Source organism: Spea bombifrons, chromosome 2 (assembly GCF_027358695.1).
Source record: "Spea bombifrons isolate aSpeBom1 chromosome 2, aSpeBom1.2.pri, whole genome shotgun sequence".
Lineage (NCBI taxonomy): Eukaryota > Metazoa > Chordata > Amphibia > Anura > Pelobatidae > Spea > Spea bombifrons.
In genome coordinates this window covers 128,490,022-128,561,687 of record NC_071088.1, presented here as the reverse complement: position 1 = coordinate 128,561,687, position 71,666 = coordinate 128,490,022, and the positions used below count along the sequence as shown (strand labels likewise).

General features: G+C 40.3%; 3 protein-coding genes across 4 annotated transcripts in view; 1 reads left to right on the top strand and 2 right to left on the bottom strand.

The window, feature by feature from the left end:
* Positions 1-11,270, bottom strand: part of LOC128474182 (protein NPAT) — an 18,118-nt gene extending 6,848 nt beyond the window's left edge. The window contains exons 1-13 of the mRNA XM_053456458.1: positions 11,093-11,270; positions 9,614-9,732; positions 8,848-8,908; positions 8,059-8,131; positions 7,315-7,355; positions 6,784-6,996; positions 5,440-5,524; positions 4,916-5,027; positions 4,328-4,419; positions 3,856-3,940; positions 3,571-3,667; positions 2,520-2,648; positions 735-2,147 (exon numbers count right to left, since the gene is read on the bottom strand). Of these exons, the coding sequence (XP_053312433.1) occupies positions 735-2,147; positions 2,520-2,648; positions 3,571-3,667; positions 3,856-3,940; positions 4,328-4,419; positions 4,916-5,027; positions 5,440-5,524; positions 6,784-6,996; positions 7,315-7,355; positions 8,059-8,131; positions 8,848-8,908; positions 9,614-9,732; positions 11,093-11,129 (2,557 nt within the window). The 5' untranslated portion in view covers positions 11,130-11,270. The remainder of the gene's footprint in view (positions 1-734; positions 2,148-2,519; positions 2,649-3,570; positions 3,668-3,855; positions 3,941-4,327; positions 4,420-4,915; positions 5,028-5,439; positions 5,525-6,783; positions 6,997-7,314; positions 7,356-8,058; positions 8,132-8,847; positions 8,909-9,613; positions 9,733-11,092) is intronic.
* A 2,668-nt stretch (positions 11,271-13,938) lies between these two features.
* On the top strand, positions 13,939-60,066 carry ATM (ATM serine/threonine kinase). 2 transcript variants are annotated; one of them, XM_053456457.1, is made up of 63 exons: positions 13,939-14,055; positions 16,157-16,259; positions 16,493-16,605; positions 18,474-18,619; positions 19,067-19,231; positions 19,372-19,537; positions 20,372-20,610; positions 21,108-21,277; positions 21,870-22,042; positions 22,402-22,773; positions 23,504-23,701; positions 24,491-24,586; positions 25,209-25,425; positions 26,062-26,187; positions 26,755-26,880; positions 27,006-27,095; positions 27,523-27,691; positions 27,806-28,005; positions 28,217-28,299; positions 28,372-28,527; positions 28,621-28,696; positions 29,243-29,373; positions 29,688-29,787; positions 30,473-30,649; positions 31,227-31,396; positions 32,754-33,000; positions 33,428-33,546; positions 33,862-33,988; positions 34,463-34,662; positions 35,353-35,530; positions 36,010-36,174; positions 36,666-36,798; positions 38,459-38,554; positions 38,874-39,033; positions 39,894-40,035; positions 40,642-40,818; positions 41,338-41,515; positions 41,947-42,034; positions 42,130-42,288; positions 42,437-42,545; positions 42,745-42,833; positions 42,945-43,047; positions 43,614-43,762; positions 44,126-44,230; positions 45,122-45,241; positions 45,478-45,712; positions 46,068-46,235; positions 46,689-46,808; positions 47,850-48,067; positions 48,815-49,022; positions 49,824-49,937; positions 51,571-51,729; positions 52,611-52,749; positions 53,964-54,046; positions 54,790-54,930; positions 55,587-55,703; positions 56,396-56,545; positions 56,872-57,037; positions 57,513-57,599; positions 57,681-57,795; positions 58,280-58,343; positions 58,759-58,886; positions 59,760-60,066. In XM_053456457.1, the coding sequence occupies exons 2-63, from the start codon at positions 16,188-16,190 to the stop codon at positions 59,941-59,943; spliced, it is 9,171 nt and encodes a 3,056-aa protein (XP_053312432.1). In that variant the 5' UTR covers positions 13,939-14,055; positions 16,157-16,187; the 3' UTR covers positions 59,944-60,066. The 2 variants fall into 2 exon arrangements, with proteins under 2 accessions (XP_053312432.1, XP_053312431.1); XM_053456456.1 differs by lacking the exons at positions 26,062-26,187; positions 26,755-26,880; positions 27,006-27,095; ... (45 more) ...; positions 58,759-58,886; positions 59,760-60,066 and having other exon boundaries at positions 13,940-14,039; positions 25,209-25,526.
* A 3,344-nt stretch (positions 60,067-63,410) lies between these two features.
* C2H11orf65 (chromosome 2 C11orf65 homolog) lies at positions 63,411-69,922 on the bottom strand. Its single transcript, XM_053456084.1, has 8 exons — positions 69,815-69,922; positions 68,861-68,953; positions 68,506-68,559; positions 67,608-67,817; positions 67,204-67,337; positions 64,742-64,912; positions 63,666-63,721; positions 63,411-63,539 (listed from the first exon to the last, which is right to left on the bottom strand). The coding sequence occupies exons 1-8, from the start codon at positions 69,920-69,922 to the stop codon at positions 63,439-63,441; spliced, it is 927 nt and encodes a 308-aa protein (XP_053312059.1). The 3' UTR covers positions 63,411-63,438.
* Between the last annotated feature and the right edge of the window lie 1,744 nt (positions 69,923-71,666).

Sequence of the window (71,666 nt, the reverse complement as noted above, 5' to 3'; positions counted from 1 at the left end):
CTCTGCCTCCAGAAATGCCTTATACCCCTATTTGCCACTCTGGCATTTAGGGGGTTAAAAGGCATATTATGGCTCCCCGTGTGTTGTCTGGGCAGCATGTAGACATAGGCAACTTCTGCTGCAGCCGGAAGGAGGTGAGGTTAGCAGCGGGGGTTGTCTGCATCCATTGCGCAGACCTTCCCCGGCTGTCAGAGATCAGAGTTGCCCTCACCGGGGAATTGTCTCTGACAGCCGGGGATTGTCTGCATCCCGGTTGTCAGAGACAATTCTCTGGCGAGGGGAACTCTGATCTCTGACAGCAGGGGAAGGTCTGCGCGATGGACGCAGACAACCCCCGCTGCTAACCGCACCTCCTTCCGGCTGCAGCGGAAGTTGTCTACGCGAATTGCTACACTCAGAAGCACCGGTAAGCTGGAGGGGGGGGGAGACAGGAAGATCCAGGTCCCCTGCAGCGTTGTGGGGGATCTGGATCTTAGTCAGACCTATTTGAGGTCTGATTATAAGACGACCCCGATTATAAGACGAGGGGTATTTTTCAGAGCATTTGCTCTGGAAAAAACCTTGTCTTATAATCGAGCAAATACAGTATATCTCCAAACAAATTGCAAAAAGCAAGGCATTCCATTTCCAAAACATATAAACTAATAAAGATCACTACGAAGTAAAATCATATCGTCGTATCGTCTACTACATTATTAAAAACGCAAACCGAACAGACTGACTGACTGACTGACCTTGTGGAAGTTTGGGAGAGATGTTCTGTCCCATAGTGTACACGCTGTTTTGCCTGGGAGGCGTCTGGATCGCAGCAGCAGAGGTACTAGGCAACAACATTACGTTGGACAATTTTGTCGTATTGGTTTGCATTGCACAAGTACTAATAAACACGCTATTATTGGGATGTCCGACAGAAGAGCTGCTGACTGGCATTATCTGTACGAGTCCACCGCTGCTGGATGGGTTAGAAGATCCGGCAACTGAGAAAACGGAGCATTCTTCAGCTTGGATGTTCCCTGCATTAATAGACGGATACCTAAACTGACTTGCAGCAGGAATTGGGTCAACGGACACAGAAAGGCCCGCGGTTGCTTCAACTGAGCTTTCCTGCGTGTACCCTATACTGCTTCTAGCTGTAGGATTGGTTATCGGGGACATTACAATAGCTGGAAAGTTCTCACCAGTGATAGTTGAAATGGCATTGTGTAATTCTGCATCCCTGGTTAGATCCTCCGCTATGACGTTCAGGGTAACGACATGCGCTGGATCTGTAGCGGTTTGACTGCTGCTGTTGGGTGCCAACTCTACAGCCGTGACAGGAGAGCTCAGGGGAAGGCTCCCAGATGAAGGCATTGAAGTGGGAAGCTGCGCAGCCGGAGCCGCTAACTGGGTAACAGGCACCAGATTTTGCTGTTGTGCGTCATCCGTGCTTCCCGATTTCTGTTGTCCCGTTGGTTCCTCTGAGATCAACGTGCTAGAGCGGTCTAAGTGCACCGGTTTGTCAGTGGCAACAGCACTGGGTTCCTCCACAAAGAAGAGTGTTATGGTCTTTTCCTTGTCCTCCTCTTGGTGAGGGCTTTTATTTTCTGTGGTTTTAGCAGGGATCAACAAACTAGCTTTTGGAGATATAGTTGTAGATGGTTCTGTAGCTATGTTATTGTGATTTTTCTCCTCCTGGCTATCCACATGTGTTGCTATGGGTAGATTATTAGTTTCTTGAGCTTCTTTACCATGGACTAAATGCTCCTGTATTTGATCTTGACAATCTTCAGCCCCAGTGTTGGACGGCAAATTCTCCTTCGCCGATGGGCAGGTAGCGGCATCTGTTTCTTCTGTTTGCGATACGTTCTTCATTTCAACATCCGATGAGTCTGGGATATCCGTAACGGTCACGTGTTCCTGTGATTCTTGATTTGTTGTTTTTAACGTATCGCTTTCTGCACTTCCAAGGCTAGCAACAGAATTGATGCTTGACTGCCTCACTATCTGACTTGACTCAGACGAGGTAAATCGGCCATTCCCACATTCCTGCCGGTCATTTGCGGAAGAGGATGTTACATGGTCAGTAATCATTTTGCTTGAGGATTCTTTCCCTGAGATCTCCTGCTTTGAATGGGCATCATCTGGATTACTGGTATGTGATGTAGAACCTATTGCCATAGGAAATCAAAGAAGTTGTTAAAACATCATGCTTTAAAGACCCCTTTCACACCTGCCTTAACCTTTTGCACAGTTCTGCACGCACAAACACACATGAAAAAAATATAAAATTAGCACTGCATCTTCACATAAATTCTGGCATTGAAAGAGTGAAAATACTAGCACTTGATTTACCCTTGGGTGTACAGCTTTAAAAAAAAATGCATGGTTTGAGTACAGTGAATTGGGTGCTGGGTTCCAAGATGTCACAAATAGGACACGGGGAAGACTGGCCATATGTCAAACCCCCCCCAAAACACCCAACAAATCTATGCAAGGTGGGTACCACTGTACTCAGATGTTACTGAATACATATCACTCACCATCATCCGTATCGAAGGAGCTTTCCACAGTATCGAGATTACTGTCCTCTACAGCTGAATTACCGCTCCTGGTTCCTTCATTTTGTGCAGAAGAGTCACGAGGTGCATTTTTGATACTCTTGGATACGCCTTGTTTTAGAAAATTAGACCAACAAGTGAACATGAAATAAATTGTCAACACTATCTTCATGCAGTATTAAAATGTATAAAACTTGTACTGGTACAATTCCACCAACTCATTTACAGTTCCATGTAAAAAGAAAGCAGGTCAAGCTAGCTTGCAGACATCACGTGTGAAAACCCCAAATCTTTATTTTATATTATTATTATTTTTTTTTTTTTTTTTTTAAAGATTGCTGAAAATGTCTACTCTTTATAAGTAACAGTTATTGCAGTGTCACTTGAGGATCACTCCAGGCCAATCAGACAGTCTTTAAGCACATTATAGGAGTGGAAATGCACGGAACTAAGACTTGCACCTGCATACAACCGTTTCAATCCTTATCAGTATAGGACGGCCGAGAACATCTTTGGCTCAACCAGCCAAAACCAGGAATAGCAACTGGCCACAGGTTTAGCATGCTCATGGTGACCAATAAAGTGACCACTGTATAGAACATTGAGAGAATTTAAGTCAAAAACGCCATGCTATACATAGTTGGATAAACTGTGTTAAAGGTTGCATAACATAGAAATGCAGAATCTAATGACAAATAAGACCCACTTGATCAATCTAATCTTTCCTTTTTTATTTGTGCAGGTTAGATCTCAATGCTTATTTATCATTGTCTATCGCATGTCTGCTTAGAGCCCGACAAAAAAAATGTACATCCAACACAGCTACTAAAAGGCTATTCTACTAATGCAAAGAAATAACCCGTAGTAGGTGACAGGTACACTTTAGCTGATTCCAGATCGTTTAACTGCATGGTCTCATTTTACACAGAGCAGAGGAAATAATAATAAAAAAAAGATAAATCAAATTCAGCAATTTATATGATTTATATGATTGCAATATAGATCCTTTATTCAACAGCTAATTAATACTTACATGCAAACAAGTCATAGAGCTCTTGGAAATCTGGATCCAGCTCTGTTTGCACCAGGATGTCATGAATAGCTTCCTCTGACATGTGTATCTCTCCTCCCTGACGAACAAAGCAGAATGCAACTTTACATAAACTCGAATAAATCAGATGCCACAGAAAATCACTCTCATAAATTAACTTAATACTGTCCAACAAAATATGCAAAACTCATTAAATAGCACATAAAGCACTACTACTTCCATTTACACAAAAAAGCCTTGGAGTAAAGCCCACTAAAACATCACTACCTGAAGTCCAAGGATTTCATCGATAGAAGCATCTGGCTCTGCAGCGCTGCCTTCAGGTGCCTTGGGATTATGAGCAGCAGAGTCGCTAAAACAAGGGAAGTCGATGAATTTTGTTCAAAGCTACTAGAAAAAGTTATATTTTCCCATTATGTATAATAAAAATAACAACAATAATAATGCTGCATGATTCTCAGGCACTTGGACAAACTGGAATTGTCCTAATTACAGCATGCAGACGGCAATTAAAAATATAAATAACATTTTTGTTAAAAAAAAAAACAAATCGCTAAATATAAATAGCTAAATATGACAGAAACCATAAAACCTAGTAATATCCACAAAGAAAGTTAATTTGCTGTTTTTCATTACTATCCTCAATTATTACTCAAAAAAAATTATGTTTTACAGACAACCGTGTGACACTGCACGGCACAAATGGTGAACTAGAATTTGCCAAGCAGAATGCACTTACCTTCCAAGGAATTTGTTAATGTTCTCGGCCAACTTCTCCTGTAGAGACTTACTGCTTAAAATCTTCTCCCTTGCATTTTCGATGACCAGTTGCTAACACAAAATAAACATTACAATGTGATATTATGCACTAGGGCCATGCCTTACAATGTGTACCCCTGCTTATGCCTGGAAAACTGTGATCCTTCCTTCAAATGCCAAATAGAATGGATCTCAATCAGAGGGCTTTTGTGAGCCAACTCCATCGCTCATCCTACAGTGATTCTGGGTTAAAATATACTGTATGTATGTCAACTACAGCACAATTTGTTAGCACTGCCTACATAAGAAGCTCTTTGCAGAACAGTAGTGGTTCCGATGTTAACTTTACAGAGCACATTTTCCAGAATGGTATCAGCATCAGTTTCTAAACCTTGGAAACATTCCCAAGTTTCATAGTTATTAAAATGAATTACAAAAAAAACACATACATAAATTATTTTATTGAAATAATAGGACTATAGCAAGCTATTATTTAGTTACGAAAGGACCTAAAAATGAGGTCACACCGTACTTCCATAGTAAAAAGGACCATACTTAATCTACTCACAGGGAAATTATCGTTAATTAATTCTTGGACGGCGTCACTGTCTTCTCCAGTATCTCCTTCCATGACGGCTGTGCTGGAGCTTGGTACGGCCCCACGTCTCTTCCGGGTCTCGCTGCGAGAAAACGCGGAGGTTTCACACGGTACGCAAGAACAAGCATGCAAGAGAATACAGCGGCCCCTCAGACATCAATTTTTAGGTTTCTTTCTTTCTACTTGTGATACTCTAAACACATACACTAAAGCACCTATGCGGAGTACAGTCAACTAACCCAGCCACAGGTTCCAATCCCTGCTATTACTCTCTTTACATTTTTACCTACAGATTCTGGAAAACTAATCTTTTGGCAGGGTCGGACAAATCCAAGGACCCGGGTACTGTCTATTTTTGTGCTACTTATATTGCTGCAAAAATAAAACACATTTTAGAAACGTGATCCTAAACTTGCAGCCCTGAACATAAAAGACGCAATAGTTTTATACACTGAAGGACTCCCAAAGCCTTTTGAGTTTTCCCTGCTACTTACTTTTTCCTCCTCAATGGAGAAGACACTGCAGAAGATTGTTTTCGATCAAACGGCGCCACAGAAATAATTTGTAACGTGTCAGCATCTGGGCCAAAAACACACAATTTTTAAAAAAAATGATTCGTGGAGACACTGTATTTATGCAAAGCTGTTTTAGACACGAAATGGCAGGAATAATGTATTATAGATATTAGACGTGCAACTTCAGCCCGACTCTTAAACTAGCAAAACAAATTTCCTTTTTCTTAAATAAAATGCATCCCACCCAGCAATTCTCAATAGTGGAACAAGTAACTTGTGTAACAAAAAACGATTACACTGCTGTGGAATCGGAAACAAAGAAGAGCTGGTCAAGTCAAATTATTATTATTTATTGCTTTATATAGCGCCATCAAATTCAGTAGCGCTGTATAATGGGTAGACAGGACATAACATGTAGTATATAACTTAACAATTTGACTTACAGAAACAACAGGTGAGGCGGGCCCTGCTATTTTACCCAAACACCTAGACACATGTACCTCCAGGGCTCAGTAGGGTTAGGGAAATGCTCGCACCTCTAGTCCCCTACTAATTGAACCTCTAAGTTTGGTCTATGATGAGAAATAAGGAACTCTGGGAAGCTGGGAGTTGCTTATTGAATGGCCCCTTTTCATATATACGCTTAGGAATTAGCGAATACATCCCACAGAATTGCTATGGATACAGTGCAAGAAGGAAAATCCTTTTTTGGACAGCAACTGGTATATAAAACCAACTCCCTTCCTGTCATGGCCGACATCACAAGGAACATAATCTACAGTAGGAAGACCTACATGTCAATGCATCGTTAATGCCTGAGCATGATAGGAGTGTGATTGCTAACAGTTGCTAGCACATCAATCACACTCATATCATGCACAGGCAGCCTAAGTACAATAACTTTATGTAATATTTTTTTTTTATTTTTTTTATTTTGGCCCCAAAAATAGGGGTGCGTCTTATACAAGGGAGCGTCCTATACTTGGGGAAATACAGTACATCCCACAGAATTGCTATGGATACAGTGCAAGAAGGAAAATCCTTTTTTGGACAGTAACTGGTGTATAAAACCAACTCCCTTCCTGTCATGGCTGACATCACTAGGAACGTAATCTACAGCAGGAAGACTTTCATGTCAATGCATCGTTAAGGAGGGGGTATAATCTGCAACACAGAGAAGGCCGCCTTTATGGAGGCTTTCAGACAGTTTAATTATGGAGCCAATGAGCATATGGACAATAGCATAACTACCTGCTGTTACTGAACCAAAACCTCCAAAACAACTAATCAAAAGGAATCCCGCTGGCAGACGGTTATACTTACTGCTTACAACAAGAGGGGAGTTCCGGCCTTGAATTGTGGACTGGCCACCAAACGACGGACTGGCTTGTGAGGCATTTTGACCGGAAGCAGGTCGCAGGACGACTTGTGTCGCTGCTATAGGGGTAGAAGTCTGCTGCCGTGGCAAAGCGGGAGTTGAAGGTGACAATAACATTCTCTGACGCCTAATTTCCTCAATCCCATTCCTAGTGCGACCTGCATGAAAATAAAAAATGGAAGTTTAAAATCATGTACGGGAATATAAGCAAAGTGAATTAATCTTATATACACTCTACCAAGATCACCAGTCATCACTTCATGCTGTTTTTTTGCTCCAAACCAGAGATAAGAATTAAAACTAAGCAGTCTATGGCTTTGTTACAGATGATTGCACAATATGTATATCTGCAGTACGTGACATAACTAAATGCATTTCACAAAACTTCAAACAGCTTTTTGTCAGATCTGTTTAATCAACAACTATCATCACAAAATTGGGAAAGATTTGACTTTAAGGATTGAGGATTTACTTACTTCTTTGATGAGTTTGAAAGGCTACAGATTCCTGCATGCTCCTGATACAAAAATAAAACAATAAAAAGGATTATCTTCACAAAAGCATAAATGTTGACCCAAAGTGACCTTAACCTAAAAATACAATGTCAGAATATGGCATAAAATAACAGATTTTAATGAAAGAGGGCACTGCAGATCATATTGATGATACGTGACAATATAGAAATTAACATCAGCTAAGAGTTGGAAGAAGCGTAAAGATTAAAATCCTGACAAACAGATGGATGCTGCTACAGGCAGACTAGAAAGCCAAGTAGTTTACATTGAAAAATACCCTTATGAACTACGAAAACGAAAGGAAGAATTAAAACATTATGCCATAAAGTGTATGTCGGACATTGACGCCCTGGGGAGGGTCCAGACACGGCCCCTGACCCCGATCTCAGTGTTTCTGAATGCCTCAACATCGAGACGTAGATCACTCTCTAAGCTTGTTTAATGAAATAAGGTGCCAGGCACGTCATTGGGCATTAAAGGGTTAAAGCATTGGATACAGAGAATATATTTACTGGGTTTCATTCTAATTAATACAAAAGCTCCAAATATAGTATCATCAAAACATTGCAAGTAGCCAAAATAGCAGATATAATACCGTTGAAATGAGGTATATGCCATGCACACCCCCGTATTATTATTATTAAGTAGTGCAACCTTTGTCAATATGGTCTTCTACACATGGAACATACTAGATGTCACCCATACCTGATCTGAGAGAGCGTGTGGTCAAGCTTCTTCCACAGGGAAGACATCATGAGCGGAACAGCATCTTTATTTTCTATACAAAAAGAAATAAAAGTATACAGAGGCTTAGAATTTAAATTATTTGCTACGTTACATTATACGGAATAGAAACCATTTTTTTGTCAGAGGAGCAAGGAAGAAATTGTGGAGGCAGAATTAGTGCGTCTACAGTCCTCAACACTGCCCATTTCTCTGTGCTTGTTTGAAAGAGCTTGGAGAGAACATCTGGAAACCCCTGTCTGCCTTGAAATGTCTGCCTGCGAGAGACATGGTGTGTGACTTGCTGTTAGTGAGGTTGGCTGTTCCTCAGCCAGTTTCATTCCTCCTACGCAGCTATTTCTGTTTCAGTTAATGATTGTGTTTCAACCTACGTATTAAATTGATGATCACGAACTATCTTCAGCATAAAAAAGGAGCGCTGGAAACGATGGTATGGCCCACATGAGCCCTGATCTACTGTCAGGATTACATGAAGAGAGAGAAAAGCAACTGAGGCCACCTAAGATCTACAGTTACTTCTCCACGGTGTTTCGGACGACCTACCTGCCGTAGTTCCTTAAAAAAAACAAAAAAAAACAAAAACATGCAACCGTACCTAGAAAAACTGCCAGTGTATTTTATAAACTGTATTTGCCACTCTACACTCTGTATGCTGGTTAACAGCTGAATATACAAATCATAAACAATACTGAACAAGCAAGAGGTATAGCCACATATTTACAACAACCGTTTTCAAACAAAGTAACTTACCTCTTGCTTTTATAGCAACATACTCATTTAGGATGGTCGTCAGGTTTTTGCCAAAGAGTGACTGGAAAAAGAAGATACGTTTATATAATATGAATAAACTGATATAAACAAACCTTAGACTCCAGCCATGATATACATGTGATAGCAGAGCATTACCCAACAATTGCTTTGTACTTTTAAAATTCATAAAAGGCATTCAACAGAATCTACTCTACGCATTTCATCTGTTTTCTCATGGTCACAGCAACTTGTCTTGTGAAAAAAATACATATTTAGGTACTTGTAAAGCACAATAATACGCATTTGCTTTTGGTGGGACACAAAACTGTCCCTTGGATTTAAACCATATTAAAATATCATATCAGTAATAATAGTAACCAAGAAGAACATTAAACTATTAAGTGTTTCATAGGTGGCGGAATATGGGAAAAACAAAGCTCCTATTCTGTTCAAAGGGAGCCCTTAGGAACAGACAAGCAGATATAATGAAATAGCTACACATGTACAAAAATATGATATTGCATTGTTTAAAATGACATAAAATGGCATGACATGTTTTAATACAACGCAGAAGAAAAAGTGTGGGAGACAACGTTGATATACTAAGTTATCTTGAAAAAAATAAAACTATGTAGAAGGTGCTAATAAACAAAAATTTACTCTATTGTTCAGCTTATGTGACAGATCCGAAAACCACACACTCCAAAAAACTATGTTTAAGGGAAGTGTGAAGCGTCACCACGATTTATGAATGAGGCGGTCGTACCAGAACACAGCCAGGGACCAACCCCTCCTCCGAGAAATGTTCTGCATATTCCTTTAGATCCGGGCTCTCTGTGATGAACGACTGGCAGGTAGATGTAAGCTTCTCTTGCTGCAGATAGCCTGAAATCAAAATAAAACGTGGTTAGACATATCCGAGAGCATTCAGAGGGGGATGAAAATCATATCGTTTGCAGGGTGAAACTTATCAGGAATAGGGGAGAAGGGACGGAACATTTAAACACGTAAAGTGATTTAAAGCACAAGAATTAAGTTTATTTCAAAGGAGGAGAGACGTTAGAACAAGAGGCCATAATCCACAATTAGAGGGTCGGAGGTTTAGATGTAACGTGAAAAAAGTTTTGCTTTACTGAGAGGGTGGTAGATGAATGGAACGGCCTCCCATCAGAAGTGGTAGAGGCTAACACAATGATGGAATTTAAACATGCATGGGGCAGGTGTAAAGCTATTCTGAATCTAAGACAAGACGAAGGACTGATTACGGTCTGAGTCTTTACATCAGGAAAAATGGGCCGACTAGACAGGCCGAATGGTTCTTTTCTGCCGTCAGATTTAAAGTACAAGAACACGGTATAAATGTTTCAGAGCCATCGTAAAGAACACTCGTGATGCTTGCGCTGCCATCTCTTACACCTGCCATGTTTACTAAACATTTTCTGATTTTAAACGATTTCATTTCATTTTTCACTTTATTTACAGCCGGGCTGGACAGGTAGAGTTATAAAATTCTCGGGGGTCGTTCTCAAATTCTACATTCATTTAGGACGTTTGTTGGAGCCACAAAAGAACCCAAAGCTCGATATAAAATGCAAGCATGAGAACAGAAACATTAGCAGCCCCAACAACCTCAATCAGTCCTAACATCCGCTTTGATCAAAGCTGCCATCTTCAAATGGGGAGGAAAAAAGCGACCTGACTCCCAGTACGAGAGCAGAAAAAGAATTCAACTCTACCTTATAACAGTCTATTGATTTACAAGGGTAGTGTCTGTACGTATTAATATATATTTGTATTACCCCAATTAATTCATACAGCGCCATGTAATTTGCTGGCACTTAATAAATAAAATAATAATGAGGTAATAACAGACAGCACCATCCTACAGCATATTACATCACTGCACCCACATCCCCTAAGACTAAAAGGTCTGGATATTAGCAGGATTTGGTTACTTGGCATGATTAATCACTCAGATGACCCCTCCATACGATAATACTGTGCCTAAGTGCGGCCTCTCAAGACAGCATATGACCTCATTATTTCAAGAACAGATGGAAGGAGTGCCCGATATATCAGACAGCGCAGTGTAATAGGATGTACGTCATCACCCTTTTCATGGACAGAGGGCTTAAATACTAGGCAGTGCCGTTAAAAGCCATACCGGACAGGCCTATAGAAACATGTATAAGCGTGAGAGTAGTATAGTGACAACCCGTTGCCCGATAATATGCAAATGACTTACCCAGCACCAGCCGGGCCACATCGGACGGGAGCAGCATTTTCCGCAGCTCAGTGTCTCATGACCAAACCGGGATCCCCCGGGCACTAACCCGGATCTCACCGTTCCTTGTTACCGTCCGCAAACTATAACAACAACAACTTCCACCAGCTCTCCCGCGCTGGGCAGCGTGCAGCATCGAACGTCATCCGGCAGAACGCGCGAAATGTGCTGCTTAGTTCCGGGTGGCTACTGTGTATTGTATGACTGGAGGACCTCTGCACTGGGGGGCGTCTAACTGCTGTATTGCTGTTGTTTGTGAATACGGAGAAACAAACGAGGCAAACAGCGGTGGTGGTTAATGATAGAGTATTTTATTTATTATTTATTGCATAAACCCAATATTCTAAGGAAAATATAATTCATAGGAATGATCCATATGCTGCGGGTAGAATGTCAATTCTGTGCATTTGTTACTGGAGAAAAGATCCATGGTGGGGCTGCCAAGAGGAATTGGACCCAATTCAGCTCAAACGTGATGGATTTTATGAGTTATAGGCCAACAATTATAACTGGGGCATCTGGAGGGAGGAGGGGGGGGGGCACTGACATTCACCCCAGAAAATGCCTTGAATGTCTAAAAGTAAGTATTGTACCTGACATTGCAAAAGCAGCCTCCACGCTGTACGCGGTACGCACAAGACATTTATGCCTACCGGGGCTGGCTTGGCGATCACGAGATACCCACACTAATGCAAAATATGTTGAAAAACTGAAAAAAGAACCTTTTATTTGAAAAAAAATGTTTACTCATCTATAAAAACTAATGAACCTGCTAAATTGATACTATTTGTCCTGAGTTTAGAAATACCCAATGTTTTTGGCACATTATAGGGCAATAATTAAATAATAAAATAATTTTGCTATATCAAAAGCTGTTTTTTCAAATCTGGTCATCCTGTCCCCATGTCCTACTTGGGAATTGAAGGCGGCCAATTCATTTTACCCAATCAAACAATATATGTTTGAAAACTAGACACCTCAAGGTATTTCTAATGGTGGCATTTGAACTCTTTCCATGCACTAATTCCAACACCAGCCTTTGTCAAAATTTGTGGCAGTCGCTTTTTTTTTTTGTTTTTTTTTTTTAACCCCTCAACGACGTAAAAACTTAACGACCAATGACGTCCCTCGCTCGAATGGTGTTGCTTTAATGCCTCGATGGCGAGGCATTCAGCAACACTGAGAATGGCATCAGAGACCCTGTGTGGCCCCTGCCTGGGGCGTCTGTTTTTGAAGATCGCCTCCTAAGATTCAATGGTGTCGCTGAAAGCCCACCACAGGACACGCTGTAACCGTTCTGGAGAGTGGTCACAAGCACCATTGCTTTAAAAATAAATTCCAAGAGGGTCTCCCCAGATTCTCCTGAAAACTGCAGGTACTTCATTCAACTATGCAAGTCAATAGAGCCCATCTTTCTAAACACAATGTGATTAGTAAAATAAATAGAAGATAATTTTAAAAAAATTAAATAAAAAAAGCTATTTTTTAAAAAAAAATTGTGATAACATTTAAAAATAATTATATAGTGATGTCACCATCAGGAGAACCATCCAGTTCAAACAAAAATGCCAAAAAAGTCCAATAATATATACAAAATTATATTATCGTTTCAAATGCCTAAGGAGTGTCTAAAAAAAAAAAAAAAAAAAGGATGGTTTGATTGGGTAAATTGAAGTGATTGAAGTGGCCGAGTTCAAAGATGTCCCAAATAGGGCATCGGCACAGACTGAACAAAATGAAAAAGAAGCACACATCCCAAATGAGGCCTTTTAACCAGTCAAACCCATGTATAGGTGGTATACCAGGAGTGGTAATTTCATACATTGAGTACAATACTAAAAAAAAATACTGATACAAAGGCTTGTAAAATTAGTGCATGGAAAGGGTTAAAATACTGCCATTTGAAATTCCCAGGGGTACTCAGGAGATGTTGCTGAACACATATAGGGGTGTTGTTTAATTACTACCACAAAGTTTGACAAAAGGTGGTAGTAGAATTAGTGCATTTAATGGGTTAAAATACCAGCATTTGAAATACTAGGGGGTGTCTAGTTTTCAAAAATATATGTTTTGATGGGGTAACTTGCATTGGCTGGCTTCAAAGATGCCCGAAATGGCACATGGGGCAGAATGGCCAGATTTTGAAAAAATGGTTTTCAAATAGAGAAACGCTACTTGTAACTTATTGCCCCGTAAGGTGCAGAAAAAACATAAAAACTTAAATGGGGGTGCTTCCCTGAAGTGTCGGGAATGCCCCCAACATTAACGGGAGCGCCCCAACGTCAACGTGTAGTCCAAGGCCACATCCCGGGTAGACACCAGAGCCCAGAGGTGTGTGTGTGAATTGGTGATCATGTTGCTATAGCAACCAATGCAATGGCTCTATTAACAAGAGAGATCCAAGGAGACCTGTATAACAATATAACATTTCTATGTATCTTTTCTTCCACTCATGTTCTGTATAACTTGATTTGTTTTTAAATAATATGTAAATATTCAGGGTATTTTCTGTTCAGGGGAAAACAAATTGTTTTTCTGATATTCTGTGTTACCTTCCTATTAATTTTAATGAAATTTGCAAAGAAATTCAGTTGTTACATATCTATAATAATAAAGCAATAAAACAACCATTGCTAAAAAAAAAAAAAAAAAGAAAAAAGCTCCTGTTTGTTTTGGTATTTTGAGGGAGAATAAATGTGAGTGTTTATACTTTGTTTTTAGTCTTTATTGTAACGGACAGCGTGGAAGGAGGCGGGCTGCACACGGTGCGTGTTTATGTCTGTCTGTCTGTCTGTCAGAACTGAATACGCAGCTCCCCGGAACCGAAAGTGATAATGTGCAGCCGGACGGTTTAGAGTGTGACACCGCAGGCAGCGTGGAGGAAATTGGAGCTGTGCAGCTCGCAGGGGTAATAATCACGGGAGGTGGGTGCTTTGCAATAAGAGGATGCTCTGCGTGGTGCAGTGTGAGGAGGGCATAAATAACGGCTCTGTGTGCAGCCAGACACGTACGTGCTTATACATACCAAACATATAACCTCCGGGGGCTTACCTGCAGCGCGACCCCTTATAATGTATCATTATATTTCTATAGTTCCTTATAGCACTGCGATTACCGAGTGAATTTATTCGGGTTATTAACACGCATATTCCACACACAACACTTTGTGGTATCTCTTATCTTTTTCACGGGCTGCAGTGTACTGCATTGCCATATTCTCTATACCACAGAGCATGCACGGATTAGAGTGTCTAATATTACCGGTAGATGTATATTTACCGGACACTTTACCAGACGTTTCTGCAGTGTTATGTGTTTTTGCTGTCATGCTGCCTCTTGCCTTGTTCTGTTTCCTGATCTACACAAAAGATGGAAATTGTGTGGTATTTTAGTATCCGGTACATAATAAACATTATTGATCTAGCTGACAGGAAAGGACACCTCTGTATCACAGGCTATAATCTACTAAGCTTTGAATATATATATATATATATATATATATATATATATATATATATATCACTGTATTTATGTGTATCATTTAAATATATTATATATATATATAATATGTATAATGTGTCTGTGTATATATTAATATATATGTATATAGTATATTTTATGTATCATTTAAATATATTTAAATATACTTATGTGTGATATATAATAATGTGTGTATATTTTATATATTGTGTGTGTGTGTGTGTATATATATATATATATATATATATATATATATATAAATGGTATTTATATATATTTATATGTAAAAAATATATATGTATAATGTGTGTATATGTTTCTATATTGTGTGTATATATATATATATATATATATATATATATATATATCTATATTATGTATAATTTATATTTATATTCACAGTGCACTAAGACTAGAGGCAACAAATGTATTACTGCAGTGAATGGAAAGAAAAAACAGATACTAGGTTCAAAAACTACTCTGTAAACACAGAATAAAAGCATCCACATTCTTCTCTTTGGTAACAATGTATAAAACCCACCACTCTTTAATAGTTACCAAAAATAACCTCTAGATTGTAAGCTTGTGGAAATTGTTATGTTATATACTACTTGTTATGTCCTGTCTACCCATTGTATGATTGTACAGCGCTACGGAATATGATGGCGCTATATGAAACAATAAATAATAACCTAGCCACAACAGTGCTGCCAGTTGCCATTGTGTGTTATTCTGCAAGAAGATGCAAAGCTTGTTGTTTCTCAAATTGTAAACCCTGATTCGAAGATACAGAGCTATCTAGGTTTTCCATCTCTTGTACATCTCTTCCCTTATCCACTCCTATTGCCGTCTTGTGCTTTTGCTTACTCAGCTTTCTGGAACCCCCTTATTATTATTTATCGTTTTATGTAGCGCTGTACAATAGGTAAACAGGACATGACAAGTAGTATACATAACCTAACAATTCGACTTAGAGAAACAAGAGGTAAGGAGAGCTCAAAACGAGCTTACAATATTACAATCTAGAAGGAGTTATGGTGTATTGCACGAGAAGTGGAAGTGCCAAGGTAGGGAAGGTCCAGCCACACTAGTATAATTATTATCCGAAAACTAGGAAAGGTGAGCAAAGGGTGTAAACGTGTAAGATTGTACGTGTCCTTAAAGAAGTGGGAAGGGGGAAAGACACATCTGTTGGGGAGCGCATTCCAGAAAATGGGGGCAGCCCTTGAGAAATACTTCCGCCAAACCTCTGTGTAGAAACATGCGCCGCATACAACAGCGACCATTGTCCATTAATACCACCTATATTACTCATACAGTCCTTCCATCATCATCTGGGACACTAGCTATCAACGTCTCATCGTCGAGAACTTGCATTTCATGTCCTCCATTCCCTGTGTTGGAGGCCAAGATATCAGTCTCTGCGTTGATGCTGCCCATTGTGTTACATTTTTGTAAATGAAGAACAATGCATTTCACTATTTCTCTATTAGTTACAGGCTTTTAAAGTGTATTTCCCTAACTTTTTTCCTCTCCAATCTCCAGGTGGCTCCTGCTGTTCTTCCATCACATCACCATGAGTCTTGCTTTGCATGAGCTTCTCCTCTGCTGTCGTCAACTGGAAAATGACAAAGCTACAGAAAGACGGGTACGACTTAACGATATTCTCTTAAAAAACACTTTATTTTTATAGTAGGGCTCAATATTTCCAGCATCAACACACTATGCCACACAAAAAGAGATTGTCTTATCTACATATCTCTGTCTAGGGTTTCTTAAGTTGCATAAAACAATTCTTTAAATTAGACATACCCATATTGATGGGCGTATTTTATGTTGCTGACTTTAATTTTCCCAAACGATATATATGTTCTCTTTTAGAAAGAAATTGAGAAGTTTAGACGTCTCCTTCGAGATCCAGAGACTGTTCAGCAGTTAGATCATAATTCTGACTCTCGACATGGTAAACAGCTCAACTGGGACACAGTCTTCAGGTGGGATTCTATATACTGTTTAAACTCCTCTTTATAATCAGTGACCGTATTTCCCCATTGTATGAGATGCTCCCATGTATAAGACACCTTGATTTTGTGGCCCGAAATTTGAAAAAAAAATGTATTGCATAAAGTTATTAAACTCAAGTTTTATTCATTGTAAAATTCATACTCATCATCCTCATCACTCCCATCCATTAACTGCCCCTATATTAACCTTAAAGACCCCATAAACTGTAACTGCCCTTAAATTAACCCTAAAAACCCCATTAACCATAACTGCCCATAAATTAACCTTAAACATCCCATCAACCATAACTGCCCGTAAATTAACCCTAAACACCCCATTAACCATAACTGCCCCTAAATTAACCATAAAGACCCCATAAACTGTAACTGCCCTTAAATTAACCCTAAAGACCCCATTAACCATAACTACCCCTAAATTAACCCCCCACCTCCCCTAACTTTCAGCAGCCTAAATGTTAATTTTATACTTACTGTTAGATGAGTTGCTGAGCAGTGTGGATGCTATAAGGAAAGGGACGGGGCCAATCGTCAGTGTTACTGCAAGAAGGGACTGGGAAGTAGTAACTGCACTCTACAATCTACAACCACTGTATAAGACGCACCCAGTTTTTAGACCCCAAATTTTTTGAAAAAAGGTGCGTTTTATACATGGGGAAATATGGAATATATTGGGGGGGTTCAGGACTTTCTAATTTCCTATATATAAAAAAATGTATGATGAAAAATTGTTCTGATTTTTATCTGAGAAATATTTTACTCATCTAAAAAGCTAATGATATATAAAAACCTGCTAAATTGATTCTACTATTTGTCCTGAGTTTAGAAATGCCCAATGTTTTTATGTTTTGCTATTTCAAAACCATTTTTATGCAAGTCTGGTCATTCTGTCTCCATGTGCTACTTCGGACATCTTTGAAGCCAGCTAATTCAATTAATCCCATCGAACCATATATTTTTTAAAACTAGACATCCCAGGGTATTTGAAATGCTGGTATTTTAACCCTTTCCATGCACTAATTTTCCACCAGCCTTTGTCAACATTTCTGGTGGTATTTTTTTGTGGTTTTTTTTTTATTATTTTTTTTACACAAATTGTACTTCAGGTATGAATTTACCACTCCTGGCATATGTCAACAGCATCTCTTGAGTACAGCGACACCACTCATGCATGGGTTTGTGTAGTTGTTTGGGGGCTAAAAGGCCACGTTTGAGAAGTGCACTTTTTTCCATTTTGGTCAGTCTGAGCCTATGCCCCATATGGGACATCTTTGAACCCGCTACTCCAATTTACCCGATCAAACCATTCTTCTTCTTCTTCTTCTTCTTTTTTTTTGGGTATTTGAAATGCTAGTATTTTAACTCTTTCCATGTCAGGAATTTTGGGAAGAATAAAGTTGTATTTTCTTTGTTATATTTTTGGACTTTGTTTTTACATTTTGTTGGAACTGGATGGTTCCTCTGATGGTGACATCACTGCATAATTATTATGTTACCACGTTTTTATTTATTCTTTAGCAATTTCTATTTTTTTTCATTTAAAAAAAAATATGTTTTACTAATCACATTGACTTGCATGGAGACCCTCTTGGAAACCTGTTTATTTAAAGAACAAAGGGAGACATTTAGAGAGAGTGTGAGAGAGAATGAGCGAGTGAGTGAGTGAGAGTGAAAGCACCAATTAAATTAAAAAGACAATTCAGAGATCTTTGCTTTGTTTTTCTTTGTTTCATGGGAGGGGGTCCCTCCTCTTTTTCTTGCAAAGAATTATGGAGGGTAGTAAAGTTTTTTTTCTTTTCTTTAATCTCAACCTTTCTAACAGCCATTTAAATTTGATGCAGGTTCTTACAGAAATATATCTTCAAAGAAACAGAGAGCCTTAAATCTGCAAAAGCGAATGTCTCTCTTTCCACACAAGCTGCTCGTCAAAAGAAAATGCAAGAAATCAGCTGCCTGGTTAAATATTTCATCCGCTGTGCAAATAAAAGTGAGTCTCCCACCATCACTTTAGACGTATTACACATGATTGCAGAGAAATTAATTTTCATATCTACCCAATATCTGTTTCCTGACTCTCTTCTACAGTCTGAAGTCCCACCAGCTACCCTTACCATGCAGAATGTTTGTAAGGCACACACTTAAGTTCCAGACTTAGAATGTGATTGTACATTAGCCTCTCTAGCAACTGTATAACTCTATCAGATTGTTTTTATAAGAAGCAAGATCTATCAAACGGAAAGATGCTCCAGCCCTCTTACGTGTAGTGACAAAAATACCCAATTACCATTACTTCTGGATCCAGCGTCTTCCTTTTTGATTTCTTCCAGTTTATAACATATGGATATTTAGTGCTGTACATTAAATGGTTACTGGTGTATATTCCTGTCTATATTTTATTCAAGCTTCAGTATATGTTTTGTTCTTGCTTTTCTAGGAGCTCCACGGTTAAAGTGCACTGAGCTCTTACTACATGTGACAGACACGGTAAAAGACCCCACAACCTGCGCTGCTTATGGGGCAGATTACAGTAGTATACTCCTTAAGGATATCTTGTCTGTACGCAAGTACTGGTGTGAGATTACCCCACAGCAATGGGCAGGTATGTACTGTTTACCATTTCAGGTGAGGCCGTAGTGATATTTTCTGTGAATACCCCTTTATTATCCTCAGCCAACTACTGAGTAGATCTTATAATTTGTTGCATATTTTGTGTGAAAATCCTTCGGTTTTTTTTGCCAGATCTGCTCACCCTGTACTGTAATTTGTACTTGAAGCCAAGTAGTACCATCAATCGTTTGTTAGTGGCCCGTATAATCCACACATTGACCAGAGGATGCTGTCTCCAGACGGACGGGATGCATGGCAAATTTTTCAACTTCTTTATGCTGGCGATGCAGAGAATCCGGTAACTGATCTCAGTCTAAAATGTTTAAGCACTGCACCAGAAATATGTCGGTGTCACTATAAGGTCATGTACCTTCGCAATACGCCACGCCAAGCATGTGCTGTGTATATCTTGTGCCACCTGTTATTAGTACATTTAAAGTACATGCACAGTTTGCTTTCCATGTCTCTGTCAGAATACTGCTTTTTTTCTAGAAAATCAGCAAAGGCCAAATTCGTTATACTAGTTCTTTCATAATATTCTATATGTAAAGACCACCAAGATGTAGCTTCCATTCACTCCCAGAATGTAAAATCCATTAAAACATTTGGTTTAGGGTAGATCCTATTAGCACCTGTCCCATGATAAACCACCTAAAATTGATAACAAAAACAAGATGGCCTTGGTTCCATGAATTTCCGTGTTTTCAGCAATTTAGGGTTTATTTGCTAAAGGGGGCATTGTTAGAGCTTGTGGAGAGCTGTGTTTCAACTCCTTGACGTCAATATACATTATGAAGGTCCAACCTCAATGAACCTCTGTGGCAAGAAGAGCCTGGTTGGTCCTGTATGACATGTAGTTGCATCACTGAGATTTCTTCAAAGGCCCCGCCTCCCGTTGAATTATGCATTGTACAGGGCTGTTCCAGTTCTTAGATTGCTTTCACTCATTTCATACTGGCCATTCTTAATAGTCTAAGACACTATGTTTAAAAAACATGTACAATTGTGTGATTATAATCTTGCTGACATTACAAACTACACGCTTTCCAGAGTTGTTGACTTTTGTTTCATCTGCAGGAACTTTTTTAGTATTTTTTATGCCGTATAAATGATTTTATTTCGGTTTTTGTAGGGAGGAGAGAAACCCAATTGGACTGGACCAGATTCTTGCTGCTCTCAATGTGTTCCTTAGCACGGCATCTCTGACCTGCCGCATGCGAGTGTGCAGGTTGGGAGAGGACCTCTTCCTGACGGTGTTGCGAGTGTGGAACCAGCAAAGACCCAAAGTCGCTCTTAAGGAGGAAATTGTGGAGTTCTTCAGGTTACAGTTACATATTCATCATCCAAAAGGAGCCAAAACCGCAGAAGAAGGTCGGGCTGTTCTTCATGTTTATTCTTCTGTAGCGCTAAATTTCTCCAGTTACTTGTTTTATGTTAAATCTTGTCTTTTTACATCTTTCTTTACTCTAACTGTAAAGGATGTAGAGAGAGACCCCGTAGCGCCATGGTTTTGAGTGGTAGAACTCACTGCTTTCCAAAAAGCCGCTTATTGCCGGTTTGCAGATAAACCGTACATTTTGCGGTATAAAGCAGTCACTGTGCAACGGTTTTCTGCTGTTCTCTACAGGTTTTCTCTGCTATCCTATAGGAAAGGATAGCGCAGGAAGGCAGGATCACTACAGTCCTGCCAGACCCTGAACTCTTAATAACGCTAGTTATATTACAGCTTTGTACGGTGACTCCAGAATATATAAAACGGTTAATGAAGTTATGCAGAAAGGGATAGTAAGAAGAAAATAATGTTTGAGGATAGATGCAAATTTGTCTACTAAACTATTAGCTACTTAACTGATATTGTCTTGTTTTAGGGGCGTATGCGTGGGACCCCGATAAATGGCAGAGGAATTTGTACAGCTTGTATGACACTATGGTCCACGAAATCAGTCAGATAGGAAGCAGAGGCAAATATTCCTCTGGATTGCGCCATGTTGCAGTCAAGGAAAATCTGGTGGAACTAATGGCAGACATTTGTCATCAGGTATTGTAGCAAATGATTTACATTCATGCAAAATCAACATATATACAAGGACACAATGTCTAAAGTAATGAAGCTGCAATAAGGATTTATTCTAATCCAGATCCTTTTATTTTTTATAAAAAAACGTTCTTTGCTCTTAATAAATAGGAGCTAAATACTGAATTGAAATATATTCAGACTTTGTTACTGTAACTTTCAGTTTTAGGAATGGTAAAAACATTTCTTTTATATCAAAATTTTCCTTGTCTGCGTGAAAGATTGAGATACATTGTGTTCTTTCTAGTTCTTTTAAGAGCTTCAGAGAGAATGAGCAGTTATAAAAGTTTAAAATCTATTTATTTTGACACTGCTTTGCATATGCCCTACTTTAAAATGTTGATAGTAAAGCCCATTTGACTTAATTATCTATTTGTTAATAAAAAGTGACATGAGTAAAGTAAGGAGGTTTTGCTTTACTGAGATGGGGGTAGTTAAGTGGAAAATCCTCCCAGTAGAAATGATAGAGGTTAATACAGTGAGTGATTTTAAACATGCAGGCTTTAGGCCAACTGACTAATATATTTTATATATATATTATATATTTTGTTATCAGCTTTTTACGGAAGACACCAGAGTCTTGGAGATCACCCAGGCGTCTTTTGCAGTCACACAAAGGGATGCGTCGGGTGAAGGAGCACCAAGCAAGCGTCGAAGGATTGAACTGGGTTGGGAAGTCGTCCGGGAAAACCTACAAAAATCTCTCAATGACTTTGATGTTGTCCCATGGTAATAATATTAGTATTTTTGTTAAGAAGCACTAGAAATGTTTGATTTAGACAGCAAATGCCATAACGCTTCATTGTTAGCTGCCACAGATTTATTTTCAGATATAAAAAAACTAACAATTTAAAATGAGAGAATTTTGAAAGTACCACTTTCCTGTTACTTAATTTATGTATATTTTTAGTTTATAAATTTGCATTGAATATTGTAGGAGAGATAGTCTGTGTAGCCTCAGGCAGGACCCCGACTTAAATGGGGGAAGGTGTTCTTTAAAACACAGGACCCCCTGTCGCCTCTTCATGTAGGATTCCGGTGCTTGTGTATTAAAGTGCTTGTCTGTGTCTTTCTCTGTTTACTTTCAGGTTGCAGATTACAACCTGCATTATTGCCAGACACCCTATGAGCCTGCCTAGTAGTGAATTGACCCCGTTACTGACTGTTCTGCTCCAATTACTTGCCCAGCAAAAGCGCGGGGAGAGGGCAACCTACGTACTAAGGTGCCTGAAGCAAGTTGCCATGTGTCAGAGACAAAAGACAGATGTGGTGGCCGTCTCCAAATCAGATCTTCACAAACTTTGGACAAAAATTTGGACTCTCGCTTTACGCAGCATCAGTTCGCCGCAAACAGAAGCAGAGAGCTTTTCCTTGTTGGCCGTCATATTGCAGGGGAATCTCGTACCAGCCGACAGAGATTTCTGGAAGGTGTTTTCTGGGTCTGCTGGCAAACCATCCAGGTAACTAGCAAGTGTTTTTGTTTTTTTTTGTAATTTTACAGACGTAATAAGGTTTGATGTCAGTTTATAAGCAACCTAGCACCGATCAGTGCTCCAACGGATATATCCAGATATCACCGTGTGTTTGTGATGGTAAAACTCTGAAGTATGTTTTTAAGGCAAATATTATATATGTTTTACCTTTGGAAATGTGTGGCAGGCTAAATCTGAAACACATTCCAGATGATCCATGAAAAAAAATGTCTCCATTAAAATATCATGAAATGTATTGGGCATCGTTAATGTTGTCAATCACTATTGTAGCTGGAAATGGCTGATTTTTAATATAAAATCTTCATAGGCATACAGAGGTACTTTATCACTCCCATCACTCCTGTGTTCCAATGGCACGCTGTGTTAGCGTAAGCATTAGCATGTTACACAGCAAGACATTTCCTTGTTTTCCATAAAAACAGCTAAGTAACCCCAAACTTTTAAATGGTAGTGTATATGTGCAGGAATAAAAGGAAAGTTAGCGAGGGAGAGATAATAAAGAAATGTTTGGGGAACCGTTGGTTTTTAGATATATCCATAATGGAATCCAACACTAAAAATCATTACATTACTAATAATTTTGTTCTGGTGATTACGTAATCGCGCTATAACAGTGCCACAGTCAGGAGAATAGATGGTACAGCAGCTTTAAAATTGTAGTATCCTTGTTACCCCAACAATCCCTTCTCCTTTACAGTTCTGCGGTGCGGTGCCTTGGCCAAGCTCTGAGCTCCTGTGCTATTCCAGACTATCTCAGTAAAGGACTGGACCAACCTGGAGGCGAAAGCAACGGAAGCAAAGGCTCATTAAAAGCGGACATTATACAGTGGCTACTCTTTGGACATTTAGATGAGGACATGGAAGACAACAATGAGCTTTCCCCAGTTTTAACCAAGTCAGTACATGGGATGAACATGAGAAAAAATAAAAAGATAAAGTTGTTTTTAGTAGAATTTAGAGGATTAAGTATTCCTGACAAATGCTGCACCCGTTCTACTTACCCTTTGGTGTTTGTTTACTGAATAACGAGATGGGATGAAATATTTCACCCTCTTCACGGGTGCATATAGGTTTTCTATAGCCCTGGTCTGACTACGTTTCCAGTGCCCCTCTGTTGCAGGCACTTGCACGCTAACATAAGATAACCCGATAGAGGCTCCTCCGCTAGCCCCATTGCCTAACGTAGCCACCCAGGTCATCTAAAAGGTAAATCCATTTTCATTTATGAAGGCCCAATGAGCTTCAGCTGAGCTGGATCTTTGATATATCTCCCCACATTATGATGCAGGACCAGCTCAGTCCTTCTAGTAGAAGTCTGAAGACTCCAGGTTAAGTGGATTCATCTTTTTTAAGTTAACCTTCTTTCCAGAACATGTGAGAGGAGATGCCTAACTTCCCTTTGATTCTCCCTTCAGCAATCTATGAACACTTATCCTATGCAGTCGCTCTTGTTCTTATAATGAGGAGGTTAGGGGAGGGCAGGAGGGACGCATCATCTTGGTAGTACGGTATAGACCTCTTTCAATGCACCCTGTAAGCTTTCATTTCTCTCCTGTTGCTACGTTAACATGTTTTAGAAACAGAATCTGACAGCAGATAAGAACGTTCTGCCTCCGTTTCTCCTCCGTTGAAATAAACATCGGTCCGTGTACTTTGTTAAATCGTTTTATATAATCTTTTACAGAGCCTTCTCCCACTCTTTGCTGCCTGATGTCCTTGTGAGCCTCACCATTAAAGATTCTGCAACTGCTATGACATTTTTTGGAAGCCTTTCAGACGGGTGAGTAAAGTTTTCTTATTATTTAATTTTATTTTAAAATAAAAAACTGCATCTCTTTCAGGCAGTATAAAGAAGCCATGTTTATGCCCTATTCTTTTTAATGAGATTCATTTAAAAATAGAGGCTAATCAAAAATGCATTTTGTCATAACACCAACAGATGAAAGATGCAAAGTCTTTGGCTGCAGTGGGCTTTATTCACTAAATGGACAGGTGGAAAAAGAAGGTTGTGGTCTTAACCCTCTACTATCCCTATTCATTATGAAGGGCCAACATTGCGAGCTTGTCCAGCAAGAAATGCTGAGCTTACCCTGTATAATACATAATATAATGGCTGAAGATACTTTGAAGAAATCTCACTGATTTAATACATTATGCAGGGCCGGTCGAGCTCATCTTGCAGCAGAAGCCCTTTAAACTTTCCTGTCAACTCTCCTTTTAGTGAATAAACCCCAGAGAGCTTCATGGAAAGTCAAGTCTAAACAACCTTACTGCTGAAATACAAAACAAATACAGAATGCTCAGAGTTTAGCAGGGAGATGGAGTAAACCCTGACTGCAATGTTGGGTATTAAAGGCATTGTGTATTTTTCTTACGCTTTTGTTTTTTGCTTTTCTTTGAAGCTCACGTAGTAAGAAAGACGAGATGGTTTCCTTTGACACAGAAGAACTATATCTTCACACCTCGTTTAATGAAACGACTCTGTCCCGTACGGATGCTCCGGATTCTGCCAGGAAGCCCGGCTCCTTGTGTCTGACTGTGAATACATCCATCAGAGAGAAGCTAGAACATAATCTTATCACGTTGTCTGAGCAGCTTCTCAACGGTTACTCCTCGGAGGTGACAATGGCCTGTTGGGTCATCTACTCTGTATATTACCTTTATCGTTGTATTATTATGGTTGTATTTTGACTTTAAAGGTGCTGTTCCACCTATTCTTCTCAACAATTTTTACCTCCGAAGGCCCAAACTATTTCCAGAAATAATTATTTAATCCTGTAAAATATTCATCTGTTTTCCTGATAGCACTTAATTGCCTTGTGACGCAAAAGCAGGCACTGATACGTTTGTTGCTATAGAAAATGCAAAGACTGCTTAAAAGTCGTGTGTTGTTTTTTGTAATAAAATTTTAGGGGAAATAATAAAAAAAAAAAAAAAAAAAAAAAAAAAAAAAGATCTGGTAAAGCTTGTTTTTGTTTAACATGCTATAGTTTGCAAACAAGTTTTAGTCTAAGTGCGACAGCACTTTTGAAAGGGGAAAAAAACTAAGTAGTTATTCAAATAAACCCTTCCTAGAGGACACTTGCAGTATTGAGTGCAAATAAATCAATATGTGCATGCAGGCATCTGTACATATGAGTAGTAATAATGTAAAGGGTACCTGAAACATAAGCACTGCACTTAAGTGTATTTTTTAGGTTGCCATTTTCCATGCTCTTATTGATGTTTTATTTAATTTACTCTGTTTTACTAAAGGCAACACCTGCTGTCAGCATGGTTCAGTGCGCAAGTCTGTTAGCCGGGGTCTTGGCCAATTACCGCTACGCTGAGATCATCAGCGAGGAAGACGCGTACAAATCTCAGTTGTTTCAAAAAGCCAAGGTGAGCCGTCACAGTCAAGGATTCGCTGCTTTGATCCTCATGTTGGCGCGCAAGAGGTTAAACATGAGAGCGAACCAGTAGAACTGATTCGTAAGTTGTCCTGCCATTAAAAGAAATGTCCGTTTGTGACCTACCTGCGCTGTGAACTTTAAGAAGAATTGTTGTTGTTTTTTAAAAGAAAGTGAAAAACAGTATCTCTTTTTAGTAACTTGTTAGTTAAAGACATCCATATTTTACTAAAGCCTGCAATGAAAATGTGCTGCATTGTTGTGGTTCAGATGTTACGTCTGTTAATTGACAGAGCTAATGTAAATGCAAATGAATGCCACAATTATGTACCGACAGCAGATATTAGTATATCCAGACTACTTGCCCATAAAATATAAAGGGGTAAACAACCCCATTCGTTATTATAGACAGTCCATGTGCATATGTTGCATGTGAAAGATTGTAGCAAAATACTTTTTCTTTTTTTTTTTGAGTAACGTCGTGGATGTGGCAGACCACTTCTCAATGCTTGGATTACTCTTGCGATGGCTGAACCATCTGGGATGTTTCTTTTTGCAGATGCTGATGCAGTGCGCAGCGGAGAGCACCTCATTCCTAAAGTCAAAAATAGGAGAGGATACCAGGATATTCTCACTGGGGTTGTTGGTAGCTCAGTGCCTGGGCTGTATGCGTGACTGCATTAAGGTAACGTAGATGTGGTATTTTCTTCTTACAAATACTTTGGTATATAGACTTTTACTGCTGTCATCTCTGTGGTTTTATATCACTGGAACATACGCCTCATAAGTACTCCATTGTTCTTTTTATAGAATAGCCCAGGACAGTTCTTCAAAGATTTCTTCCTCCGCCTCTTAACTACAAGGATGTTAACTGATTTGTGTGACATCTGTAGATGTTTGGTAAGTAAGCTAGATACATATTTTATTTTCATTGTGGGTCCCTATTTAAGTGTAGTCCGAGTAGGAATACAAAGTCTTCCCAGGGTCAAATGGTTTTTCTGTAAGCGATATTAATCAGTCTAGGCCTGGAAACCTTTTTTTTTTTTTTTTAAATTATTGTTAATCATCCATGATTTCTGTAGAAGAATACTGTAAACCGAATTGACATTTATACCATGTAACATTTGAAAGCAGATTGTAGAAGGTAATGTTTAATGTTCCATAACAGAAGGTAGATGTATATGAAATAGGATAAATTCACACTGTGTGCAAACAGCAGAGGTTTGTAGTTGATTGATTTCACCGGTTCTGACCTGAGGGCCGGTGTCCACTAATTTAGCACCGCTCCAAAACCAACTAGTTGTTACTTTTTTTGATACCTCTGCAGTTTACCAGCAGTGGAAACCCGGTAGAGGTAGGTGAAGTAGACCTAATGGATATTGACCCAGAATCTAGATGTGAGGGAGATGACCAAGGAGCAATGGACCTCTTTGATGACCACCATGGTACTGAAGCAGCAGATGGCACAGACATCGGGGAACTGCAGAATATCACCGGTACACTCCCTACACAACATTATTCGACTGGGGAGGGGGGGATCTATTATTGTTCTCACAGTTCTTGCGTATAATTCCCAAAGGCTGAAGAACCGCTATGTTTCTTGCACACAGGGGCAGCCAGTCCTCTGTCTGAGGAACATTTGTCAAAGCAAGATTCCGTCCTGCTGCAGACCCTTCGGTTTCTTTGTCTTTGTGCGTCAGCGGCTCACAACCTAAATGTGTCCTTCAGGCCGTCTGATATACGGAGGAAACTCTTAAACATCATTGACAGTAACTCTTTGGATACGAGCAAGCCTCTGCAGCTTCATGTGGTAAGCCAAAGTCTCAGGTCATTGTACTTTAGGGCAAGTTGTCCTTGGAACCTTATGTCTTGTGGGATGGCCAAAATAATAGTGGAGCCTTTACGCCTTTTTATTATGCCAGAGAATTTGAGGTTTCTGAAAAATTCTTTTCTATGTTGGGCCAATATAATGTTAAGATTCAAACAAAGGATCCATCTTCTCTTTCTTTCCTCCCCGGTAGTATTTGCAGCTGTTAGGCGAGCTGCATATGGCGGATGCTCCTCTTCCTGTGGATGACATGATCGCCCTGCTGAAGCCGCTTCCGTAAGTGTGTTCCCACCGTGTGTCTAATCTACTGTCGTATCTCGCCTTATTTCTTTTCTGTTCTGTTTGTAGCGAGGTCTGCTCTGCATATCGACGTGACCAGGAGGTGTGCGTCGCCATCTTGCAGAGACTGCTTCCCGTCGTGGTGTGTTTGGGGCAGGACGAGGCCGAAACAGATGATAGATGCGATGCAGAGGGACAGGTCCTAAGCATTGTCCAAGCTTTTTGGTAATCTACTTTTTTTTTCTTTAGAATTAGGGAATATAATTTAGAAATATAAAAAGATTTGAATCGCTTCAATGTCAAATGTTTCCTTTACAGGCACTTGACAAAGGAAGGGAAATGCACGGCCGTAGTCAGAGTTGCCCTTGTGAACTGCATGAAGACATTGATTGAGGTAACACCTTTTCTAAATAACAATAATCTTATATAATAATATTAGTTCTATAGGTTTAGATAGTAACCTATTAAAGTGCTAGCAAAATGTAGAAAGAAGTTCTAAACCAAATCACTTTCTGATATGTTAAATGGGACATATGTCTCACTTAACATTATTTAACATTTATATAAAGGTTTTTAAGAAGGACCGTTAAGGCTTCGTAGTCTAGCCCCCTAATTAATTAACCCCGCCACTTAATACTATGCAGTTTTAGGGTTGTACCATGTAAGCTGTGGAAAAATATTAAGCATAACTGGTAGAGGATACCTTCGTTGGCTGAATTGCATTAGATTACAAGCTCTTGGAGGGCAGCCAGTAAGTGTTTCATCTTTGCCAGTTTTTCTTAATCTAATACTAGGAATGTACGTATGGGACGTTTTGATTAGTAAATGGGGATATTCTTTAAAGAATATCTGTATTTTTAATTGTGTGGAGGCATTGAAACATTTTATGTGCAAATGCTCATAAATAATATGTAGCATTTCTGTATTGTTCTGATTGTAGGTTGATCCTCATGCTAAGTGGGCCATCATCAGTATTGCAGATTCCGAACTTCCCGTGAGAGATGCTTTCCCACAATTCCTGGCAGACGCCAATCATCGAGTTCGCCTGATCACCGCCATGTCTGTAAATAGGTAATTGAGATTTAAAGAGCCCTGGGGGGCTAGAGGAGACTGGGATCACCGGAAAGCAAAATACAGATTATGTTTTATGCTGTGCCTTCGGTGCTGCCGGTTCATGCTTCTTGTATTTAGTGTTTAGTCTTGTACTTATATCCTTATGCCTGCCTGGGTCACATAATTAGGCTGAGTAGTTAGAGCCATTTTGCTCCATTGTTGCAGTTGATTAATTAGCAAGAATACCACATGTTAATATTAAATTAAATCACCAAAAGAACATGTGAGCTTTATACATGTATGAACTTATGCCGTGTTCTCCTGGGCTGCAGACTGTTCCAGGATGTGAAATCACGAGCCCTTCCCCTGAAGTTACAGCAGAAGGCGTTCGATAACGTGTACATGAAGGTCCAGGAGGGAATGAATTCCATGGTAAGCACCAAAGCATTGTACAAATATTACACCACTGTTACACCATTAACAGATTTATTCAAAGGGAGAGATGCAGTTCCAGTTACCTATTTTGGGTCATGTTACTCCTATGGGGTCTCTCAAATGAATCTGTTTAGCTGTTTAGAAGTCATCTGTTCTTTTATGATCCCTGTGTGGTTGGGTCAGAGTCACCAAACAGTAAATTCCATTGGAATTTTCATAATGTGGCAAGGGACACCCCTGCTTTTTAGATATCTGTCCGACCGACAGCAGATGGGCTGCAGATGCACTGATGACTTCAGCGCACGTCTATCCGCTGAAACCCGGGGCTCTCGTTTTTGCTCACAAATGGTAGAGGTAATACAGCTAAGATCTCCTCTACCGATCTCGGGAAACAATGTTGTTATTCGCTGAAGGAGCGATACTAACGTTGTCTGCAAGCAGGCAGTGCCAGGGACCCTCGCAGCTTGTAACCTGTAAAGTGCAAGCTGCCGCCCCGGACTTTGAGCATTGGAAAATAACTAGCAAATATCCACTTTCCCATCAGCATAAAAACTTGTGTGTCTGATAAGCAAGGTGGAGGGGGATAATAATGCACATCATTCACAGTCGCCCAGGTAGTCAGATGGGGTTAGTGGAAATTTACTGTTGAAGATGTAATTTACTAAGCTGTTTGTACATGTAGTCTCGGGGCAGCCCAGACCGCGACGATCTCCCCGATGAGGAGTACAACCGAAAATCGACGTTGTTGATGCTGATATCGGTGGTCCTGCGCAGCAGCCCTGTTTGTGAGAAGCAGGCTCTCTTTGCCGTTTGTCAGTCTGTCAAAGAAAATGGACTTGACACCCAGCTCATTAAAAAGGCAAGTGTGCGAACTGTTCACTGTTCATGTGATTATTTTTATGTATGAAAGATGATTTTATTGACATAGCAAACAGTGGAATGCACACACTGATTGGTCCATTCTGTTAGGTGCTATAGATATAAAACCACGTTTCATACTTTGTACCGGAATTATGTTTTACTCTCTCATTCTATAGAAAGGTAAATCAAAAATACTATATATATATATATATATATATATATATATATATATATATATATATATATATATATATATATATATATATATATATATATATATATATTGGGTGCTGAGCCAGGGCACCTTCCCAGCCAGGCTGTAACTGCTGCCCTTACCGCTGTGCTCCTTCATCAGATCTCCCATATCCCAGCTGTCCTCCTCACAAGCACAGTACTGATATATGTAATTATCTCATTAAACAGCGGTGCACCAGAGAATCCGATCAACCGGTGGGACGATCTGCGTGAGTTTTGTAGGAGAGGGACCAGGCTTTGCATATGCGGATAAGGATAGGGTTGCCTGAGACGTAGATCTATAGTTGGCTGTGTACAATAGCTAAATTATTTCATTCTAGGTGCTGGAACGAGTTTCTGCAGCCCTGGGTTACAGAAATGTGAAAGACTTCATGACTTCTCATTTGGATTATCTGATTCTTGAGTGGCTTCAAATGAATGTTCCTGGGTACAGCCTGTCTGCGTTCCCCTACACCTTATTAAACTACTCCACGCTGCAAGAGTTTTACAGGTTGGTGCGCCCCCGCTGCTTGTAGGGCAGATATGTGACATGTTATCTGCAAGACTAACACCTGTGCCATAGAGCATTTCATACAGAACACCAGTAAGTCTGCATTAGCCATGTGGCCATAGGCCGTGGTGTCTCTTTGAATTATGCAGTGTCGCTGTAGATTCTAAGGTAAAGCCAATTTAGATTTTTGATGTACAAGCCATACGTGGTGAAGATTCCTAACAGATTGTATATAAACCTGCAAAATTTGAAAGGTGTCTGTCACCATGACAACCAATGCAATCTCCCTGATAGACCATTGACTTTCCTCCACTTTGAATACATATGCCCCGTTTTGTTAGTGAAACCCTGATTCCATCTGTGCTTCCAGTCCATCCACCTTGTTGAATCTCACCGTGTGTTTTTCTTAAACTGCGAACACATTGACAAATGCTGGCTTATAAGTAAGGACACGTTACATTCTTCCCTTCCTCTACCCTTCTTGTGTATTTTTGTTTTGTCTGTGTATGTAAAATAAATGGTAAGTGATCCCTTCACATATGTTTCTGAAACGTGAAAGTGCACACAATGAGTTTCCGCCTCTCATCACTTGTAAGTATTTTTTGTTGCGTTTGTTTGGCGTGTTTATGAACGTGGTATATATGTATCAAGCATGTTGATGGCTCATGGCTCTGTAAGGAATGGGTTGTATTGGCATGCAGCATTTGTATATTTGTCTTCATGCGTGTACCCGATTCGTATTAGGTTAAGGTGAATGTGTAAGCATGATTTGACGTGCGTGTATTGTTGGTATGGTGCCTTACTCTCATAGTTTGTGAATGAGCTAGAATATACACACAGGCGTTCTGGATTGATATAGATACTAAGGTCCTCTCACCAACATTAACCAGATTAAAAGTCAGACTATTCACTAAAACAAGACTTTGACAATGAACTATTTCTACTCAGACTTCATAACTTATAAGTCCCTACCCAACAAGTCTTCTGCAAAAGTTTTTCTTCAATAGATGAAATTGACTAAGCTTGAGGAACCCAGTGGTTGATTCCTTGAAATGTGTAGTTATCTTGATGAATTGATGCCAACCAACTCACAGTTCAGGCCATGCGCTCATAAATGTTATACTAGGTATACCTATCACTTTACTTTACTTTACTTTACTTGGAAGGTCTGCATACTACAGAGGATTGGCCAACACCGATTTCCAGCTCTACCAGCTTATTTACAGATTCCTTGACTTATTAACCCCTTAAGGACAATGGGCACTCCCTAAACCCATTGAAAACAATGCATTTTGAGCCCGTACGTGTACGGGCTTTGTCATTTAAGGGGTTAATGGTACCCCATGTCTCTTTCCAGATGCTGTTACAAGGTTCTCATCCCACACCTGGTGATAAGAAGTGATTTCGAAGAAGTAAAGGCTGTTGCGCAGTGTATTGAGGAGGACTGGAAGGTCCTGCTGGCCAATTGCTTCCCAAGGATTCTTGTGAACATTCTCCCCTACTTTGCCTATGAATGCGCTGGGGATCCGGAGATGGCGAAGAAGAGAGTGGTCGCCACTAAAGTGTATGACTTGCTGCAGCAGGAGAGCTGCCTGGGCAAGCAGGTAGGACCTTTCTTCCACGATATCGGCTTATGTTTATTTTGACATTGTTTAGGTTGAAAACTGTTTCCCTAAGTTACAAAATTCATATTTAATACATTGTACATCGTTTTTAAGTTAAAAAGACAATTTCTAACATCTAGCAGCATCTCTCACTGATATATGCCATTAGCCTGAATTATGTAGAATAATGGGTTGTTTATTAAGTTCTGGTGCATTATGGTAAAGATGAAACCATCAGCAGGAACACTATATTGGTTGTTATTGTGGCTTCCTTACGGTTACAGTGTAAAACCAAACTGCTCTTTTTACAAATCCGAGTTTATTCATTCTCAGATTATACTTTATTTGTATGTAGTCCTCCCCGACCTCTGACAGTCCCCTTATTGTAATGTATCTGGTGTCGGCAATATAGTATGTTCCTTTGCAGCAAATAGACAGCTTGTTCATCCGAAACCTGCCAGACATCGTGGGAGAGCTGCTAATGACGTTACATGAATCGACAAGCAGTGCAACACGTGAAGAGCCGGAGTTACTCCGCTTTACAGGGTGAGAATAGGAAATCGTCGTGTGTGTGTTGCCTTTCTGACAATGAAAATAAAAGCAAAGTATAATACATTTTCATGATTAACACAAAAAATTATGGGTAACTTACTTAACATCAGGTAACATCTTACAACAAGATGAATCAGTAACAAGATGAAAATGATTACTTTCGATATTACACTCGGGCACTTGGCATCAGGGGACCTGTTATTTAATACTGTGTTCATTTAAAAGTTCTATGTCTTCTGGGGATGTTTTCTTGGTAAAAGACCATACTGCAGCATAGCTTTAAATGTATATATTCTTTTTTTTGTTTAGGGAACTGGACCCTGCTCCAAATCCACCCTATTTTCCTTCTTATGTCATTAAGGCAACCTTGGATTATATCAGCAGCTGCCATAAAAGCAAGCTCAAAAGCCTTGTGGCAATTCTTTCGAAGAGCCCGGTGAGAATGTGTAATAATCTAGTACACGTCTATGTTTGAGACGTGCGTAACCTCTCTGTTCCATCTGTCCATTTTGGTCTCAGAAGGATAAATAGAGGACATCTGATTAATTCTAAATTGTGAACTCCTTTTGATGGCTTAAAGGAGAAATATCCCTTTCTCCAGAGTATTAGTTAGCATGTGTTCAGAACATAAGTTAATACTAGATAATAATTGTCTTTATACTGTCCTCCAGTTTACCTGGCTGGGTACGTTAATTGAAACTTCCATATTATGTGATTTCCAGTGGCCCTTTCTGGCCCTTCCATCTTAATGTGAACTTGATATGTCACCCACAGAGTCTTCAGCTATTGTGCTATTGTAGTGAAATAATGAATACATTAAAATAAAAATATAACTTCTGCAGACGACCTTTGAGGTACGGGTGCGTTCACCTTTTTTATTTTCTTTTTTGATTGTGTGTTCCGCTTGCAGGATTCATTCCAGAAGATACTTCTGTCCATTTGCAAACAGGCGGCAGAGACCAGCAATGTTTACAAGAAGCACCGCATCCTCTCCATATACCACCTGTTTGTCAGCCTGCTGCTGGTGGAAATGAAGGATGGTTTAGGTGGAGCCTGGGCTTTCGTGCTCAGAGATGTCATATACACTTTGATCCACCACATAAACAGCAGGTATGTCTCTGGCAGGACGTTATATCTCTGCCATTAATGTTTGTTTATAAAGCACTACTAAAGCGACACTGAATGCAAATAAAGTCAGAACATGACTTATTAGTCAATAAGATTTATATTATAAATGGAGCCCTCAATAGCTCATTCATGCACACGCACAACTACCACACCATACTGTGTTCAGTAAATCCATTATCAACATGACTAGGTTCCGAAGCACAACTACCCTACCTGTGTCGGTCTAAGATTGTGTTGGTAAGATACGGTAAGCGTGTGTGCGTGTAGTATATGTGTATATAGGACAGGCTTAGGGCTCCTGCATCAACCAAGTTGAGAATTTTGCAAAAACTCTGAGTATAACTACATTTGTGTGTTATTAATTAAACTTCATAGGATAATGTGTAGAGGGTTTATTCACGGAAGAAGAAGCTTGACTTTAGAGCTGTTTCTCACTTCACCAGCTTCATTATGTATATTTTGAAGGGGCAAATCTCCTGTAAAATGCCTCATAAAGCTCAATAAAGCCAGTGAGGTAAGACCACAACCTACCTCCAAACTCCTGCTTTAGTGAATGAAATGCTGTGTTTTCCTGGATTCACCAAGTAGTGTCGTTATTTTACGAATGAATCTCGGTGTGGGATTGTGCCGACTTTCCTTTCTGCTTCCTGACTGTGAAACGTCTTCTTTTAGGGTTTCTCATACCGTGGACGATGTCACCTCGCGAACCCTCCTGCTATGCCTGGACCTCTTACACCGTGTGTGCCAAACAGCTGTCACTTACTGCAAGGATGCTTTAGAGTGTCACCTCCATGTTATCGTGGGCACTATGATCTCTTTGGCCAACAGCCGGGTAGAAATTAAAACACAGGTAAATTGATTTTCTTGGTGGCTTCTAAAAGAAATGTGTTTTAAAGTGTTTAATCAATAAAGCAGGGGGTTGCAGGGCAGTTGCTCTTTTGATTTACCAACTTCAGTGTCCATTAGAAAGCCCTGAATAATGCATTTGTAATGCGAGTAGATTTTATGAAATGCATAAGGAAAATAAATAGAAATCACAACTCTACCACAACTTGCTTACAAACTCATCCTTTCGTTCATTTCACTCTCCCTCTCCCTCTCCCTCTCCCTCTCAGTCTCTCTCAAGATATTCAAGCCAGTATTGACCAAACATGCACCACGTACTATATACACATATGAATGCTGTTGCCTTTACATGGATTTTTTTAGTCGGACACAGTGACGTTCTATATGAAGAAATCACATTCAAGATCTATGTGGAGAACCATCCCAGACTTCTTCTGTTGTAAAACCCAAGAATGTTGCTGTTTTCTTTCCTTCAACATCCAGGTGTGTGAATTGCTAAAGTTTTTGGTGATCGAAAACAAAGACAATGAAAACCTTTACCAGACCATTAAACTTCTGGATCCCTTTCCTGATCACCCCATCTTTAAGGAGCTGCGGCAGGTTCACCATCAAATTAAGTACAGCAGAGGACCTTTCTCCCTATCGGAGGTACCTACCTTTATTCACTTACAAATCTAACTCAGAGATGAACATTTCCAATACCAAATATATTGGTAGTACCCAATGTATTATTTGTGAACAAGGGTATTTTGTACATCTGAGTTCATGTGATTGTTGTGATTGTTTTTTTACTCGATCGCATACCTTTTGCTGGACCTCGTTGGATCCTGTATGGCTAGTTTCAAGGCATTCCCTGTACCAGGAACCAGTGGGACCAGTTACAGGTCGCAGTGTTTTCTATAGGACGTATTGTTACGTCCTAGTGGTTGTTCTATGTCTTTCAGGACGTAATAATACAGCCCAAGATTGCAATCTATTGCTTGGTGTAGGTCTAGCCCAAGATCATGATTACTGGAGCTCCATGATCCCGTCTTCGTTTGCAGTTAGTTGCATGTTGCTGTATACAGGCTTGCTGTGATATTCACGGTTTGTGTGGTTTACCCTACCTGTTATATGCATTTCTCTGCTTTCTCCCGCAGGAAATTAACCACTTTCTCTCGGTCAGCATTTGCGAGACTCTTCCTCTAACGAGACTGGAAGGTTTAAATGACTTAAGAAAACAATTAGAACAGCACAAAGATCAGATGAAAGATCTTTTAAGAGATTTGCAAGGTATGATGTCAGTTTACAGAATCAGGTGTTCTACCTTGGTTTCTGATACAAGCAAAGTGAGGGCACGGGTGGGCCGGGATGTAGCGGTCATGCATCGTGTTTATAGAAACCAAACGGCCGTTCCTTGTTTCTTGTATCTTTTTATTCTTCTTTAAATATACTTTATTGACTTTTTTAAGACGTTAAAACTGTAACAAATGAACATAATTATGTACATTGTTACAATAACTCTAAAACGTACAAAAAAGACATGAACATACATTTTTGCAAGATTCTTACATAGCTGATAAGATACTTGGTCAAGAGTTACCGTATTTGCTCGATTATAAGACGACCCTGATTATAAGACGACCCCCCAAAATCTGAATATTAACTTAGGAAAAAAAGAAAAAGCCTGAATATAAGACGACCCTAAAGGAAAAAAGTTTTACCAGTAAATGTTAATTCATGTAAACTATTTTTTTTTAATAAAAGCTATGATTGAGAAAAATATTTTTTTTTTGTTTTTATTTCTTTTATATTTTCTATTGTATTTTCCAACCTGTCCCCCAGTTACGCACATCTGCCCCCAGGCTTGCCACACCAATATGGCACTGTGGCCCATGATATGCCTTTTAACCCTCTATATGCCACTGTGCCCCATGGTATGCCTTTTGACCCCCTATGTGCCACTCTGCCTCCAGAAATGCCTTATACCCCTATATCCCATTCTGGCATTTAGGGGGTTAAAATGCATATTATGGGGCAGAGTGGCATATAGGGAGGTATAAGGCATTCCAGGAGGCAGAGTGGCATTAAGGGAGTTAAAAGGCATTATATAGAGCACTCTGCCTCCAGAAATGCCTTATACCCCTATATGCCACTCTGGCATTTAGGGGGTTAAAAGGCATATTATGGGGCAGAGTGGCATATAGGGAGGTATAAGGCATTTCAGGAGGCAGAGTGCACTATTAAATGCCCCCTTAACGCCACTCTGCCTCCTGAAATGCCTTATACCTCCCTATATGCCACTCTGCCCCATAATATGCCTTTTAACCCCCTAAGTGCCAGAGTGGCATATAGGGGTGTAAGGCATTCCAGAAATGCCCTACACACACACACACACACACACACACACACACACACACACTTACTTACTTACCGGTGCTTCCAATTTCCTGGTGTATTGCCGGGGCAGCGGGTTGACGTCTCATTCCGCGGCAGCCGGAAGGAGGTGGAGTTGGCAGCGGGGGTTTGTATGCGTCCGTCGCAAATACCTTCCCCGGCTGTCAGAGATCAGGAACTCTGAAACAATGATCTCTGACAGTCGGGGAAGGTATTTGCGACGGACGCATACAAACCCCCGCTGCCAACTTCACCTCCGGAAGCACCGGTAAGTGTGTGTGTGGGGGGGCGACGACAGGAGGATCCAGGTCCCCTGCAGCGGTGCGGGGGATCTGGATCTTAGTCTCCTAATCAGACCTCTATTTGAGGTCTGATTAGAAGACGACCCCGATTATAAGACGAGGGGTGTTTTTCAGAGCATTTGCTCTGAAAAAAACCTCGTCTTATAATCGAGCAAATACGGTATTTTAAGAATTATCCAGTTCATGTCGATTACAAACAACAAATTCGCAAACAAATGCCCTATGTAAGTGACCCTTTTGGGTGTCTTTTTCAGAAAACCCCCAGGAGAGCGTCATTGCAAAGCTAGTGGTCAGTCTGCTGCAGCTGTCCAAGTGTGCGATGCATCATGAAAACGGGAGAGAGGTTCTAGGTACGAGGCTCAGGAAACTGCTACTCTGCGTGCTACTTAAAATCTTTTTTGGCTGAGAGGGATAATACAACAAAGGATCTCTGCTCATGTTGGGCACCCCTTCCCGTATGGGTACATTATTTCTTCTACGGATGCTGACACTCGTAGCTGCTTTGTCCCTGTGATTCTGAATGAAGCCTTGTCAGGCTTTCAACCACACACTTCATGTACAGTATTGGTGGTAATTTACCAAGCATCAGCAACGTAACTGAAGAAATACACCGCAGATAATTCGTTGTAGTAGATATTTACCTGTCATATTTCATTGTATCATTTGCAGAAGCTGTCGGGAGCTGCCTTGGCGAACTGGGTCCTATTGACTTTTCTACAATAGCTCTCCAGCACAGAAATGACCTTGTCAAGGTTGTTTTTCAGGAAAAAGAGCTCCAGTGTGTGCTGGTCACATTGGTTTTAATAAATAATGCGATGACAGATCATTGGTGAGATTCTTTGCTTCAGACGTTTGATCTTATTATGGGAAAAACATTTGGGTAACGTCCAAAACGGCGTACCAATGCTAAGCCAGGACCTTGATACATTGGGGTATATTCGCTAAAGTGAGAGTGGACAGAGAGTTATGGTTTTAACATCTTGAGTTGACAATACGAATTATGAAGGTCTAACCCCAGTGACTTTCTGGTGTAGGACAAGCTTGGCAGGCCCTGTATAATGTATAGCTAAATCAGCGAGTGTCCTCAGCCACTGAATTATGCCTTATACACAGCCAGCCATGCCGTTCTATGCTGGAGAAACTTGCTGGTGTTCATAATAAACAGTGAAGTGAGGGGGTTAAAGCCGCAACTCTCCTGTTCACTCTACCTTTTAGTGAATAAACCTTCTAAACATCTTTTGGCATTACTATGCACAGCATTTTGCAGTTTTCATCTGTTTCATGTGCCCTGAAACATGAATTGGCAGGTTTGTATGCACCTGCTTGTATGCCTACATATATAATAACATTATAAATACAAATGATGCACATCATGACATTTCCCTCGGTAAGAAACATCTTCCCTTATTCCATTTGAAATATATAACGCGGTCACAGATAAAATATATCTCACGGCTGCAATTTATTGGAGTTAAACATTGCAGGGTTAGGTTAAAACATGTAACGTTCTGTATTTTTCATATGTCATTCATAGACCTCATGTAGCGCGATAACTTTAATATTTGGTAAATCACTTAGATTCACGTGTTTTATCTATATTTCCATGACATAAATCCCCACACTGTTCCCAAAATGACTAATTTGTTTTGTAAAGACTCACATATCCTGCGATTATATCTCTTTCTTTAGTATCCAGATCCGATCAGCAGCTGTGACTTGCTTAAAAAATATTTTGGCTACAAGAACTGGCAGCATGTTTTGGGACGTCTACAAAGATAAGGAAGATCCCATGCTCGTTTATTTCCAGCCGTTCCGTGTTCCTAAGAAAAAGGTACGTCTGATTGCTGCAGCATACCAGCAGTTTTTAAAGATATGTTTTAAATACATCAAATATCAACGGGGAAGTAAAACCACAATAATGCCCCGTCAGGCGTAAAAGGGTTAAATGTGACCCAGTCAAATTAGGGAATGTCCTTACATTTACAAACATTAAAACCTTTATTTCCGTTGGAATTTAACACAGCAAGGGTTAAAAATATACCTAGATAGTTAATTATCTTTGCAATATGTTTTAAGCACACATATATGGTAATGGTGCTGAATGGTGTGATTCAATCACTTAGGCAGAAGCTAGGATTTTACTCTGTACGGGTAACAGATATTAGATATATTTAGAAATTAATACATTTATATATATAAAAAAATATATTTTTTTTTAATTTTTTTTTTTTACACAGTGTAAAAAAGGCCGAGTGCATTGGTTAGTTGTACTGATTGTCTCTTCTTACCACGTTCCTTTCTCATTTTCTATATTCTCTACTAAGCTGGAATGAATGTTATCTTATTGCACATGTTTGTCGGCTTCAGGTGTGTATCTTGTGCTTGATTTTGGTGCTAATATTTGTAAGTTCAGGACCAAGCTGTTGTAATTTTATAGTTTCTGGAGGTGTCAGACATTCAGACGAATGGTTCTCTGGAAAGCCTGGACGACGCTAACGTTTGGATACCACACAATGGTAGCCACGGGGTCTGGGTAAAGGACCTGACTTGCTCGTTGTTGGAAAGTGGTGGTGTGAAGAGTGAAGTCCTGCGGTTACTAAAACCTATATGCAAGGTAAGTGTGTGTTGACCCATTTCTACCCTATAAATACCACAAATAAATGGGATTTAGGTTTTACTAAGTTACAGCCAAAGCACATTACCGTATACACACACTTCCGATCTGTCCCACACCCAAATCCTTTCTTTACCACTAATCCATGAGCCTGGAGTTTGCCAGGAATCCAATTATGAACCTGGGCATGATCCAGTTTTTTGGGAACAGTTATTGATGCAATCAGTAATGAGTGACATGATACAGTTTAATAGATCAGGCTTTATGAACCTATTTTGGAGCTGAGTTATTGTAAATTAATAGATAAGTTGTTAATTAAAAATGTTTGGTCCGATAGTAAATCTAACCAATGAACCGTTGGCTGTCTGGTTTTGTCTATATTCTTAATGGAATACAATTGGAAAAGTCCTTAAATCATGAGTAGGTTTGAGAGGCACCGCCATTGACTTCTAAACAGGCTACTTCTGTAATGTGTCCAGTCTTGTTCGTATTAACTCTTTGTGTGGCCGGTGTTTGCAGGTGAAAGTAGATTTTTCTCAAGCTGTGTTGCCGAATCTTCTCCACAACATCCTCCTTCATGACTCTGATGGCTCATGGAGGAAGCTTCTATCAAAACACATCCAAGGCTTTTTCACATCATGCTGCCGGTCTGTACCAAGTTCCAGTAGATCAGCCACCCCAGCAAGCTCTGATTCAGGTAACGCCTAGCGGAGTAGCGTGGTAAGCTGGTACTTCCTGCTGGTTATTGATGGAATCACATAAAATTAGGTTCTGTCTGATTATAGACCACCTGCCGATAGCTGATGTTTCTCCTCTATCATGTTCTATTAACAATCTTCAAAAAAAAAAACGGAATGCCAGTAGTTCATCCATGTCACATATTGCGCATGTGAAGGTTACCCCCGTCTACCAGAGGAACATACACACACACAACAAATATGTGTCTACAAGAAGCGTTAACTTTTGAATGAGACTTTTCTCCAGAACTGTGTGTCCTGATTAAAAACTACACAAGTTTATCTATTTAAAGTTTCTCTATAAGTTAATTTTATTTTTCTAAAATGCGAGATGTCTTGCGAGTGCCATCATGGACTGTGTTAATAAACCTTTTTTTGTCTTCCCGTATAGAGTCTGAAGGTTTGACACGTGGGAGTCTGAATGTGGCTTCCAGGAGGACGATGCTCAGTGTGGTTGAATACCTAAGAAAACAAAGGAGGTAGAGAATGTCTTCCAACAATGTAACTCCTTAAGAGCGACATTTAAACCCACGTTAAATGGTAACATTCAATAAATCGTCATTTCTCCCCGTAGGCCCGTCCCAGGGACAGCCTTTGATGATAATTTCTGGCTGGATCTTAACTACCTTGAGGTGGCCATGGCAGTCCAGTCCTGTTCAGCCCACTTCACCGCTTTACTCTATGCCGAAATATATGCGGACAAGATCAGGCTGGATGCAGAGCAAAGGACAAGGTAACCTCTTATAGGAAATATTTATATAACCGTTAAGGGACATTTAGCCACTATTATCTTTTGAATTTGGCATCTATGCCTGAATGTCTTCTTCCAACGTAGCTCACCCCACAAACTGGATCATCTCTAGCTGTCTTTCTGTAAACAGGTCCTTGTCAAGTGCCCGAAAGAGTCTGAAGTTTGAGGAGGAAAGTCAGGTTATGACGATCACCAGTCTGAGTGACAAAAGCAAAGAAGAGACTGGCATAAGTTTGCAGGTAAGAAACACAAAGTTGAAGTTAATTTCTTCTCGGTTCCACACCTCGGCATTCCAGGATTTCATCGTGAGCCATGTTGTGGGATTCTAAACAAAATCAAATAGCCGATCGTATTTCGCACGCACACACAGCATGCCGCTTAAATGGCTGGGATACACCTAGACACCAGAAGCTTTAAAGTGTTTTTGGTCTGTGCCAGGACCTGCTGCTGGAAATCTACAGAAGTATCGGGGAGCCTGACAGTTTGTACGGCTGCGGCGGAGGAAAAATGCTCCAACCTCTTGCCAGGTTTGTTCAAATTAAGTTAAAAAATTTTTATATTGAAGTCTTGCCTATGCCTGTTAATGGCTTTGTTTGCAGTATATGTTCTAGTCAGAACGCTTTTATTTTCTTTACCAGAATCCGAACCTATGAACACGAGGCGATGTGGGGGAAAGCCTTGGTTACCTATGACTTGGAAGTGAATCTTCCTCCGGCCACGCGGCAAGCTGGCATCATGCAGGTACTAACTCGGCGTCTGTCAACTGCGTAGAGGCCTGTGAGACATTATCCCTACCCAAATGCTACAAAGCTTCCTTAAATTACTATATGTTTTAAAACACAAGAACGATGACCATTAGAAAAATCTAAAAATATTAAAAAAAATTAAAAATAAAAATACATTTCTTTTTTTTTTCTTTTTTTTTTTTTTACTTTCTATAGCAGCCAAAAAAGACTATTTCATCTCTTGCCATTTCCTGTATTCCTCTTTCATTTAACCCCTTAAGGACAATGGGTTGTCCTTAAACCCATTAAAAACAATGCATTGTGAGCCTGTACATGTACTGGCTTTGTCATGAAGGGGTTAATCCGTTAGCTGTCCTGATTGCTGCTGACCATTTCTTTAGCAAACAACATTGCGGTTTAATTCCCGTATGCGCCAACACTTCGAAGTACATGATTTCAGTGAATACGTTTAGAAACGTAGAACTAGATGGTCTCCTTTAAGCTGTTGAACGAAGGTAATGCTCAACCCGATCTAATGTGTACCTAGCGTTCTTACTCTGTTTTAACCCCTTGTCTGTACAGGCCCTGCAGAACTTTGGATTGAGTCGCACGCTCTCCACTTACCTGCGCGGTCTGGAACACGATAACGCGGAGTGGACCGCCGAGCTGCAAGAGATCCGTTACCAGGCCGCCTGGAGGAATATGCAGTGGGATGACGGCTCACCCATCAAGTACAGCGGCTTTTTATCTGTCATTTTATCTGTCATTGTTGGGCGGTAAACGGTAGCAGTCCCTCTAAAAGCGTTAGAGGATTCGTGGCGTAATGTTACCTGTAATTGTGTCGGAGTATAATGTTATAATTATGTATGTGTATATATATATATATATATATATATATATATATATATATATTGTGAAATGTCCCAAATGAGCGCTCCTGCAGGTAACATTATTGGCAGCTCACCCCAGTTTTATTTTAAACGTTTGACAATTTTTGTTTCCTTTCCAAAGAAAATCTCCTAATAACCGAGGGCTATTAAATGCTTTGCTTTGTAGATCTGTGACCGAGTATAACATATATTCTTTTTTCTAAGGTATGATTCGTCAGGACCTAGTTATCATGAATCCCTTTTCCGGGCCTTACAGTCTTTGCGAGACAAGGAATTGACTGGCTTCCACGAGCACCTCAAACATGCCCGGCGAGTATATTGCATTTAATACAGAGATAAACTGTATGCACTAAACAGCTCTCACACACCCGGGTATAACTGGGAGAAATGTCAGATTATCCCATGTCATCAACTTCTTTAATTAAGGATGCCAAACCCCGGGGCTTGAGGGCCACAGAAAACACATCTTTAGACGATAACAACTGTACAATGTTACTGTTTAATCCTAACAGTGCTGTACAATGTTACTATTTAATCCTAACGGTGCTGTACAATGTTACTATTAAATCCTAACTAACAATGCTGTACAATGTTACTGTTTAATCCTAACTAACAGTGCTGTCAAACTTTAAAAAACAGTTTATATCGAGACCTCTTTAAACACAAATCCCAGCTATAAAAGGGCTCTTTAGTCGAATTTTATAACTTTTACACAATACAGAAAAATGATGTTACATAAGCTTTCAGAACCACGGGGGTCTCTTCTTCAGTCCCTTCAGAAAAGAGACCTCCCAGGTCCCAAAATATAATTCTTTTTTTTCTTCTTCGTCTTCTGTTGGCCCATAAAAGCTATCTATTTTGACTAAAGCCTCCATTTTCTCTCGATTCAATATGGCTTTATCTATTTGTCTTGTAAAGATATAGGTAAAGATTTTTTGTGGCTGGCAGAAGCTGTAAAATTATGAGTCAAATGTATCTTGCACCATCTTTATTTTATTAACACCATTATTGGAGGTAATTGGGGAAAAGCTTGATGAAGCATAAGAGTGAATAGTTGTTGAGTGGCTTGGAGCGATTAAACTCTTGAATGCGGTGGAAGTTTATGGGCCATACCAAAATATAAATTCAAAGCAATGTTCTCAATGTTCTCGCTGGAAGAACGTTGGAAGACTTGGTCTTAATATCTTTTTTTCCTCACAGGGTTAGGGAAGTGGAAGAGCTCTGTAAAGGAAGCCTGGAGTCCGTCTACTCTCTCTATCCCACCCTGAGTAGACTCCAAGCCATCGGAGAGCTTGTAAATATTGGCCAGATGTTTACCAGGTACCTTGTTTCTGAAAATCCCTACGAGAACAAAAAATCACGTGGAAAATGTTGATGAAAATTTACTAATAGAGAAACGTTAGAGAGATGTTTCTTCTGTGTGGCTGTATACTAATAGTAAACGTAAGAACATCAGGGCATGGTGTCTCCAATTAGGGGATTGTGAAATTTGTGCAATAAGACGGGTTAAGACAATGTCGTGTAAGTGAAGAAGGTTGTGTTGTGCTTGATTTCAGTTCCATCACTGACTCTCGGTTAGATGACATGTGTACAAAGTGGCAGAGGCAATCCCAGCTCCTTAAAGACAGCGACTTTGGATTCCAGGAGCCGGTCATGGCTCTTCGTTCGGTTATCCTGGAGACAATGCTGGAAAAAGAGGCAAATGGCACCAGTCGGGATTGTCTTAAGAATATTCTCACCCAGCACCTGGTGGAGTTGTCCAGGTTAGCCAGGACTGCTAGAAATACACAGGTATATGCATAGTTTTGGATACTCACATCGTCGCGTTGGCCTTGCTAGGGATATTTAACCAAACAACTTTAGAGCAGTATCTACAGATTGTGCTTGAGGTTTGTTGGAGAATATTTGCCCCAATTCAAAATTGGTGACTGCACAATTGGTGACAACCCCACGTACACTCCCTATATATATATATATACACACATATATATAAATTTATATATATATATATATATATATATATATACACACACTGTCTATTCGTTAGTGTTCCATTCCAAGATCTTTTATGCTTTGTGTGTGAATGTATAAAATACATGCGCTAACCCTGTCCCGGTATTATAATATATCTGTGAAATCCTCGCAGCTTCCAGAGAAGGCGATGTTTCAGATAAAGCAGCATAATCCTGCCCAGTTTGCGGTGTCTGAGTGGCAGCTTGAAGAAGCTCAGATCTTCTGGGCCAAAAAGGAACAGAGTCTTGCCTTGGGAATACTCAAGCAAATGATTCACAAACTGGAAGCAAGCAGTTTTGAGGTTTGTTACAAAGACTTTGTGTGCTACAGCTGCCGGAACCGAGTCCCAGCGGTTTACCTAGAGACCCATTTTAATTAAAGGAAACCTTTTTTAATTAAAGGAAACTAATCCCAATAGTGGAATTTATTATCTTATATTAATAGTAAGATTGGGATAGATCTACAAATTCAGATACCATACTGTACCAAAATGACATCGTCGCTCATTGTTTTTGAGCCTGTGCTGGGTAATATGTATTAATATAGGTTATTTTATAAACAATAAAAATTTAAATATTTGAGTCCTTTTTGCGTTTGATATAAATGATCATTTTGAAGTGACTGCACTTTAGTTTGCGTTGGTATTTGTGTATATATTGTGTGTTATTGTGTGTTACAGATAATCTGGCTTTATTTTGGCATTTATATGCTCTTTGCAGTTTCAGTAGCATTTCAACTCTCCTCTCTTTTAAAGGTTGAGAATGATTCGCGTCTGCAGCTGATCTACGTGGAGTGTCTGAGGCTCTGTGGCAACTGGCTCGCGGAAACCTGTTTGGAAAGTCCTACCGTCATCATGCAGAACTACCTGGAAAAGGTGAGATTTATCCATTCGATATCTGATATTACAGACATTACTCACTAGGTACTTGCTACATCCATGGATACACAGATTCATATAATCCTCCGTACTCTTCATTCATGATGTTTTAAACGCAAGATATAAAGTAATGTAATTATTAGAAACATGTGCCTAAGAATACAAGTCCTCCCGGCCACTCTGTGGGGATATCCGAGCTCATCTATGTGACATATTGGACTAAATACAAAGCTGGAGAAATCTAAGTAGCTGCATAATAGTCACCGCTAGCTGCAGATTGAATGATATTTTTTTATGGACGTACCACGTCCTTCCAGCCGCTGCTTGATGTATGTTACGCTTTGACATACGGATGCAGTGATTTTTTTACTTGCTTTTACTAGCTGGTGAAGCAAAAGGAAAACAAATGGTGCGCTATTTGGAAGAATAGTCTAGCCTTATAACTGTGTCCGCGTGATCATTTGTGCATTTGAAGGGTTACCTTCTGATTAGAACTCTTATGCCCATAGGGTCATGATATGACCCAAACCCATGGTCTCCCATCCGAAAAAAATGCAGTTGTGCCCTTGGGCTCATTATCTGGTGAAAATGGTCTGTTGATGAATGGTCAAGCCAATTTGTTTTATTCCTATCTGAGCATCCAAACCTCAACCTTATCATTCCATATTTATATAGTACGAGTCTTTACTTTTTAATATAAAATTAGAGTTATGAATGCTGAATATAATGAAATTATTAATATCGCAGTTGCATCTGTGTTTCTGGTTGCATCGTATTTTATGGATAAATTAAGTTTCTCACAAATTTAACAGAAATATCTGTACTGAGAGCTGTACCGATATGTACTGTAGACCTGAAATGGTTTATTCACTAAAATCTTGCTCTGAGTGTAATGGGTGATTCCAAACTCCCTGGGTAGTCCCCGTATAGACTGTAGTGTATTATTTGATGGCGCTATATAAAACAACTAATAATAATAACAATTAGACGTGGGTGAAGAGCGTGTCTTCATCTAAACGCTCAGTGACCTCGTTCTAGGCGGTGGATGTAGCCGAGGCGGTTAGCGATGGCGTGGGGGACAGACAGCAGCGAGGGAAGATGAAGGCGTTCCTGTCGCTGGCTCGCTTCTCAGACGCCCAATATCAGAGGATCGACAATTACATGAAGTCCTCGGAGTTTGAGAACAAACAGGCTTTGCTGAGGAAGGCGAAGGAAGAAGTTGGATTGATGCGACAGCACAAGGTTCAGAGTAACAGGTGGGTGAACTAAATGTTTGAACCAGAAAGTAACATAAAAAAAAACGTAGTGTGAGTTTCTCATTAGAATTACTTGTATTTTGTTAAAAATGCATTTTTATAAACCTTGTTCAAGGTTTTGACACCTTTCTATTATTAGTTGTATGTATGATTCAATAACAGATTCAATTTAATATCCTAATCTACTAGACATGGAATATCTAGAAATGGAATGCCTCGGTCTTAATTTCTGAGACACTTTGAATAATGAAGAGGAAAGGATTTCATTGTAGAAACAGGACTTTGTTAGCATTGCCATCAAGTATCAGCCTGGCGTGGTGTTTGAGCAGGGAAAGCCAACATAAATATCGTGATTGACAGCAATGGCGGCCTCCGGGTCTGCAGATAAAGGAAGTTTATTGAAATAAAAAAACGACAGAACTGGTTACATCGCTGTGTTTAATGGCCAGAGAAAAATATCTGTTTTTCCATGGCACGACTTTTATGTTCCTTGGCAAGTAAACTATTTACATATCAGTTGGAGCGGAAGATTAGTAGCTCTTGCTTCGTTTCATTGCCCATAGATGCAGCATGATTGTTGTTGATTGCTTAAAGCAGCTTTTATAAGCACGTGGAGTCAGGAAGGGGTTAATCATTTTCGTGTCATATAATTGTATTCCTAGATAAACCTTTAACCTGCGCTATGAAATAAAGGTACTTTGTGATGAATGAATCTAGTTACAGTGACTCTGTTACATTAACGCTCAGGTATACCGTGAAAGTGCAGAGGGAACTGGAGCTCGATGAATGCGCCATCTCGGCCCTGAAGGAGGACCGCAAGCGTTTTCTGTGCAGGGCTGTCGAGAACTACATCAGCTGCCTGGTGTGCGGAGAGGAACACGACATGTGGATATTCCGTCTGTGCTCCCTGTGGCTGGAGAACTCTGCTCTGCCTGAAGTGAACAGCATGATCCAGGTACTCGCTTACCCTCTTCACTTCTAGCATCTATAGAACGATTGACATTTTATGCTTATGCTTATATATATATATATATATATATACATATGTTTTATTTATATATATATATATATATATATATATATATATATATATATATATATATATATATATAAAAATAAATAAAACATATGTATATATATATTTACATTTTTTTATGCTTTAAGCATAAGATATATATATATATGTGTGTGTATATGTATATGTACATATATATGTGTGTGTGTGTGTGTATATATATATATATATATATATATATATATATATATATATATATATATGTTTAAAGTAAAAATAAAAAAATTAAACCATCTATTTCTTTGCATGGGTATGAATTTCTGTGTGTTATTTATATGGACATTGCAAAAACGTAATTGATAACTTTTTTTTGAAGCTGTAATTCACAGCTTTTAGCAACTCCGATAGGTATTCAGATTATAAAAGCACATCAGCCTTTTTCATTAATAAAAATGTACCAACATGTGCCCGCATCTTAAAAATATATTGTACGCTCATGAGGATATCAACAATATGACCAACTCGTACATCCGATTTTTATGCCTTCGCTTTAAGCGAACACAACTTGGTCCGATAATCATAAAAGTTCTCCGTCCGTAGCAGATAACGGCACTCACGACCTTATTGCAAACGGCAAGGAGATCACTTTCAAGATGGCTGTGTCCTTATTGTAACATAACAAATGTGATGCGCAAAGGATTAGCGGATAAGTGTTATTTTTATTTTATTTTTTTTTTATAGCAAAATGCCCTGAAGATACCCTCTTACAAGTTTCTGCCTCTGATGTACCAGCTGGCCGCTCGGATGGGAACGAAGAAGATGGGGAACCTTGGATTTCATTCCGTACTTAATGATGTAATTATATTAACCGGTGACTTACAGCTTTTCACGCCTAGTTAATTGAGAAATAGTTTTCTTTGCCCCTTGAAGCTTTACAGTTACCGCTTTTAACTTCTTGATTAAAAGAGGTTTCATGATTACCCTCAAACCTTTTTGGAAATTTCAAAAAAGTAGATCTTGTGGGTAAACAATATCAGAGTTTATTGAAAAACAGTTTAATATTTTACTCAAAGTTCTCTTTTGTATGGTACTTTATCGCTACAGATATTATCATTATCTGTGTCTTCAAAATACTTTACCTTGGGGGTAAACGACATCAGCATTTTTATTTTAGCAGGTCCATGTTTCACTTCTATTAAAAAATCAGAGCAGTTTTTATGACGTTCTGCGTCCTTGTAGTTTTGAAAATATGAGATATTAGGGTGGTTGCAATTTAGCCGTAATTGCCTCATGGCAGACATAAATGTAAAAATATATTTGGAACAAATTTATTTGGTGATGAATGTAAAGGTGAGGGCTGGACCTCCTTAAGCATGACTTCTGAATTTCACTGCTGGTTTAACCATGTAACCTGCCAAACAACCAGGGTCCCAAGGGGTAAGTCATGGAGCATTGCATACGTCAATGTATTTACATGTATTATATATATATACCGTATTGGCTCGGATATAGGCCGCCCCCGTATATTGGCCGCACCCTAAAAGTTTGGTGCTTTTTTAAAGAAAAAGTGTTTTTTCTTTAAAAAAAAGCACCAAAAAAAACATGCTGCCACTCTGTCCTCCCCCCCCGAGATACGCTGCCACTCTGTCCTCCCCCCCCGAGATACGCTGCCACTCTGTCCCCCCCCGAGACACGCTGCCACTCTGTCCCCCCCCCCGAGATACGCTGCCACGCTGTCCCCCCCCCCCGAGATACGCTGCCACGCTGTCCCCCCCCCGAGATACGCTGCCACTCTGTCCTCCCCCCCCTCCGAGATACGCTGCTACTCTGCCCCCCCCCGACTTACCAGAGCAGACTCCTGGGTGTCTTGCGGGGCCGGAGGGGGACATCTATGCAAATCATGTATACCACTCCCGGTGCCGGCACTCAGCGGAAGTTGTATACGCGTATTGCGTAGATGTCTTCCGCCAGTCCCGCAAGACACCCGGGAGTCTTCTCTGGTAAGTCGGGGGGGGGAGGTGTAAAATGTATCGTGCGGACGCTTAGACAACCTCCCGTGCCGGCACCCCCCCCGTGAGAAGTGCTGGCAGGGGAGGCTGTCTGAGCGTATCAGACAGTAGGATACAGGTCCCCTGCACTGCTGCGGGGGATGTGTATCCTAACCCCGCTGTCTGCCCAGTGCCCGGGACTGCTTGTCCCGGGTGTCGGGCGCTAGACCCCGAATATAGGCCGCACCCCCACTTTAAAGACTTAAAGTGGGGGGAAAAAGTGCGGCCTATATTCGGGCCAATACGGTATATATATCAGCATATATATATATATATACACTGATATACAAATGGCTGGATCATCTTAATAGTGAAAAGTAACTTGCTCGGGTTATTTAACTATTTGCACAATTGTTTCACATAAAACTTTACTAATACATGGTGCTGGTTTTATTGCTTGGTTGCTCTCAGTCCTGTAAATGTTCCCCGTTCTCCCGCAGCTTATCGGCAGGATCTGCCTGGATCATCCGTACCACACGCTCTTCATTATCCTGGCTCTGGCCAATGCCAACAAAGATGATCTCCTGCAGAAAGCAGAGGCTGTCCGAAGGAGCCGTCTGACCAAGAATGCGCCCAAGCAGATCTCCCAGCTTGACGAGGTGAGATTTATTACTTGGTTCTTCAGTGTAAATAGTGAAAAAAACTTTGCTTTAGGCCAGTGTCGCCCATCCCTAATCCAAAGTAACTGTGGGTGCTAAACCTCAAAGCAGAGTTCACATGGAAAATATTTTCTCCTTGAGCAGAAATGTAGGTTAGCATCGACAACCTGGTTTCATTTATAAAACGTCCTTTATCTGCAGACCTGGAGGCCGCCATTGTCAGTCATGTGATGTTTCGGGTGACTGTCGCTGCTCAAACATCTATGCTAATAAAGTCTGTCCTCCATAGACTTTCATTAGTAATCGTGTCCAGCCAGGTATTTAAGCCCGAGCCGTTCTGCTGTTTACCACATGCGGTATGAAACGGAATCAGAGTTTATTGGATTATATATGAATACGATGCACTTGTCTGAAAACGTTATATTATGCAAAGAACTGTTTTCAAAAGAAAATAGCAGAATATTTTATTTGGAAATGTATTTTTATTCATTCTCATACTGGTGGGGTTCACGTTTAAGGAAACCAGGGCAGTTCTTCAATGAGAACGGTAACTTTCTGTGCCCACAGCAGTCTTTGCCGCAATCATTGAATCTGTATGTTTGCTTAATTGTAACTGCATACGGGAACCAAGTGTCCTACTTTGTGTCTTAGAACTTTGCAATCACTTTGTCAGGAAACCGGTAAGATTTGGGAGATGATTAAATGATCATATCACAAGCTTTACTTGTAACGCCCCGCTTGTTTTTAACAGGAGTGTTTTTACCAGAAACACAGTTTTAAGGACATGATTAAGTAACCATAAAAGTGAAAGGATTAAAGATTTCATATGTCCCGTGATAGACAGACATACGAACGTGTTTCTTCTCTGCTTGGTTCTGTAGGACCGGATGGAAGCTGCATCTAACATAATTAATACAATTAAGAAACGGAGAAGCAGCATGGTACAAGATGTCCAGAGGCTTTGCGACGCTTATATCATTTTAGCCAACATGGAGGCCAACCAGTGGAAATCACAAAGGAGTAAGTACGGCACAGACGGGGTCCCGCGTATCTGGCGTGTGGCATTACATGATAAGAGTGCAGAGAAGACTGGTGGTTCAGCTCTAGAACTATTACAGCCAGGGCCGGCCTTAGGGGTGTGCGACCTGTGCGACCGCACAGGGCGCCATGGTTGCAGGGGCGCCTGACCGGGACTTAGATTAAAGCATCGTTTTTTTTTTTGTTTTTTTTTTTAAACTTTATTTAACATCATTGATGTTAAATAAAGTTTAAAAAAAAAAACCGATGCTTTAATCTAAGTCCCAGTCAGGGGCGCCGAGCGGTTGCTCGTGAAGTTCTCGTCAACCGCTCGGCGCCCCTTACTCTCCGTGACTCCGTCGCGGTGCCAGCATCTCATGTTGAGCGCCGGACTATACCGGCGCTCAACATGAAATGCCGGCAGAGCGAGAAGACGGATGCCTCCCGCTCTTACCGCAGGACTCCGGCAACAAGGTAAGTGTGGGGGGGGTAGTTTGAAGGGGCAGGGGGGGGTAGTTTGAAGGGGCAGAGGGGGGGGTAGTTTGAAGGGGCAGAGGGGGGGGTAGTTTGAAGGGGCAGAGGGGGGGGGTAGTTTGAAGGGGCAGAGGGGGGGGTAGTTTGAAGGGGCAGAGGGGGGGTAGTTTGAAGGGGCAGAGGGGAGGGGTAGTTTGAGGGGGGGTAGTTTAAAGGGGCAGAGAGGGCGGGTAGTTTGAAGGGGCAGAGAGGGGGGGTAGTGAGGGGGGGCGCCAGAGGAGTAGTCCGCACAGGGCGCCACAACGCCTAAGGCCGGCTCTGATTACAGCCATTGCACTTATAGAATTAAAGTAGACAGTTCATTGCAAGAATATCTCATCACAACACGGGTGACACAAAAGATACAAAGTGTAAGCGCAACTAATCCGAGCCGGCTGAGCGGGATTTCCAGGTCCGGTGCCGGTAATACCGCTCTTAGAAAAGTCTCGGCAACGTGATCGACCAACACACCGATCCCTTAAAGCTGCCTTATATGCAGGATACCAACATCATTACTCCGTGTTTACTTGTTTCTACATTAACGAGGATCAGCGGAATTTATTCATTTAATTGTTGAATAGGCAATACACGGCCGTTAAATATTGGAACGTGCCAGAGGTTTAGGAGACGATCGTTGTTTCCCGAGTCACCTGGTTCTTTATGTAAATGAAATATGAAGGACATTTTATATTTTCCCAATACAGGTTCCATACCCATCCCATCCGATCAGCCCATCACGAAATTAAGTAATTTACATGATGTTGTTATCCCAACTATGGAAATTAAGGTATGTCAATATATTTATATAAATATATTAAACTTGTAATGAACTCAGGGGACCACCTGGACCCTTTTTATGCCCTGTCCACCAGTCTAATACGTTATAAATAGATACATTTGATCTGTTTGCTCATACCATGTTGTTCGAGATCCGATAATTTTCAGGTAATTATTTACCGGTTAATGTTTGCATGAAATGCTACTTCGGGGTCATTTTGCTGGAGTTTGCATTTCCAGCTGATCACGCCACCATATAACCACATTCTGCGTGTCTTGGAACCCCGTAGAAGCCAGCAGTGTGTTGTTAAGAAAGGAATTACAGAATTCATGAAGTTCTGCTGGAAAATGGTTTTAGCAAAGAGATCCATGACGGACACAGCATTGCACCCGGCATGACAATAATTAATACGATAATGTGCCGTATTCTCAGATCATGTCTCTTTATCTCCAACTTCTTACCTTATAGTAAATTGATCCTCATTGTTGCAATTGGGAAAAAAAGTAGCGCAGCCACCATGGCAACTAGATGAATATTTCTGCAGATATGTATATGTCCTGTCTACCCATTGTACGGCGCTATATAAAACGATAAATAATAATAATTTTCCCCTTTGCTCCAGAACTGCCCTTTATACATGACCTGTATATCCGCTGCGGCTGTTCTATGGCGTAAAGAAAAGTAGTCTAACAGGGAACTGCAGTTTTAAAACCTTTTAGATGTAAAAATGCAAACGTGTGATCTTTCGTCAGGTCGATCCCAGTGGGAAGTATGAAAATCTGGTGACAATAAAATCCTTTAAGCCCGAGTTCCGCTTGGCAGGAGGCCTCAACCTTCCGAAAATAATTGACTGTATTGGTTCTGATGGAAAGGAGAGAAGACAGCTTGTTAAGGTACGTCTCCTGCCGTCTCTTACTGCACTCTCATCAGACTTCCCTCCACATTCTGTGCTTGTGCATGGCTTTTCCTTTTTATCCCAAAACAAAAAAGAATAAAAGGAATGATTTTGGGACAGCATTCCAACTCCTGTCCTCATTCTTGCAGCCTTCATTAGTGCGGGTTTTAAAGCGGGCCTGTCTAAAAAAAAAAAAAAAAAAAAAAAAAACCACCGTCAAGTTGTGCGCTCCCCTTTCTATGTATATATATGTGTGTGTATATATATATAAATTTTGTGTTATTTCGCATATTTGCAGGTTCTGATCAAAGCTTAGCGAAGGCTTTAAATTGCTTGAGAGTCTCTTTTGGGTTAAAATGCAGCGCAGTCCCACCAGTAGCAGTTCAGCTCCTCACCAAACTCGGGGTAAATACCGGGGTAGTAACGTGGTGAGCGATATATGGCCGTATAGTGCGACGGGAAACCCCGGTATTTATTTTATGCATTAGGTGTTTTTTGAGTGGGATTTGCTGGGTTTGCACCGCTGAATTCTTGCTTCTTGTTCTGTCAATAACCTCACTTGTCCTAGAAGCACACGCGACGTAAGTTATGGTGGGGGGTATATGATTATGTTTTCAGCGTGTTGCGTTATCATACACCTGACTCTTTCTTTAGGGGAGAGATGACTTGAGACAGGACGCTGTGATGCAGCAAGTTTTCCAGATGTGTAACACGTTGTTACAGAAGAACACGGAGACAAGGAAGAGAAAGCTGACGATCCGCAGATACAAGGTGAGATCCCAATACCCCAAGGTCATGCTTCAGTATGCCGACACCATAACGAGCAATCACCGCTCATCCACAAGACTAACCATTCATCTGCCATGTGCCATTATGGAGGCTTTAGCGCGATTAATACAGAACAATAAAAACCTATAGGAGAAAAGAAAATGAAATAAAAAGCCATGAGCTGAGTGTTTATGGCCCCGCGGGTGAAGTCCTGCTTGTCTCTAAGAAATCCCTGTGCAACTGGGTTATTAAGACCAAGCTATTCTATTGTTTGCTACAAAGCACTTTGATAAGGAGTATTTGTCTGGTATATTGGGCTGCGAGGTATACACGCAAATGTCTAATATGCGAAAAACTAGAGCTCTTAAAAAACAAAACAAAAAAAAACTGTATTTGTGAAAACTCATTATTTTATTTGTAATAACAAAGTTTGTCTCTCAGTCTATAAGATCTCTGAATACTTTCAGATGAACACTGCGCATACACAGCATTTAATTTATATGATTCATAGAAGAGTATTTGTTCCTTTATCTCTCTGCCATTCTAGCTCTGTGTTCTATTATACAGAATTAGGAAAGGCGTAGCTGTGCTCCTTACCGAAGCCTTTACGTTCAGAGAATGCTATGTATTTCTGTGGCTATTACACGGCCATGTCCGTGTCCGTATCCGTTCCATGCGTGCTTTCTGTGTTGCAGGTGGTGCCCCTGTCTCAGCGGAGCGGGGTGCTGGAGTGGTGCACAGGCACGGTGCCCATAGGAGAATACCTTGTGAACACAGACGACGGCGCTCACAAGCGCTACCGACCCAGCGATTACAGCAGCCTGCAGTGCCAGAAGAAAATGATGGTTAGTCTCCTGTCGTAGTGTAGACAGAAAATGGTAGCGGGGCTTTAGCTGTCCTTGCTTGAGATTTTTGTAGGCCGTATAGGCACTCAGGTGTGACAGATGGATATATTCAAAGGGTGTGAAGACCAAATGCATTTCTGGTATAATAATGGACATTTCTGTACACAAGCAGAGTATCATGATATGGAATTACAATACGGGAAGGAATATAAGGCCTGTGCTTAAAAAGCTGTATTAGGCGCCTGGAAATTACACTTAATATACGGAAAGTCTCTGAAACCTCCATCTCGTTGAATGTTTTGTTCCGCTGTTCTCCGTGTTCTCAGGAGGTGCAGAGAAGCCGCTTCGAAGAGAAGTATCTAACGTTTCTTGATGTCTGTGAGAATTTCCGCCCCGTCTTCCGATACTTCTGCATGGAGAAGTTCTTAGATCCCGCCGTTTGGTTTGAGAAGCGTTTGGCTTACACTCGAAGTGTCGCTACGTCATCTATTGGTAAAGCGCTCCCATCTTTCATACTAGACCACTTTCCTTTATTTTGTCTGCTGCTGTTAAAGATGAATATATTTGTAAATAACCTTTAAGATAATGTTAAGCACTGGTCCTAGTATTCTGGGAATCGGGGAGCCAGTGAACCTAAAGTGACATGATGGGACTCCCATCATGTCTGATTCGGTGGGCGCCAGCACAACTCAAAAGCCATCGAAATTGAGATGCTGGTCCATAAATTCAGCCAATAAATCTTTATTCAATCTTTTTTAGGAAAGAATATGAAAGGTTTTTTTGCTTAGCATACTGGAGGACATGTTATTAACCAACAAAGATATTTATTTATTAAATAATGAAGATAATACCAATATTAACGCTAACCTTACCTGGAAAGGGGGCAGGTGATCTTAACCCTGGGCTTATCAAAAATGAATAGAAATGACTACATTAACTCTGACGTTATCTTGTATTTTCTCCCCAGTCGGTTATATTGTTGGTCTCGGGGACAGACACGTCCAGAATATACTCATCGATGAGGAGACGGCAGAGCTTGTGCACATAGACTTGGGTAAGGGAACGGACTGTGTGTGGCTGTGTGAGGTGAGCTTGGTAACCTGTATTTATTAATCCTCTCTATTTCTATCTCTAGGAGTGGCTTTTGAGCAAGGCAAGATTCTCCCCACGCCAGAAACCGTTCCTTTCCGTCTGACCAGAGATATTGTGGACGGAATGGGCATCACGGGAGTTGAGGGGGTCTTCAGAAGGTATGTTAGTGCTTTTGCTAAGTAACTTTCTGAACCAAAATTGTTGCAAATAAAGATGCATTTCGCTATTTTTGCAACAATTAGTCGCTTATATTAACTCTTTTCTGTTTACATTGGGGGCTGCGTAATGTGCGACGCAATCTGTGCTGTCTTCCAAACATAAAAGCAGAGGATCATCAAGTCATTGATTGTTGTTGTTTGAGTTGTTTGTGAGAAATTTTAAACAAATCTTCCAAGCTCAGGGCAATAAGTAAAGGAGCTTGTGGGGGCTTCCCTTTAAAGGCTCACATCCGTGATATTACAAACCGTGGTGTACTCGGCATGGACTGCTTACCGGCGGGCCGCACCGCTCTTAGTGTAGATAAGTAGATCAATTAAGGAAGGGCTTCTTCAGCCACATTGTCACAAGGAACTCCAGTTAATATATTTATATGTTCATTTATTTAAACATTCTTCTGTGAAAACCTGGCTTTTTATTCCGTAGATGTTGTGAGAAGACCATGGAGGTGATGAGGAGCTCTCAGGAAGCATTGCTGACCATTGTGGAAGTAGGTGCTGCCTCCAATGTACATAAGTGACACCCAGGGTAATATAGCTTTTTACTCTTACCAATCAGTGATGTTGAAAACAAAATAGTCTCCTTTTCAACTCTCTAGCTGTAGTATCCTAACGGCCGAGCAGCTGGGTCATAGTTTACCAGTCGGGTTTTCAGAAAGTCGCTTAACCCATGGCTTTAGACGGCCATTATTATTTCACACGGTATGATTTGGTTTCAGAGCACCCCTGGACTTTGCACATTTGAAATATAATCTAGATCTACACCTCACTAGCAAAAGAATTTTGGATACTAACATGAAGCTGTAGCTCCATGGCGTGACGTACATTGTGTGTGACGTACATGGCGTGATGTACATTTTGTGTGACGTACATGGCGTGACGTACATTGTGTTGGCTGCCGCGCAGGTCCTGCTCTACGATCCGCTGTTCGATTGGACGATGAATCCTCTTAAAGCGCTGTACCTGCAGCAGGATGAGGCCGATCTCAACGCGACTCTCGGCGGCGATGACCCTGAATGCAACCGGAACTCTTGGTAACTAAAATGAATTTTCTCTTTGCACCTCCTAATTCTTGTAACTCTAGCCTTTGTTTTTTCTTTGTGTAGATATGTATGTAAGGTAAAATGGAATAAATATTTTTGATAGAAAATAATATTTTTGACACTAACATAAATATATAGAAATAAATGTATCGCGTTCCGCCTGGTCCTTTGTACTAAATGCAGGATTAGAACATACATTTCTGCTATCATTAAATGCCCCAAACATCAGAAATAATTATTTAATCAAGTAAAAAAAGAACACCTTATTGTTAAGTGGCACACGAGCAGTTTACTACAGGACTCACTGCTGCTTCCACGGCATTGAATTAAATGGGATCTACGATAAGTAAGAGTTAGGTCTAGGCAGGGAAGGCTGGCACCTTCTGGGCAAGGGGCAGGTAAAGCCAAGTCGGCCCATTACCCCCTCCTGGTAACATGCACACATTAATGCACACGCATGCTAACACAAAGACACATACAGTACATACTTCTTACCATGGATGGGGACACTTTTCTAGCGGTTTGCTTTTACTGCAGGCTCCCAGCCTTGTTCCCGCTCCTGTGAGTAGGCCGTCAGTCATAACAGCTCATTTTGGAGGGTTTTGGTCTTAGGGCCGTCCCATTGCTGCTATGTTATCAGTGAACCGGTTTATGCGCAGCCGTAGTGTTTACCAGCCATTAACATGACCCATAGTTTCCTAGAGTGACAACCCTACATACATCTAATAATTATAACCAAACTTCTGTCTCTACTGGAGGCCAAGTTGGTCACTGTTGAGTATATCAAGAGCTTCGGGGCTTTAAGAACCACGTTGTTCTGGCATTCAGCTGTGTTGTAACCGTTCTGTTTTCTGCATCGTTTAGCAATGACACGCAGAGCTTTAATAAAGTGGCAGAACGTGTCCTGCTGCGTCTCCAAGAGAAATTAAAGGGAGTGGAAGAAGGAATGGTTCTGAACGTGGGAGGACAAGTGAATCTTCTCATCCAGCAAGCCATGGACCCGAAGAACCTCAGCAGGCTTTTCCCTGGATGGAAGGCCTGGGTGTAATGCTAGCACTGAAACGAAAACTACATTTGGGGTACTCGCCATGGAAGTTGGTGAATGTTTAAAATCACATGAGGTTTTTGTGAAATAAAGTTTACGTATGTGTTCCGAATAGAAAGTCCTGCTCCCTAGAGGAGGACTCCCCTCCAAGATATTTTCCCCAGGTTTCACGCCGTTTACATGCGTGTAAAAACAAACGTGGTTGAGATTAGCAAATCGGTCCAGAAGTGGCAGAATTGCGAGTGAAATGTTTGTAGGATACGTCGTCCGATGATAAACTCCTGAACTTTGTCTCATATTGTCAGAAGGAGCCTTGTTTTTATGTGAAGGATTTATATTTAACCCTTTATTCTCTCACACACTCTGATAGCTTTCCCCTTAGAGAACTGACTTTGTTACCAGTAATGAAGTGGTTGATGGGGACAGACTTACACCATTTAATAAAATGGATTTTTTTCTGACACCCCCCCATCTTGTAACTTTAATAGTTAATCTCCAATGCAGTAGAAAGGAGTCAGGAGTGGATGCGGCTTTCTTCTTTTTTTATTGAGATTAGTAAATTTACATAACAAGTACTGTGCTGCCATTTCTTAAAAACACAATCAACATCATATATATATATTTAAATAAAGTGCACGCGGTACCTGCCTAATTTATGATAATTATCAATGGTATGATGAGTAGAATTATTGAGTTGCATCGGTCATCTTTCCAGGATCCTATATTTTAAATCTATAAACACTAAATAAACCTCTGTAATGGTAAACTCTATACTTCTAAATAAATATACTAGAAAGCCACCGAAATTATATACTATGAGAGCCGCCATCTAGGCTTCCTGAATCTGCATGATTATTCCTCCCCGTTATCCCTGCCCTATTGTTAGGTTGTTGGTTCCGGCAATGTTTATAAGTGGGTGAGGAGAGAGCTTCAGGATATAAAATTGATCAGATAATGTTGTGCCACTCACACAGCTTATTTCCTCAAAGGTAAACACTTACATATATAGGCCGGCTATAGGTATGTTTAATAAAAATAAATAAAGCCACCGTTCCCCTGACGTGTTGGACTCCCTTCTGTGTTCTGCGCATGTTGGCCGTTATAAAGTTAATAGTCAAACCCGGGAACTTTCTAAATCATCTCACCCCGAAAATCTGCCCCTTCACCCCGAAAATCTGCCCCTTCACCCGGAGACCCAGAGAATCTGCCCCTTCACCCAGAGACCATGAGATTGGGGCAAAGACCCTGAGAGTTCCCAGGTAATAGTCCCCTCTGGGCATTATTTAATAACCCATTGCAGAAGAACCTATGGGCTTTATATTTAGCATGAAGGCCATACAAGGGTCCTAGAGGTTTACAGAATCCTTATTGAAATTAATTTTTAAGCACTTCAATTCTTATGTTTGGTTAAAATCAAAATGAACTCTCTTGCATTATATTGTATGTCTTTACGGTATGAAAGCTATTCATGCACTCATTTTAAAGGGATTTATAAAATGATTTTTATTTTCCTCGTCCCCCGCTTGCACGTTTTGGGGTAATTTCAGCTCAATCAACAACCTTGGCTCCGGTTAAAGCCGCAAATGATAGAAAATAGTCATGTTTGTCCATATTATCCAGCAGTCATTTGAGAACCTCTTAATTGTGACGCATTTATCAAACTACTCTGTATGCCCATAGAGTGAAAACACGAAATTAAAGTGTAACGGTGCGGTTCCACTCACTCTTCACTTTGTAAGCAGACGCAGCTTTGGAAACATCTTTTCCAGTACTGCTAAACACCCAAACCCTTCCCAGAAATAAGTATTTCTCATATCATTCATATCATCTCATTCACATTTTATGTCATGTGATACAAAAGCAGGCACTGATTGGATGTAGAAATGGTTAAAATAACAAACACGGCAAATATAAAGGTTATCTGCTTAACATATAAGAAAGTAAAAGTAATAAACGCCACTTTAACCAGAGACAGGTAACCAGTCCATTTATGTTTAAATACCCAGATGGCTGCCCAACCTCATGAAAATCTACTATTATTTTCATCTTGCGTTCTGGATTAATCTCGATAGAAGAATTGACATGTTGGGTCATTCAAAAGTTTTCAGCAGCGTTCATTATAGAAATTGTTATATATGTATTAATATATTTTATATCTAAATTGTTGCATATTTTCTTCACTGTAAGCGGTTTCTCAGAGTTTTTATAGATTTCATCTACATGATGATTTACACTTTGTAGTAAAAAGTTTTACATTTCAGTAAATAAAATGAAGCTGTGTAAATAGTGGCTTTCGCATGCATATTTATTTATAAAGCCTGTGTACTCTCCCTAAGAGCCGCGTCTTCACTCCCTGTTTATAGGATTTGGAGGATGATCGCATTGACCCTATCGACGAGTTTGAGATCGTTCTAAAAGCCTATTATTATTATTATTATTATTATTATTATTATGGAGAAATGTATGCTGCGGCCGTGTCCGGCACCCTATATACTGATGGCAGCTTTGTGTTGTCTTAAAATACGTTTTTGGTGCTTGGAATATAAATGCGATTAGGAAGCGGAAATAGGGAAACAAACTAAAGCAAGGCATGGGAAGACATTCGCAATGACACGCGGCGTGCGACCTACTGCTTTATTATTTTCACGTTTGTTATTAAATCCCGTCGCTGGCGGATATGGCTGTACCGGTCAGGTGGATTAAATATGCAGCGCTCTACATGGATGTATAAAAAAACCTAGTTTGCAACGCATATAAATAAACATCTATTACACATCTCACAGAACATCGTGCACGGCTCGCTGGGAACAGCGGATAGTAAATAACCCCGGGGGTTAAATATTCAGTTGTTTGGGATTTAAGAATTATAATTCCGAAATAAGTGAACCTGATAAGAATTAGCTGAACATATCTGACTCTATATGTAATGTTTAACATCTTAGAAAAATATCTCTGCTCTTTTGAAAATGCGTAGTTTCTCCCCATCGTCAGCATGCGCCATGTATGCGTTTCAGGATCCAAACAATAAACTGCAAGGCCCCGTGTGCGATATATGCGAGTATGTGCCTAAGGGAGACGGCACTGAGAATTACTGGAAAACACTCAATAGGAATGGTTATTTTTTTCACTGAAAAATAGTTTAAATAGTTCATTTTAATGGAATGAAAAGTGATGATAGTAGAGAGATGGATAGAAATGGTCTGAATTTCAAAAATGTACAGTGAAAAATAGCAAGAACAACTAAATGTACACAAAACCGCGTATAAACCTGGAGATAAATAAAGGGAAAACATCGCACAGCCCGCTGCGAGTCAGAATTCCCGCGCACGCGCTGCAGTTAGAAAATTTTGAGTGTAAAAGTGTAATGTTTACCGTGTCATGATCATGTATGGCATCATAATGCAACAACATGCAGATGGATCCCTTAACAGGTTCAAACAAGCTTTCTAGAGAGTTTTTTTAAATGAATTTGTGATTTTGTTCTATGTTTCTACGTTCTTATTCTTTTTCATTCTCAGTGATGATGGAGGACGTTTCGCTGCCTGGAGATAGTTGTGAGAACTCGTAGAGATCGTATGTTGAGCGAATGAATGTTGTGCCTATAGCAGAAGAAAAAAAAGAGTGTGTAGAAAGAAAAATAATCTATATGTCAGAGTTCTATACAAAAACTGGGTTGCTAAGTTATTTACCAAGCTCTGATAGAGAGGGATCTTTGATTGTCTTACCTTTGAATGCAGATGATGATTTACTTGTTCCTACTGCTTTCCAATCACCTATGTACCTTAACAGCAAATAGAAAGGGGAGTGAGTTTCGATACCATATAGATCGTTACAATGTCTGCGGTCTATGTAATGTTGCCTTTCTTGTCATTACTGGTCCCAACAAAGTCAGTCTCTTCCAACGTTAGACGCCTTTCATTGAGCCAAAGTTTCCATAGAATGTAATGTATAATTCAATATATCTCGAGGGGTCTGGTCCTCAGATTTACAGATTTATTTACAGGAACCCTCAATTAGTCGCTATGGTAACTGCACTAGAATGCGTCTTTATACATAACCCCTATAATATCAGAAGAGGGATCCCGGAGATCCCCACACATTACTCTACAGTAACAGGCACAATGATGACCTTCTGAAGACTTAAAAATCATCAATCGCTGTAACATATTAACCAAAGAAAATGAGATATTTTGGCTTTTATTCTTTCTCCCGTAGTTTTAAACATAGTTCAACAAAATACAAATGCTGATATGGCAACACAGACATTCAACCTATCTGTAGTCCTTCTTCTGGCTCCAACTAAAACACGAGTGAAACAGACATTTGCACAATTACTGATTACTGATACCTTTCTTGGCAGGATTGGGACCTGAAAATGGTTCGTATAGATGACGTTTCCACTTCTACACGTCATTATATAAAGGGTTAAGTATGAGGGAGATCATTTGGTGGCCCTTCTTTATGGCGACATACTGTGCGGCACCTCCAGACAGTATTTTCCCTAAAGGCAGTTCAGACTGTATTATAGCCGCGGGTTCCTCCAGCACAGATGTGACTTTAATATTAAACAATTTGTTTTCAGGCACAATGTAAACACAGATGTCCTCCTGGGTATGTCGCTCTGCTAACAAGCTGTAATATGTGTATATTCCGTTTACTGACGGTCTACTGGCTCCCTCGACTAAAATTAGTTTTTTCCTTTTGGCGCGCGGCCTGCGATCCTTCTTACAGCGAGCAGAATGTGTCGAGGAATTGCCTCTGTGCCGCTGACTCATTCGTAGAAAGCAGTCCACATACTTACTCTTCAAAATTGAGCGCGTTGGTCCACCGTAGCAGCTCGTCCACCTCCCAGTCCATGACCGCTTCACTTCCATTCTCCTCTACAGAGTTTAGGATGCCTTGAGTAGCCTGCTGGACGAGGCTCGCGGTGTCCGGGTCCGCTGTCTGCGCATGCAAACTTCCTTGGTAATACCTGTTATTATAATACACAGTGATGGATACCAAGCTGGGTACAGTTGGCTTTTGGACTCCTTTGGTGTGTAAGAAAAGGAGGATCGGTAAATCAGAACAGACTCGTGAGTGGGAAAAGGTGCCTACAGCAGGTCGCAGCGGACGGACACGTTAAGGTCACGTTATACCAGGGTCCTGACGGGCAGAGCTGGAAGCCTCAAAGGGTGGGCTACGTGAAGCTTTATCTTCTGCGGAGCTGCGAAGGCTCCCAAAAAAGTGCCAGGGAGTGAATGTGGCCAAACTGACCTGGAGACCCTGGTGCAAACCCCGGAGAGTTCCTCCATATAGTGTGATGGGAGATAAGAGCCATTCTACCCATCCAGTCTGCCCATGTTTCCTGATGTAAGGTCTTAATTAGTTGTTGGTCTTAGATTCAGAATAACTTTGTCTATCCTATGCATTTTTACATTCCCTCGCTGTATTACCCTCTACCACTTCTGCTAGGAGACTGTTCCATTTATCTACTACCCTTTTGGTAAAGTAAAACTTTCTTACACTACATCTAAACCTTTGACCCTTTAGTTTTAGACTATGTACATTTCTTTTTTATTTCCTGACACAGAGTGAATTTTCTTCACTGATTCATAACCGGGATCTAAGCTGCATTTCAGCGAGAAGTGATAAACTTAACCTGTAGCATCACCATGTCCCAGTAAGTGGAATGAAGCTGGGGGTGCCCTTTCATGCCACCAGGTTAAATATTGGGGTAATGGGGTGCGAAAAGGAGGAACACTCCAGCCTGGCAGAGTCTGTCACATGATGGCCCCTTTAAGATCCCTGCTCGCCTCCAGAAGCAGATATTAAATGATCAGAAGATTTTACCGACTGCAGTATATTGCGGTTCTAGAGGATACGAGGACAGTGAATATTGTCGCTGGACAGTAGATGGCGATATTTCCTCAAACTTTCTACCCTGCATGTAATAGGCGGCATGAAGGCCACCGGAATGTGTATGAAATAAACCCTGGTCCTCAGCAGTCTCCTGGGGCTCCTTGTACGAGAATTACACAGCCCAGGAGCAAAATCCGCTACGGTAACCTTCCGGGAAACAAGGCTAGAGATAAAAAGACACACAGCATGCTATAAACCCCAAATCCTAATGAACACGTCTCCACAATCCCCCAAAAATATATATTATAGCATATATGCATATATATATATATATGCATATATATATATATATATATATATATACGCTAATTGCGCAAATGTATTATAGATCTATACACCGAAATATTGCTACAAACATTTAGTATAGTGACGCCCAAACTAATCCTACCTCCAAATACTTATATTCTATGTAACGACGCCATTGAATCTGCATCTGTACATATAGCGCCTGCTGAATACACTCCCATGCCCCGAAAGAAGATCCTACCGGCTGCATGACGTTGTTGTATCAAGGAATAGCTCTGTATAGCCAATAACAGGACCAGTCGCTGAACTATATATACGGCCTCATCCACTACAGAATTTCAGAACCAGGTTTCAAAGTAACGTATTATCAGGTTATGGAAGGCGAAGGGTTAATTGCCATAATTACCGTGTTTGTAATCTTTTTTTCCCCTTAGAATAGCTCAGTACCAAAATATGTACAAAAAATGCTCCTAAATATACCAGGACACTCTTCCATAGCAAGTCACACCCAGCGTATGTATTCTGAAGATTTATAAGATCCGTACAATAAAAATGTTGAGGCTGAAAAATACAAATATCCATTTTTTTTAAAGCACGGGGTCTGAAGGCATTAACCTCACCAGCCCCAGCTCTATATGTGCCAAATGTTTACATTAAATGCAAATTCTTTACTCGACAACCAACCGAGTTATAAGGTCATCTAAGAAGAAATTACCTAATTTGTAATTAATTCATTTAATTGATGTTAAAGGCAGCAAAACCATCTATTCATCTTTGGATGGCTATGATGTTTTAATAATGGTGTCATTATCTATTCCTTCCTTATAGGTTTTCCTATCTCTTTCCCAAGATGCACCTGAAATCTTCCTGATTGGACGCCCGTTTTGTATCATTTGAACGAAAGCAAAAATCATAATGTAGGTGGGGGTTAGATGAGTTCCCAAAGTGCCAACGACACAAAGAACTTCACAGGATCTAATATTATTATTTATTTCTTCCTGCACCATAGTTGGTTCAGGAGATATCTCGTGATAACAATACGTGGAAGGACTCCAGGAGACGTCCCGTGACCATCCGCACCGGTGACTCTTCTGCTATATTTCTTTTTCTACTCACATTTTTCTCATCCAGTCAATTTTCCTCTGTTTCTGCTTTCTTTTGGCATCCTGTTTCCTCTGCCGTCTGGAATGGTGAAACGTCAGCCTTTTCCTGTTATCTGCGGCGGTCACTTGATCCGTGCCGCCAAAAACCTGCAGAGGATGACAAGTGGTGTATGGCAACTTCTCGTGAGAGCCACTTACTTCCAGTCTACAGTAACACCGGGCCACTGAAAACATATGATATAAAACGAACACAAGTCCCGGTGGGAAAAATAACAAAACTGCACAGAAATGAGGCTTCACATCTACGCCATTAACTAAAATATCTTAGATAAATAATATAACTAACAAAAAGCCAAAACGCGTTGGGAATATGCAATAACCTATGACTCCTACTGACTCCTACTGACTCTTACTGACTCTTAGCGTGAGAAGCCTCCAGCCGTTGTTCTCCACCCGGGTGTACCATCTGCTGCAGTCCGGCTCGGGGGCTTCGCCGCGGTTGTGGATCTGTTTGGGCAGCGGCTGTTTCTGTGATAGGTGGGTGTAATCCTTGGGACTATTGGCACACATATCCACCACCGGCCTGTGGGTGAACAGCTTGTAATATATATTTGGTGGAAACTGCATCTGCAATGGAAACGTAGCATCTGCGTTATTTGTATCGTTGCAATGGCATAAACGGAGAAACATCCCCGGCTCATGAAATATTATTATTAAAATAAATTATTATGTGTTTTAAACTGAAACATCGCATTGCATCAAGATAGCAATATCATAAGAGAAAAAGTCTGAAAGAAATATACATTTAAATGGTTGTCTTTGCATTCATTAAAACTACCTACACCTTGTGGGATCAAATGGTTTTTTTCATTCTCCAGTGTGAAATATTACATTTGAACCTGGCGGAAGCTGAGATCTGTAGCAGTCTGTGGCAGAGCCAGCATTATCTAATCAACGTTCTATCCTGAAGTTCTCTCCCTTCTCCTCACTCACCCTTACAAAGCCTGCCGGACCACTCAACTGCAACCAGCAACGTAACAATCGGTGGGGCGGATAACATATCGAGGTGAAGTCATCACGTAAACGCCATTTATAGAAAATAAGACAGCTTCATACGCATAACGTTCATTTCCAATACATACATACTGGTTATTGAAGTTGGTGAAAACCATCAGGTGAATAAGACAGCATTGGGTACACATGCGCGTCCGCGGGCACACTCGTGAACATGCTGAGACTGAGTGTTTCGTAGAACTCGGTATAAAAGCTACACAGCGTTAAGTGAAAGGAGCGGCGATATACGCTTTGTACTTACCCCTCCCAATCGAAAGCGTACGTGGACCCCGGCGGCGGCATCTATCAGCTGCGCCTGCCAACAAAAATAACGGAGGTTTATAAATTACATGAATCTTAATCAAAGTCCTTACAGTTTCACCCAAAAAAAAACAAACAAACAAAAAAAAAAAAACGTATTTATAGATGAATATAATTCATAATATCAACAAAATCTCTGCCGGCTAATCTCACCTCCTCGGAGTCAAGTCAGATCGCTTGAGAACAGCGTTACCATCGGTTCAGATAAAACCAGAGGGGCATCCACTACTCTTATAAACAGATCCTTTGTGATCATTTGAACAGAACAATCCAGTTACAAAACAAAAACGGCTCACCTCTCGGGGGTTGATGCATTTAAGTAAGAATCGCGGATCGCCTTTCACTTTAAAATTGATGAGATTTTTATAATATTTGAAAACATTCATGTCCTGGTGGGGAAAAAAAAGAACGTGTGTGTGTGTAATAATCAATGAATTCAATTGATTCAGGAAAGCAGACAGAGACAAACCCCCCGAGTTTACAGAGGAGTGAAGCAGCCGGGGCAGCGCAAAGTCAAGAAGGTCCAAAATATATATTATTATTATTATTATTTATTATTTTTTTATAGTACCATCATATTCCGTAGCGCTGTACAATGGGTAGAGGAGGGCCCTGTAGAGCTTACAATATATATATATATATATATATATATATATATATACACACATACATACATACATACACATATACACACACATGAAGAATACGGGGCACACCAGGATTTTTGGGAGTAACAAGTTTAATGTTACATATTTGGTTACTTAAAGGTCTATGGGGAGCTGACTTCATTAGCGTTGCCATAAAGAATCAGCTCAGTGTGGTGTTTGAGCCGGAAAAGTCACCCACAATATCACATAAAGAAAGTTTATTGGAGCGAAAATGGAACGAAACCAAGTTTTGGTTAATGCCGACTTAAATTACTGTATACAGCACCCGATTTTATGCTCAGGGAGAAAAATAATAATCATAATTATTTCATCCGACCTCCCCTTTAAGTGAATTCTTGCTTGTTTGGAAAGCCTGACGCACCCCGTAACCACATGCAGAGTGTGTCAAGAGTAAAATCCAATGAAAACAAACCAGCTACTATAACCGTCACACGCGGAGGACGATAGTACCTAGAATAATATACTTCAACCCTATTAGATCCCCGACATAACGCAATATGCATTTTGCTAACAATAAGCTGCAGTGGTTTGCTTGGCTATTAAACTGTCTATAATATTTGGACGCTGTAATTAAAAGCTTACCAGGATCCTGCGGAAGGCTCGTTGTATGATTCTCACAGCCGTATCCAGCTCCGCGTTGTGGATGTCCGGATAGCTTGTAACCGAATCGCTCAGATCCCTCGTATCCATTTTTATAACTGCAGGGGGGGAAAAAAGCAAAACAAATCACTACACATATATTATACATATAATTCAGATTTTAGCTGTAATTCACTACCTTCATGATTCATCACAGACTATGGATTATTAGGATATATAATAATGTAAAATTTTAAATGTATCACTTGCTTTTTTTTATATACATGACATCAGATATAAGTGGTTAACAGATCAAGCATGATGACCTCATACAGAGCTTGGACATGTAAACTGGACATTTGTAAACTGAAAATATAAACGTCGCACAGACATCGAGATTCTGTTGAAACAAATGTTACTAGATTCTAACAGCCAAAAATGACGTGGCGGAAGCAAAATAAATGCATTGATGGAAACGCTTAGTCTATGAAGCTGTCGCCGGACAGGACTGTAATGGAAAGTAATGACTTTCATTAATGACGTGATTGTTGTGTGTCCATGTAGCTTGTCTGCTAAAGCATTGCAATTACCTTGTATATATATCCGGACCTTTTGTCTACATTATGCTGTTTTTTTTCTCCAGATCTTTTCTATGTGTTTTAGATCTTTTTCTATGATTTTATATTTTTTTTAATAAAGTATATCTTTTTATACTATAGCGCACACTAGTCTCTTTCCTCCTTTGTGTGTTGTGTATCATTTGACATGTATGTGTGTGGCTGCCTGTAAGTATTACTAATCCTAGACGTTATTAGGGTTAGCAGAGCCCCAGCACCGTATTAGTACATGTGTAAGAGCTATTATTATTTTTTATTTATTATTCATTTCATTAGTATTGCTGATGAAGAGAGGATAACTCTCGAAAGCTTATCTTTAAATATTACGATAGTCCAAAAAAAAAGGTATCACCGCATACTCTGCAATACTATATATATATATATATATATATATATATATATATATACCGTATAATATATATATATATCCCCAGAATGAGCATCCAGTGGACTATGTTATATTGTATAATATACCTGCAGTATCTGTGTGGGGTGAAGTAACGTTCTTTATACCGGATACAATTCTGTGGTTTCTTTCCAAACAACCGGGTTTAATAACCTGAATACTGCTGCTGGTCCTACATCAGGTATCTGAATTTACAAAAAAGGCCCACCAAACATCAGAGACGCGAGGATCCCGGCCAGCTCTGTGTATAAATAAAATAAATCAGCGTCTAATAAAACGCAATAATGCCAAATACGGTATATACGGCCAACAAATCCAATCCTCCCGCAGCCCAACATACAGCGTATTCAGGGGCCCCACTGAACTGGAATTCTGTGATCTTCCGCTCATGCCCGTTTATACTACACAATCCCCCAAATGCAGATGGCTGAGCATGCTGGGAGCAGCAATCCACAGCTGTCTGTCCAGTTGTTCTAGGCGGGAGTTTATGGCCTCCTGTCATCTCATAAGGCAATTGCTTCTTGCAGTGAAGTTACACAAGGACAGCAAATTCCTTTTTCACTACAATTCCCATCATCCTCACGCGCAATAATCTGTATGTAAAATGCTGCCTAAGCCGGTTATATCTGGCTGCATAACACTTGTATTGTATTTTAAGCTATTCCTACAGTATAATCTTATAGAATTAAATGTGAATGGAGGAGCCATGTCTTTTTGTAGGATTTGAGATTCAGTCCGTGGTTTCCCTACCGGCATCACCGGCGTCCCGTTGCTATAGCAGCCTCTCCCAGCCCCCGGATATGACGTTTTCCCCAAAGCCCTGCACAAACCT

What these genes read in the sequence shown, in the direction of transcription:
- ATM (XM_053456457.1), top strand. Translation starts at nt 16,188, where the DNA reads ATGAGTCTTGCTTTGCATGAGCTTCTCCTCTGCTGTCGTCAACTGGAA. An exon ending in CTTTCCCCAGTTTTAACCAA is followed by an intron (nt 23,702 to 24,490) that starts GTCAGTACATGG and finishes AATCTTTTACAG; the next exon opens with AGCCTTCTCCCACTCTTTGC. An exon ending in GCTTGTGCACATAGACTTGG is followed by an intron (nt 57,600 to 57,680) that starts GTAAGGGAACGG and finishes TTCTATCTCTAG; the next exon opens with GAGTGGCTTTTGAGCAAGGC.
- C2H11orf65 (XM_053456084.1), bottom strand. Translation starts at nt 69,922, where the DNA reads ATGGATACGAGGGATCTGAGCGATTCGGTTACAAGCTATCCGGACATC. An exon ending in GGAGGCTTCTCACGCTAAGA is followed by an intron (nt 67,338 to 67,607) that starts GTCAGTAAGAGT and finishes CATCCTCTGCAG; the next exon opens with GTTTTTGGCGGCACGGATCA. An exon ending in ATTGACTGGATGAGAAAAAT is followed by an intron (nt 64,913 to 67,203) that starts GTGAGTAGAAAA and finishes TTATAATAACAG; the next exon opens with GTATTACCAAGGAAGTTTGC.